The sequence below is a fragment of the Lolium perenne genome, chromosome 6 (genome assembly GCF_019359855.2).
Source record: "Lolium perenne isolate Kyuss_39 chromosome 6, Kyuss_2.0, whole genome shotgun sequence".
Taxonomy (NCBI): Eukaryota; Viridiplantae; Streptophyta; class Magnoliopsida; order Poales; family Poaceae; genus Lolium; species Lolium perenne.
In genome coordinates, this window is record NC_067249.2 from 192,450,692 (window position 1) to 192,522,343 (window position 71,652).

The window sequence follows — 71,652 nt, forward strand, 5'->3', positions numbered from 1 at the left end:
TAAACATGGGGTGTAACTGTGCAAAACCTATATATGGTGATTTATGCCCACTTTAATAAATATGAAGTGTGATAGACCATATGACCGACAGAACACGTGGGTTGTAGATAACTTGTGCACATTAGGAGTACCCATATACAGTCTAAGGCTCTCAGCACACGTGAATACAAGAAAAAGAACCCCATAGCAACACAGATTCACAAGGAGTATCCCTATCACAATCCATGATTCACTAAAACGTATGCAACATTTGAGTAAATGCCTATAGCAAGTGCCACTAGATAATCCCAACATATTCAGCTGAAACAGCAGATTCCTCTAGAAACCTACTTTCTGCAATTCAATGCAAGTTTTGCTTCAAGCACTCAGGAAAGCAAATTGATTAGGCAAATAAATACCACCCATGCAGAGTACATTCATCAGATTTGTATAGAACACAAATGCTTTGTATAGAACAATTTACCCCTAAACAGCACGACAAGTTTGTAATTCGCAGTTTCTGATAATAGAAGCACGAACTTTGTAAGTAGCATGCAAACCTACATTACTTGAGCTACATAACTCTACGAGGCCTGACTCGAAGTAAAAATGACAGCACATAAGACCCAAGTTAATATATCTCAGTTGCTGTTGTCTTGGAATGTTATGCAGAGGAAAAAGTTGTGAAAATTCCAATCCTTCGGAGCCAAACAATTGCTGGTGGTGGCCTCTGATTTTTATCACAGAAGTAGAGGGTGGGCTCCGATGACAAGAAGGGTAGAATGAGATGTACTCTTGCCGTTCTTCGTTCGGGAGCTGGTTGCCTTATAGCTGTTGCTTTTGCTCCTGGGGTTTGATCTTGAGGTTTTTCTAATTTGGTGCTGCTGGAGTCTGTCTCCAGATGTGTTGGACATGAGCTTGGTTCCAGGTGCGGCTTTGTGTGCAACAAGAACTGGAGTTCCTGTGAACGCTTGTTTATTTCGCTGTTTAGCAGCTTCTTAATTGAAGTTGGGAGCTTTGCTCCTTAAGTCGAAAAAAAGTTTAGGCAAGCAAGATGAACCTAGCAGGATATTGTCTTAGGAGGAGCTCAATAGAGAATTGCTTCCGCAAGATAGCCTAATTGGTAAGCCCGCCCATCTCGCGCCAGCTAGGAGCATATACATAAAAAAAACATAGTGGCCTAGCAAGCTAACCATGTACTCATTGCTAGTAATTGATTCATTTTGTGACAAACTTTGTAGCTTTGGTTAATGGGGGGAGATGGTGTTGCACTAATTTGAGGCTGCTGCTTCACATCGCCATTCAGTTCAAGAAATACTCTTGTTCCCAATATATTGGGAACAAGCGTAGGCCATCACACAGAGGAATAACAGAACATACGCTAATTTGAATTTGACCAATGGCCACTGGTGAGTATGGCAAAATTTAAACACAAACCAGACAGTACTTAACTACTCATAACTCGCAGCCTCGGACTATACTTGAGCACGGACTATTTGTGGGCATCTCTTCCCAGTACCATTTACCCAAAAAAAAAAAAAAAAAAAAAACTGAAAAGAATGCTAAAGGGGAGAAGACTGTCCTATCCGCCCACCAGGTTCCTCCAAGAAAAGAAGGAACGGCCGCCCACTCCCGGCACAACATCCTTCCTCTTCGAAAGCAAGCGCTACGCGATCGAACTGGAGCTACAGATCCGTGAACGGAAGCTAAAAAAACATAAATCTTTGGATCGCAGGGGGGCGGGGGCTACGCACCTTGTGGAGAGGCTCCTCGCTTGCTCCGTCCATGCAGCGTAACAATTCATCACCCCCGGCCTCTCTTCGCCTCGCCCGTCTCCGCTGAGCGCGATGGGGGATTCCGGATTCGGGCCTGTCCACTGGAGTGGTGGAATGGGGGAGCAGAGGGATCGCTGTGTGGATGGATCGCGAGGGCGGGGGCGGGTGTGGGATCGGAGGAGTTCTTGTTCCCCTCTCCTCTCCTTTTTTGTTTTTATTTTATTTCCTCTGTTTGTTTTATGAAGTTCTCCGTGATGGATAAAGAGGGGAAGATGGTGACGTGGATCCGACCGGGTCACCTGTCCTTTCGCGTGGCGAGGGTCCCGGTTCGGGCGGGCCGCTTGTGTCGTATGCGGCTCACAAACTTGGATTTTTGGGAGATTTTGTATGGGCCGTTCTATGCACGTTACAGCATGTCCAGCCGCCTCTTCAAACTTAAAAGGATTTGAGGCACCTTGGACAAAATTCCGTTCCTAGCTGCGTATCTCAAAGCCGTCTTCCGTCCGGTACGGCCTGATACGGTGTCCGGTATCCCGAGCCCGTTACGGCAGCTTCAACCCCAACGTCGTGTTCTACTCTTCGGTGAGCGCCCATGAGCGAGGTAGGCCCTGGTGCGGACGGCGGCCCGTTCACTGGCCGCAAGGGGCCGCTCGAATTACGTGCGTTGGTGGTGGTGAGGAGGAGGAGGGGCGGGCGCCGCACCTAGTTTTTGTTCGATTGTGCTTCCTTTGGTTAGTTCGACAAATCCATGGCGATGTACCGGAAGCACTCAAAAGGGCATAAGCCTTTGGCGCTAATGCATTGCTATAGCAAGCTCAAAACGAATGAGAAATGACGGTTGACGCGCCATTCGTTGTCGAAGGGGAAAGATGTAATTGATCTGGATGCGCCGCTCGCAACATCGGCAAGGCACCCTATCGGCAACACGGCTACCAAGGCCGCCTTGGCCGACGCTGCGTCGACCGAGAAGACGCAGGCGTCAATCACACAGTGCCTCGCCGAGGTCTCCTCGACCCTGTCTTCCGCGACAAAAAGACCAACGAAAGGGCGGCGCTGCTCAAGAGGCAAGAGGAGAAGATGGAGCTCAAGAAAAGCAAGGAGGACTGTTGACAGCGTCGACAGCTGGAATGTCTCCACGGACGCGGGCGGCGCACAACTTCTTCAAAGGCCAGATCCTCGATGACATCGAAGCCAAAATGGCGTGGCCGAGGCAGTGGCAACAACCCCACCCCCGGAGCAAGAGCCAGCACCAACAGGCGCGTCTCCGACAGCATCTTCTAGTACACATGCGTCAGCGGCATCGGCCTCTGCCTCGGCGATAGCGGCATCGGACTCTGCCTCGGTGTCGACGATGGAGCAAGCACACCGGGTAGATCACGAGGAGGTCATCGACTCAGGATGCGCCGTCGGTGTCGCCTATACCTGGCCATGTGTCGGGTCGGGCCGAGGAAAGCCCGACGGCCAAAAATTAGGCCCAAGCCCGGCTCGGCCCGACCAAATACCCATGAAGCATGTCGGGCCGTCGGGCCGTGGGCCGGGCCATGGTGTTAATTGCGATTTTCGGGCTACCCAGGCCCAGCCCGGCCATCGGGCCAACTTTTTCAGGCCTAGGCCCGAGTTTTTCGGGCCGGGCTTCGGGCCAGGCCTCGGGTCGGGCTGCCCATGGCTAGGCATGGTGTCGCCCAACCCCTTCTTCTATTTTACGCTGGTCTGTAATATGATCGCGCGCCCAGTGCTTTGATCGCGGCTACTCTTTTGAATTGAACTATTTGAATTTCTGTTTGGGATGGCCTTTGGGGGACGCGACTGGGGAGCGACGTCCCCCAAACGCGGCATGAAGGAAACACGTCCCCCAAACGTTCGATCCAGCGTTGTTTGGGGACGCTTTCGGGACGCGGCTAGAGATGCTCTTATAGTATCTCCAGTTGCATCCCCCGAACGACGTCTGGCAAAAGCGCCAGAGGGGGACGTCTGGACCAAATTTGCGTTTGGAGGAGGTCCCTTTCCTAGCCACATCCCCCAAACGTGACCCCCAAACAAAAAAAAACAAGTGTAAAATTCGTGTCCGGCGTCCCTGATAGAGCCTCTATACAGGGGATGAACTAGGGACGTCGGACAATATTTGGGACACGTCCGGACTGAAACGGCCACGCGACTGGAACGTTTTTTTGGCCGGCATCCCCCAAATCCCTTTGGGGGACGCGGCTGGAGATGCTCTTAGGCCGACCACATATTTAGTTTTCATCATACTAGCAAAGATCGGCACGGCGTGCCCGCCGCGCTAGTAAAGTGGTTGACTAATGGAAAATTGGGTAGAAAATATGGATACATTACATAAATTATGATACATGTTTAGACTAATATTAAATGAAAAAAGGGATAATTTTTTAATTGTCTTTACCTTAATGTTTGAATTAGCAATAGAGGAAAATAGCCACGGAAGCAAAACAGATAATATAGGGAGCTGAAAACATAAACAATGTGGATAGGTAGAGGCATTACATTATTTACTTTCAAAAGATTGCGAGCACAAAAAATAATAATATGTGATATCAATGGCAAGATTGTAAAGTAAAATCGGGAAATCACCTGAAGACATCTTATTTAGAAATCATTGAACTTTGATTTGGATGACAGTTTCTGAACATACATGTGAAGTTGTAACCACCTAAATCAAAAAGAAAAAAAAAAAAAAAATCACTTAACAACTGGTTGCGCAGTTTACACATAGTGGAAATGCAGAGGATATGAATAATCATAGTGCATACAACCGTAGGTTGAAGCCATCATAAATTTTAAGCAGTGAATGACCAAACACGACTGATTACACAGCACATCATTTATACAGACAAAATGTATACATACCACTGATCTTATCTGCATTTCAGAGCTAGCTATCAAGATGAAGGACTGATCAAACTTCAGAGACACTGGTACTTGTGAAATTATGTTGCATTACATACTCTCCAAACATACTAAATGGAAACTATGTTGTATACAGTTAGATATTCGTGTACTAACTTATTTTGTACATCAAACTGAAACTGCAATACATAACTTATACACCACCAGCGTCTATTGGTAGAAATATTCTTTGATTTTACTCTTTTCGCGCCTTTGGCTGAAGAACAGTGTCAATAATGTTGCTTAATGCAAAAAAAGTAGTATTTCAGCGCTGATTGTCGGTCCTATGTAGGTAGCATCTTACTTGTACTACTATACAGAGTAGTATGCTTCTGCTCACAGTATCTCTCTGGAGACAAAGAATTATATTCATGCACATCCTCTCGGATCATCAGTTGAACCCCAAAATATTCGCCTAAGACCTTGATATGTGAAATGATGAAAATCAGTCAAGAAGGTAAATCTACTATATTTTGACAAAACGGAGGCACTCCAAAAATCTAGAAACAATGTGAAACCCCTTTCATGGTATAGCTTCTCATGCCTGCATCAATTGAAGAGACAACAACCCGTTGACAAAACACAATTCATGCCCGTAAAAGCGGAAGTTAATCACAATACCAATAAAAAGGAAACCTCACATTCTTAATAAATTATATTTTGCCCAAATCCCCTGTGATCAGCAACTATCTCTTCAGAACCAAAAGCGGATGACTGAATCAACATAAGCTTGATTAGCCCTAAACCACCACTATTAATTGTTTTCAAACGCTAGGTATTAACAATGAGATAGAAAATTTACCCAAAGATATATGGAACACATAATATCGCCTTTTTCTTGCGAGCAAGAAAACTGAATTATAATATGTAGACCTGAACAGAAATCTGAAGCATGAAGTTGCTTGCAACATTTAAACAATCTCTAAATAACAGTAAGAGATTGTAAATTCATCCAGGTCTAGGTATAATACCAGAACTTCCCCGTTTCCCCTGTAACTTCAATAATACCTCTGATTTCCTCAGGAGTAACATTGGTAATCCTGTTGATATCCCTAGAATGGAGTACATATGGAAATGTTCAGAATCAATAAAACCTGTTTCACCTATAACTTCAATAATGCCTCTCATTTCCTCAGGAGTAACATTGGTAATCCCGTTAGTACCTTTAGAATGGAGTACATATGCAAATGTTCAGAATCAATAAAACAGAGCCTGGAATTAACGAACTATCTTACAAATAAAAGACTTCCTATATTTTGCAAGTCTAAGATATGATACAACTCTATTTCATTGGAATTTTTTTACAGCAGCTTCTTCTTATTATTCTAAAAAAAAATAGCAGCTTCTACTCTGAGTCATCCAGAAGATCAGAAGGTAAGCAAGGAATAGAAGGAACATAGGATAAAACTAAGCGAAGAACAAACAGCACACTTGAATGCTTGATAACACAGTGCTGCTCAAACTCACACAAGAGTTTTACACTTAACCTTGCAAAGTTACAGGGTATATTTCAGAGGGGGCATGATATTCCGAAAGCAAACTCACACAAGAGTTTTACACTTAACCTTGCAAAGTTACAGGGTATATTTCAGAGGAGGCATGATATTCCGAAAGCAAAAGTCCGTGTTGCAAGAATTTTTGAAATGCTTCTCAGGAAAGCTGGTAGAAAAGGAAAGAAAAGAAAGCTGGCAAAAGGGTGCGCCAAGTATCGTTCCACTACACCTATATTTCTCGAGTTGTTACATATATCATCAGCACGTTCAAAACCTTGCAAAGAGCAACCGACTGCCCCAATATCGCTGAAGGGAGGGTGAATCTTCACATCAAACGGCCAGCATACTGTGCTCTAGGATATTTCTGCTGCAGCTGGGGCCACTGCACAAAAAACTGGTCCGCTAACCGTAGCTTGTACAACAGTAAACCACTTAAGGAAAGCTTCTTCACCCTTGCAATACTTTCGATATAGAAAATGGAGGACCATCCCAAACCAAGCACCTGCAAGAATAGATCAAACCAGGACTCAAAAAAAGTGATTGCGTTGACTTAGAACTTGCAACAAATGCGAGTGTGCAAGTCTAATAGTGCATCAATCATTAATCTTCTATTGAGCTACTATAGAACCCAGGGCGTGAGGCTAACCTTCAGAAGGAAAGCTGAGGCACATAGAGGAATGCATGTCCCAGGACCATTGCAGAATATCTGCAGGGACATTACAAGTGATTAGCACAACTGTGCTCATGCAGCATAATGGGTGCTAATAAGTTCAAAGAGTTCGCACCACTTGTGGTCTGATTCTTGTTACTATCCACATAGCATGCAGAACAGCAAGCAATGTTGTTGCAATGGAAGTAACGTAAGATTGGCCTACTTCACGGCTACGATATATCTGTGTGAACTGACCGTTCTCGATGATCTTCTCTCCCCCGCCCTGAAAATAATACCATTCGAGTCAGACTAGAAGTTGGAACTACTGCGAAATTCTACCATATGATAATTTGATGTAGTAAGATATTTGACCTGCGCCGGAATCAGTGACCACTCGTAGACCTGGGCCTTTGGAAGGCTCATGTTGTCAGTAAGTGCAGCCACATAGTACCTGGGCGTAAACCTATCCTTCTGAAGCTCAGATATAATATTCATCATTTCTGCAGTATGCCCTCCTGCAAAAGAAACACGAAAATTAAAAGGTGGACGTAATGTGACATTCTCTTGTCAGGAGTTATGATTGCATAGTACAACCTGATGTTTTCCAATAGTGTGGAAGGGCAATTCAGCAAATACCAACACTATTGCTTAATACACTTGTGAGTACACAATATACAAAATATGATCAAATGTACAAAACTGAACAGAACAACATATGCACTCATAATAGAGGTGACACCGACGTACATCTGATTATTCCTACCAGATTAAAGTAAAAAAGATTGTATTTACACTAGAACCAGACATAAACATGTGCGAGTCATATAGGGTCAGAAACATGTAATGAAATGCATCCCAAGGTGAGACGTTGTGAGTTGTGACACGCTGGTACCATCACATTGGCAACATTAGGATTACGAGTCGACGAGTCGAGCCGAGTCATCAGGGTACTGACTCATGTCTAGACTACTGCTCGACTAGTCGACATGTACTTCAGCAGTAGCTAGTTCATATATGGCAACCAGATAGGAATAGAACCAGCCGAGGCAGGGTGTCCTATGTGACGCGGCGGATGGTCAGTGGATGGCGGCTGCGGCCTGGTCCTAGGTGAGGCAGCTCGTTCTGGAGCAAACCTGGAAATAGCTAGTGTTCGATCCACTCAAATACCACAACTAATCTAGATTAGTCCATGACTAATCGCTCGACCACTCGACTCTACGAACTAGTCGAGTCGAACAAGCTAGTCGACAATCAAGTTAAGACTCATAGACTAGTCGAGCGACTAGTCTAGACTAGTCGTTAGACTCATAATACTCCAACAATGCCATCATTTGCAGGTGGAGTTATATTTAGGTTGTAATATAACAAATTTCAGATACATGAAAACGAAAGCGGCAATGTAAAGCCTATGAAGAACATAAACTGGTGCTTAAGAATAAGTGACCTCCTAATTCTGTCAGGGAGCAGTTGACAGCAAATTGGACGCTGTGTTTAATCAGAGTTCCACAAGGAGCACCAACATTTCCAGATGTCTAGACAGACACCATAGTTAAGCCAGCAGCAGCCTCCGGTATTACTACTTCGCTTGCTCTGGGTATGATGGTTTGCTCTTTCTGTGAATGGATAATATTCTGAAATTCTTATAGCTAAAAGCTTTTAGACATGTGGGCCTAAAATCTCATTTGAATTAACAGAACTGGTTGCCAGGTAGTTAGTTATGAAGCGAGATATACCATTTGGCAATAAGAAAATTCTATACTACTACTAAACATTTGATGCCAAAATTAGTTCCAACAAGCAGTAAATCCCCAACACAATTTTACAAATGTAATCATTTGTTCGACTCATAATAACATTTTGTCCTACGTTTAAGAGAATAATTACAGATTATGATTAATCCAGAGATGGAGTAACGCGTAGAGCCGAAACCTGATGTTGTCTGCTAGTATTATGTTTGTTCTCTGTTTTTATTTGATGGACAAGGCGCACTCACCAGACCCGAGGACGATGAGACACCGCAGTCCAGCAGCGTGAGGCTTCGGCGGCAGGCCGCTGCGCCAAAGCACGTAAGCCACACGGACGGCGAGTAAGGATACGAGTACTGGAATAGCACAGCACACGGCCGCAAAGGCGTCGAGCCCCATCCCCGTTGAAGCGGCGGAACAGGCTTTGGGATCTGGACGGTGCCCGATCAACACTGCCCACGAGGTGGTGGCGGGGAGGACGCTGGCTCGCCGGCAGCTGCGCGTCCCACCCGAACAGGAGAGGGAGCTACGACTGCGGTGTGCCGCCGAGTGGTGGTGGGGTGTGGGGAGTCGCCGCTGGCGGCTTTGACCAAGGAAGCAAGGGCGGGGGTGAGAGCGGCGGCGCGGCGGAGTTAGATCCGGAGAGGATGGCGAGGAGTGTTCCGGGCAGCAGTCAGGTGGGGGAAGAGGTGGCCAGCGGCGGCGGCGGACGGCTGCAGTTGACGGTTCAGATCCACCGGCGTGCTGCTGCGCGACCAATCTCTTTCTCATCTCTTTTCTCACTGCGTATGAGTTCTGACAGCTTGGCCCAACCTATTAGACTGACGTGGACGCTGAGTCGGACGACAAATTGACACGTTTCTAGGGCATCTCCAACGGGGTGACGCAAACCGAGCTCAGCGACATCCGCCCGGGCCAAAAATACGTCTGGTACCACCTCCAACGGGGCGACGCATAGTGACCGGACCGTCCGCGGCGGGGTCAACCTCCCAAATATGCGCGAGGTTTGCGTCTCCGCGGACGCGCGGTCGCGGAAAGTGTCCGCGTTCAGTGCATCCGGGACCGGTCGGCAGTGACTAGGAACTATTGATTGGCCAAAAAGACAATCTTTATAGAGATGGTTAGTCGAGTTAACATAAAACTACAACGGCCTTACCTACTCGCCATCGCGAGGCCTACCAGGGCATGGGTTACTCGCAGTCGCGCGTCCTACTACTGGCCGTCGGAGGGACCATCGCCGTCGTCGAAGCGGGAGCGCTTCACGCCGTCCGCGCGCCGCACGGCGGCGATCGGACGTCTCGTCTTGCCGCCTGCAGCGTTCGAGGGCCTCGGCCAAGGAGGAGTCCCACATGATTCTCCTGGCCATAGAGTTGGCCTCCGCCGCCGCCGTCGTCGCCTGGGCCGCCGCCGCCGCCTCGTTCGCCTGGGCCGGCACCTACAACCCCGCTAGCTGGGCATGGAGTCCCTAGCCACCACCGCCATCGCTTCGTCCCTAGCGGCGATGGCGCCCGCCAGGTCCCGGTTCTCCTGCTCGACCCACGCGGGAGAAGGGCCCCTCCGCTGGAGCGAGTCCAGGTTGGAGCACATGTACCCCCGAGCCATGGTGACCGCATAGTTGTGGGCTTCCTCCTCCGCTGCCCAAGTCTGACGGCGCAGGGCGTCCCCAGCCAGGGTATCGAAGGACGCGAGCAGAACGAACTGGTCGCCGCCGCAGTCGAAGCGGCCGGGTGCGTCGGCGGCGGCAATGTCGTGGATGAACATCTGAACTACCTGATCCCAGCTAAGGTTGTGCTCGGCCATGGATGGATGCTAGGTTTAGCTTGAGGTGTGCCTGGCACCCCCGTAGTTGTCCAGCACAATGTACTCGTCCGGCAACTGCTGGAAGCCGAGTGGGTCGCCATTGAGGATGGCGACGAACTCGAACATCACTTGGTGCTCTTCTTGCAGGTACAGCGATGAATATGACGATGTCGCAGGCGACAACTACCGTGCAACTCTGCCGTGACCACGACGACGACCACGAACTCAGCCTTGGCCTCAGCCTCAGCCTCTACCTCTACCATCCATGACGTCGACTATTGAGATGGTGACGACTAGGGTTGGGGAGAGAGGCGCTAGGATTTGTGTGTGAGGGCCGATGCGAGAGCGCCCCTTTTTATAGGCCGGTGGAAGGCCGGGGAGCGGTTGGTGGCGCTCATTAACATCGGCACAGAGAGATAGGCGCGACGAGACGCTTCGTTGCGCCTATGCGGGAACTGCACAGTCGCTTCGCGTCAGTAACTTCCGTCACGAGGTAGGTGAGGGTTTATGTTAAACTTGAATGTGCCGCTGAGTGTCCCCGTGAACCGGGGACGGACTCGGAGCGCCGGACAGCGTATTGAGCTGCACCGAACGAAAGGAGGTTTTGGGGCACGACTAGGAACAAAATTTCATCCAACGTTCCTCCAATACCTTTGGAGGCCGCTTTGGGAACGGCACGGGGGTGGAGATGCTCTTATATATATTGAGCTAAAGCCCAAGAAAACCGGGCCTTGAAAAGTATACCCATGTACCCACACAGCACCGAAGACCGAATTGGCCGGCCTGAGCCTTGGGAGGGCCTATTCCCCGCTTTAAGCGGGAGCAAGCGTGGCCCCGCTTAAAGGAATCCGAGCTGGGCCAGACCCATTTATTCTGCTGGTGTTCTCTCTTTCTGTTTTCGTGAGTGGCATCATAAGTTGCACAATTGTTCCTGTTTTAAAAATCTCTACAAATTCAAAACGAAACAAAATTGGAAATCTATACCAATTCAAAACGAAAATTCAAAATCGAATAATTTTTAAAATTGAACAATTTTAAAAAATGAACAATTTTTAAAAACGAACGATTTTCAACTTTTAAAAAAGTTCAAATTTGAAAATGTTCAAAATATAAAAAGTTCGAAATTGAAAAATGTTTTAGATTAAAATAGTATTCAAATTAAAAAATAGTTCAAACTCGAAACATGTTCAGATTAAAAAATGTTCAAAATTTAAAACGTTCAAACTTCAAAATTGTTCAAAAATGGAAACTTTCAAATTTTAAAAAGTTCGAACTTAAAAAAGTTCAGAAAAAACTGGTCGGTAAAACCAAGAAAAAGGGAGGAATAACCCAGCAAAACCAGTGAAAAAAAAAACGAGAAAACTGAAGAAAATACCAGGGGAACCCAGCCCGATCCCGCTCTGAGCGGAGCGCGAGATAGCGCCCGCTATGAGCGGCGAATAGGTTTCGCCCTGAGCCTGAGCCTGACCCATCGACGTGCGAGGCAGCATCGAGCGGCGCTTTCCTTCCTCGAAAAGCACGATGCGTGGCAATGGCAAAGCCAGCGCGCGGCAAAAGAATGGGCACACCACAGTCCACAGGCCACCGAGCGGGAAAACGCGAAACGGGAAACCACACGGGCCCACCGTCCCGCCAGCGGCGGCCTCCCCGCCCTCTATTCTATTCCCCCACCCCACCCCACCCGTTCCCCATTTCCCCCACCTACGCCTATCCCGCCGCGTCCGCGTGCGACACATTTTCATTTTCGACGCGCCCGTTTCCCTTTCAAACCTCCCCAAATTTTCCCTCCGCCCCCCAGCAATTCGCCCCAACCCCACCCATTTGATCCCCCGCCACTCCCGATTATTCATTCCCGAACCCAAACCAATCTTCCACCTCAAGGCTCCCCTCCCCCGCCCGCCCGCGCGCGCGCCTCAACCTACCCCCGCCCGCGAAACCCTAGCCGCCGGCGAATGGCGGACGAGGGCGTCGCCGCCAGCCCCAGCCAGCCCTCCCCCGCCCAGGTGAGATCCACTGCTCCCCTCGTCACTTCCGGCGTTCAATTCGGCCCGGGACCTCCAACTCCCGCCCATGGCCGAGTCTCCCACTACCTACCGCCTACAGCGTACGCGGTACGGCCCCATCCTCAGTTCCTGCCGACGCAGGATGCGGTTTGTCTTCGCGCGCGGTTGACTTTCCGTGTGGTGATTCTGCGAGGGGGTTAGCGTCGCGATGTGCCTTTTCCGGTTGGATCGTTGCGGTGGTTGTAACATGAATGAATCCCCATCTCGGTGGGGTGGATGTTGCTCGTGTGCCAGGGAATCCGGACTTGGTTACCCTGCGCTGCCATTTTTTTACTAGCCAGTGATGGTTGTTGCTCCGGTAGACGGTACCAATCGTGGTGGTGATCCGGTCAAATTTGGCTTGACGTGATGACGATCCGGTCAAAATTGGTTTGTGGCGATGGTCTACTTGTCGCTACACGAATTAAAATGTTGACAATTTTGGCCTGCCTTTTTAACCCATTCCAACTGTTGTGCTCTATTTGTGTTAAATATCGCAGTATGTACCCTTTTTTCAGTGTTTATTTTAGCCGGGGCTTTGAACTCCCGGCCATGGGCTAGTCTGGGTGGGGTGGATGTTGCGCGTGTGTAGGGGAATCTGGATTTGACCATTTCGGCACTCTGCTGCCATTTTTACTAGGCGCTGGTAGACCGCAGCAATCCTGATGGTGAAATTGGTTTGACGACGCGATGGTCTACCTGTAGTTACACGAATTAAAATGTTGATAATTTTGACATGCCTCTTAACCCATTCCAACTGTTGTGCTCTAATTGTGGTAAATATCTCAGTATGTACCCTTTCGGTTTTCTAATTTTGACGGGGCTTCGAAGCCTGCCCATGGGCGAGTCTAGTAGTTAGCGCGTGTAGCTTGCGCGCTACGGCTTCATCCTTAGTTGTTGCTGACACAGGATATGGTTCGTTTTTGCGCTCAGCTCACTTTCCGTGTAGTGATTCTGTGAGTGCTTAGCTTTACAAGGTGTTTTTCCAGTTGGATTGTTGCGGTGGTTATAACATGAATCTCCATGTGGGTGGATTGGATGTTGTATCTTATGTGTGTCCGGGAATCTGGAGTTCACCATTTCGGTACTCTGCGCTTCCATTTTTACTAGGCGCCGCTAGACGGCAGCAATCCTAATGGTGAAATTGGTTTGACGCGATGGTCTACCTGTAGTTACACGAATTAATATGGGACAGAGATTTGGTGCACATGGGCACCAGTGATCTCGTTTTTTTAAAAAATTAAAAATAATAGTTTTGAGTTGTAAAAAATTCTGGGAAAAAAATCCGCACATAGTCAATGATGTATCCCACAAACGGGCAAAAAATCAATTTCAAATACTTAATACTTTGAGCTACACAAAAATGACAAAATTGTAGATCCGAGTAGTCATTTTCAAATATTCAAAACATATCAGAATTTGTCATTTTTGTCCAGGTCAAAATAAAAGGAATTTCGGATTGGGATTTTTCATGATTGTGGGATGTATCGATGGCAATCTACAGAATTATTTTCATGATTTTTTATAACTTATAAAAATATTTTAATTTTTTTTTAAATGAGCGAGAGCACTGGAGCTCGTGAGCTAAAAGCACTTTCCGATTAATATGTTGATAATTTTGGCCTGCATTTTAACCAAGCTTCCTGATGTGCTCTATTTGTGGTAAATATAGCAATATATTCAATACTTTTTTTTCTTCAAAGGCAGTTTTGTAGTTTTGTATCATGTAAACACATATGTAACGGTGGTGATTGTTTTGTCAGGTGGGCGTCTCTGGAGAAAATGGGGATGAGGAAATGAAGCCGTGCCAACCATTTTTCTCCATGTGCCAACCGCTTCAGACTGTTGTAAGATACTAAATAGCACTTCATCAGTTTTGTACTCTATCCGTTACCATATACGACTTCCTAATTCTTCATGTTGGTTCTTTGCTTGTGCTTAATAGAGCTATTCAAATTCTTGGGATAGCGTTTGTGCTCCTGCAGCAACGGATGCTCCTCAAACTGTAAGCTAGTAGCTTCTGTCAGTTTGAGATTTAGTGTGAACGTTCAATTCTGAATTTTGGTATCTTGTGGTTCTTATGGTATGCATTTTATCTGGTATAGAGCGGCTTGGATTCACTGGATGATGGAGACACACCAAGTGCACCTCGCGTTACTGATAGCAAGCAGCCCCATTCCGAGGTATGTTCTTTTCCCTTCCAGCCTTAATTCAATAGTTTGATTTTCCAGTTAGTGTCTGTGATGGTGATGCTTGCTAAGTGGTGTTTGTCAATGTGCTGTTTCAGAGCATTTCTGATGAAGTAGACGAATCAAACAAGGACTCTTCACTGCCTTCAACAGATAAGGGACATGATGTGGAGCAGCTTTCACAGGAATCGGACCAATTAATGGTATGAAGTGTGAGCCTTCGCAGTTTCTTTCTGCTGCTATCTCCAGGGAATTATCAGTCTATAGTATTCTGCTCTGTGCTCTCATAGTTCTCCTGTTTCTTTCTACCCTCTGGCTTAGCTCTCAACCCTCCTTGAGGCTTTTACTGATTCATACGACTTAAACCGTTTTTTTGTTACATATAACTTGAAATTTATGGCATTTGCTCAAATCACTTTCTATACGAGTCTTATATTTGAGTTATGTTGTAAATTTAAGTATAATTAAATCCCCTCACCAGAACTTTCTGTAACTAAGCTGCCTACAAGCCTTCTATCTAAAAACTACTTTTGTAATTTCTGTTACTCATTATCTTGAAAGCTTAGATAACAAAACAATACTTATCCTGCAGTCATCTAATGTGAAATTTTAATAATAACGTTATCCTGCATTTAGTTCTATATGATATTCATGCATGGAGTCCTTTTCTTATGTACCAGCTCTCTAATCTTGTCTTTTTTTTGTTGCTATGTTAGAACGACCCAGATCTGCTTGATATGGAAACAGAGCAGCAGCCAGAACCCCTTTGCACAGAGAAACCCAGTTCTGTTGTAAGTTCACCTTGTAGATTCAAGTGCTTTTGGGGCACATATGCGTGCTTGTTGCTATTCAGAATAAGCAATTATTTTTTTCTCAGGTGTTCTCTAATTTTTTGTTGGTACTAATGCAGGATCACATAGAAAAATGGGAGATGGAAACTAAGCAGCACTCACCGCCCCTTAACAGTAAGCAGTGGAGCTCCAATGTAAGTGTCTTCATACATATTATCTTGCAACATTTTATATCTTGCAAGATTTCATAATAGACCTTTTTCTAACATTGTTTGAGGCATCTTTACTGACCATTTCTGTTTAACAGTGGGGACTTGGACCTTGTGACAAGGAAAATAAGCAATTTTCTATTTCATTCTCTCGCTGCAGGGAACCCCAGTCAGTGGTATGTAATATATCTTTGCTAAATTTGGATATGCTAGTGTCATATGTTGGTGTTCATTCATTGTTACGTTGTAATACAATATTCCCTTTGTGCAGGGAGCTGGTCTTCGGAATATGGGTAACACATGCTTTCTAAATGCAACTCTCCAGTGCATCACTCATACTGTCCCCCTTTTTAAGAAGCTCCGCTGCACCGACCACTCTACTCCATGCTCATGTATGGACTATTTCTGATATTTACTTTTTGTTGTGTTAAAGTGTCCCAGATCTTTTTTTTTGCTTTGCTTTGAATGATTTGTTCTACTGGTATCATATAGATGATGAAGATGGGTTTTGTTCTTTCTGCGCCCTTAAAGGACATATGGAGGAATCGGTTCGAAGGTCTGGGTCTGTTTTAGTGCCAGCAAGGTTCAAAGATAATTTAAGCAGTATCCTTTGCATTTGGGATTTATGCCCTGTCTATTTAATTTTGTCGCAAATACATGGGGTCAGCATACATAATCATTTCCCTGATTTGGCACCCTGAAATATATATGTTGTCCATTAACTTTATACTAAGCTCATACATTTTGCTATTCAGTGATGTATTGCCATTTTCAGTGACAATGTTTTGAAATTCTGTCGTATTCCTTGACAAGATTTGCCAGAATTATCTTCAGATTTTAGACCAGGGCAACAAGAGGATGCACATGAGTTCCTTCGTTGCTTGCTGGATAATTTGCATAAGTGTACCCTTGATCCCAAATCAAAGGGGAAGCCCTCGTCTTTTGATGAGGAAAGTATTGTCAAGCAGGTTTTTGGAGGTCGACTAAAAAGCCAGGTATATACTTTGCCATTGGCTCATTGCTTACCTGTTCTCTTTGCACTTGTGTTCCAACTAATGCTATTCTGTTCATATAGTTGACATGCCATGATTGTGGTCACCGCTCGGAGACATTTGAGCCCTTCCTTGATCTCAGCTTGGAGATTGATCAGGTCGATGACCTTGTTGCTGCGTTGGAATCTTTTACCAAGGTGGAGCAAGTTGGTGATGCTGAGAACAAGCTCACCTGTGAAAGTTGTAAAGTTCAAGTTTGCAAGGATAAGCGGCTTGTGCTTGATAAAGCACCTGATGTTGTTGCATTTCAACTCAAGCGCTTCACCACACTTGATAATTCCATTGAGAAGATTGACAAACATGTGGCATACCCATCAGAACTTGATCTGGAGCCATTCCACAGTAATCCAGACAAGGAGGTCAGTTTTTTTGCTCTTCTCTGCTTGTAGGCTTTCCATGAAGACATATTTTGATGTTTTGTCTGTATTTTCACATGCATCAGGACCTAAAATATGATCTTTATGGTGTTGTTGAACATTCCGGCTTACCCAACTATGGCCATTATGTGTGCGCAATTCGTTCTTCACCAAGCAGTTGGCACTTGATGAATGACTCACTTGTAGGTGTCACAAGTCACTTGCCCTTTCTTTTTATGACACAAATATTTTCACCTTGTAATAGTCACACTTGTTGCAGGTTGATTCCATTACTGAAACAAGTGCACTACGTCAGGAAGCATACATTCTCTTCTATGTTAGGCAGGGCAAGTTTCCATGGTTCTCAAGTTTGCTAGAGGAGGCTGCTAGTGGTGCATCTCCTGTGTCAGTTTTGGATAATATAGACTTGGACTGTTCAACATCTGGCAACAGTAGTTCTGGTTATAAGTTTGAGAATGATGAAGCAAGTCAATGCAAGACATCTAGCCTCCCTGAGGAGCCAAGTAAGAGATGTTCAGGCGATGCTTTTAACAGCATTAACAAGAAAGAAGAAATCAGTCCACGGAGAACGTCTCTTCAAGCTGATGTGGTGATGAGGTGTGCCCCTAGTGCTACTGAAATCACCAATCCTGAGAGACCCTCGACTCCACCTCCACGCCCCAAGCGGATGTACTCTGTTAATGACCATGATGTGTTTGCCTTTGAGAACTTAGGTACGCGTTTATTTCCAAGTACAATTGCAACATCTGTTTTATGTTGTGCAAACAGCATTTTAGTACAGTACCTGGTGTGTCCACAATTTATAATCTGGCTATAATAGTATCTGTTTAAAAATTTAATGATGGGTGAACAAATTGTAGAGAATGTGATTCTAAATGAACATCAGGCAGTTGCATTAGCTAATTAATTTCTGATCTGCTCATTACCTTGCATGCTATTCCTTTTTTACAAATTGCAGAGAATGTGATTCTAAATCGTTAATGAACATCAGACAGTTTCATTAGCTAATTAATTTCTGATCTGCTCATTACCTTGCATGCTATTCCTCTTTTACATTTTATTTTATTTCAAAAAACAAGAAGGTTCATGTTTCTGCATGTCATCATTTCCAGATGAGGACGATACTCCTTTGATGCCAGTGGCTGAACATCAAACAAAGGGGAAGAAACAAAAGGCTGCATCTGCGTCCAAATCTTTGAAGGGTGCTTGTCTGGATCAGAACGCATCACGGTTAATGAGGAGCATGACATCTAAACGAAGAAAAGGTTTTCTGGACTGCATTAACACACAACGCAATGAGCAAGAGTCCCGCAGTGGCCCTCGGAGTGACCCTGTAGGCAAAAGGAAGAGGAAGTTTGACATTCCAGTTCTTCAGTACTAAGTATTTTTCTAGCCTGGTTTTGAGGTCTAAAATCTTTTTGCTGTAAGTAGTTCCCATCCATGTCTTTCTCCAGGACCAACTCAAGATACAATAGAGCTTAAGAGTTTAGGCTGTTATCTATGTTTTTTTTTTTGCTCTTCCTGATTTGGAACACCTGGCCTATATATATATGAATTTTTGTGTCACTGGTTAGGATGCTTAGGAATTCCTGGGAAATTTCACTGAAATTTCCTGGTCAAAGAGAATTCCATTCACTACATCTGGTCCAGTTATATGGGCTGACAGCCCATCTGTACTCACAGTATAAGACACCAGTCATACATGGTTACCTGTATTACAGAAGAGAGAAACAAGAAGTGACATAGAACAGAAGAAGAGAAACATAGGCAAAAATAAGAGAAATATTACTGTCATATAAGTAACCTTGTAGGACTTCAGTAGTCCTATGGTTACCTACATTACTTGAGCAAAAGAACAGCGACATTGAAAGAAATTAACAGATCATGGACTGCAGTCCTATGATTAAAAAATAGTTTTATCGCGCAGCCACATAGATATATTCCTAGTTGAAATTCTGGTATCACTATCTACTGCTACAAAGAAATTGAGAGAGCACTTCTTTCTGTGTAATTGTGACACTCGTTTTAAGAAGAAAAAAGGTTGGATAGAGCTTTTACATTTAATGTATTTGAAGCCAAGGGACAGCTAGATATAGGAGTACATGGTTCTTCTCTAGAGAGCTCATGAGCTCTGTCCCCCCTGCAGCTGTTGTTGCTGCTGCAAGTTGACGAGTTTGTGGTAGGCACCGTTCTTGTTCTCGATCAGGTGCTGGTGATCACCTTGTTCAATGATCTTGCCGTCCTGGATCACTGAGATGACGTCGGCGTTCTTGATGGTCGACAGCCGGTGTGCCACCATCACGGTGGTCCGGTTCTTCATCACCCTGTCCAGTGCCTGTTGCACCACGCGCTCTGACTCCACATCGAGTGCGCTAGTCGCCTCGTCCAGGAGCAGGATGGCAGGGTCCTTGACGATGGCGCGCGCAATGGCGATGCGCTGCTTCTGCCCGCCTGACAACTGCACTCCGCGCTCACCGACCTTTGTCTGGTACCCCTCAGGCAGCGAGCTGATGAAGGTGTGCGCGTTCGCCAGCTTTGCCGCTTCGATAACCTCGGCCTCTGTTGCTCCGTCCTTGCCGTAGAGGATGTTCTCGTAGATTGTCGTCGCGAACAGCGCTGGCTCTTGCTGGACTAGGCCGATGTGCTTCCTTAGAGACTTCAGCCTAAGCTTCTTGATGTCCTTTCCTGCAAAAAAGCCCCATTGCACATTGTTCAGTTGAGCTGCTCGTCTGGGACAGAAACTGCTATGTTTGTGACCTGTAAAATACCATCAATCAAAACTTTTCCGGCAAGAGGGTCGTAGAACCGGAGGATGAGCGAAAGAACAGTGCTCTTGCCAGAGCCGCTCATCCCGACGAGCGCCATGCTCTTGCCAGCCTTCATCAGGAGGTCGAGGCCTTTGAACACGGCCACCTCGGACCTCGAAGGGTACCGGAATTCCACATCCCGTAGTTGGATCATGCCTTCGACTTTCTTGATGTCATCACCGGTATCGATCCGGACTTCAGTCTTTCTGTCAAGGATCTCGAACACCGAAGATGCCATCTGGTTCCCCTTGATGATGTCCGGTGCCATCGCCAGCGTCTCGCCCATTGCCAGCGCTGTCACTATGAGCACCATGAAGGACTTCATGACAGACTTGAAGGTGGCCAACTCCTTGCTCATCAGCTGCGAACCGTACCTGAAATTTCAAACATTTCACAATTTGATCTTGGAGTACAGCAAATTTAGACCAAGTTTGCTGTGTTTCAGCAGTACTTTACCATAATGCCAGCGCGTATGAAGAGAAGAGGAAGAACTGAGAGACTCCATAGAAGACGCCGGCTCCCTGTCCTCGCCGGAAGGACCGCTTCCCTGGCTCCCTGAGCTCATCCTCGTAGAGCTTTATCACCTTATCTTCTGCGCAAAAGGCGGCCACCGTCCGCATGTTGCTCACCGCTTCAGCGGCGAGCATGTTGGCTTTCAGATAGGACTTGCCGAGGTTGCCTCCATATCCTTTCATGAACATTTTCTGTCGGCAACATAGATTAAGCCAGAGAGGAGAGAAGTAGCCACGAATTGGCGATGCCACTGACATATAGCCAAGACAGTTAAAACTGAACAGATGTTTTGTTCACCTCACTGATGTGGCCGCTGACCATGAGGGGATATGTGGCAAGCACCACCAGCGTGATCCTCCAGTTGAGTATGAAGGCGATGATGAGCGACGTGACGATCATGCCGACGTTCTGCAGCAGGATGGTGGAGCGGTCGACGACGATGGTGCGCACTAGCGTGGCGTCGGTCTCGAGTCGCGATGCAAGCATGGCGCTGGTGTTGCTGGTGCTGTCAAACCACCCGATCTCGTTCCGCAGGATCGCCGCAAACATCTTCTCCCGGACACGCAGCGTGAGCCGCTCGCCCATGATGCCAAAGCTGAGGTGCTCGATGGCGTGGAACACAATGGTGAGCACCGCGCCGCAGCAGAAGAGCACGGCGATCTTGCGCACCTCCTTCTTGGTGGTCTCCCACCCCATGTAGTAGGACACGAGCGCCTGAGTGACGCCGAGGGCGAAGAGTGGCATCTGGGCGCCCGCCACGAAGGCGCTGAGGGTGCCTGACAGCCCGAACATCCAGTCAGGCTGCACCATGGAGTACATCTTTTTCATGGAGACGGGCTTCACCTTGTGCCCTTCGTCGTATGCCTCCGTGGCGCCGTACCGGTTGATCGAGTCCTTGTCGGAGCGGAAGCTGGCACCCATGCTTGTTCTTCCTGACAACTCTCTTGAATACTTGAAACTACGCACAGGAAGCACCACTTAAGATCCTCAATTGGCTAATGGAGTCCATTTGACAAGAAAATATTAAGGGATCCCAACTATTGAAAATACCTTAGTGGCCTTGTCATGCTCGTGCTGTCCGAGAAAGACGGCTTGTGCTGAAGCTGAGCAGCCTCCTGCAGCTGGATCAGCGAAGCGTAGGCGCTGAGAGGGTTGGCCATGAGCTGCTCGTGCGTGCCGGTCTCGACAATCCTGCCGCTGTCCACGACGGCGATAGTATCGGCGTTCCTGATTGTGGACAGCCGGTGCGCGATCACCACGGTGGTGCGGCCGACCATGACGCGGTCGAGCGCCTCCTGCACGCTCTTCTCGGACTCGGCGTCCAGCGCGCTGGTGGCCTCGTCCAGGAGCAGTATCGACGGGTTCTTCAGTATCGCCCTGGAGATGGCGATCCGCTGCTTCTGCCCTCCCGAGAGCTGTATCCCGCGCTCGCCAACCTGCGTCTCGTACCGCTCGGGGAGGTTGTTGATGAAGGTGATCGCCTCCGACAGCTTCGCCGCGTGGTTGATGTCGTCCGCCGTGGCGTCGCCCTTGCCGTAGAGTATGTTCTCCCGGATGCTCGTCGCGAACAGCGCCGGCTCCTGGTTGACGAGCCCGATCTGGCCGCGGAGCCACTTGCAATCCAGGCCGCTGATGTCGTGCCCGTCGAGGAGGATCGTGCCGGAGAGTGGCTCGTAGAAGCGCTCGATGAGGGACACCACGGTGCTCTTGCCGGACCCGCTCCCGCCGACGAGGGCCACGATCTTGCCCGCCGGGAAGTCGAGGCTGAACCTGTTGAGGATGACGACGTCCGGGCGGGACGGGTACGCGAAACGGACGTCCCGGAAGGCGATGTTGCCCTGCACCGCCGGCAGCGTGCGACCGGCCTTGGAGCTCCTCGTGTTCATCGTGCTCCTCTCGATCATCTGGAAGATCGGGTACGCCGCCGTCCGTGCCCGCAGGAACGTAGATATGTTTGGCGCCGCCTGCCCAAGCGACCTGCACAATTGCCATCCATCGATCAGCTAGCCGTGGTCGACATTAATTGAAAATGAGCACGAGAAGGGTGCAATTCAGTGTACTGACAGGCCGGCGATGACGACGTTGAGCATGGTGGTGAAGGACTCGCCGCCATTGGAGATGCCCTTGTGGACGACGATGCCGGTGAACCAGACGAGCAGCGCCCAGGAGAGGAAGAGCGTCATGTGCATGGAGCCGAGGCCGAGGCCCTTGGCGAGGCCGCCCCGCTTGCCGTACTTGTACGTCGTCAGCAGCGCCTCCCGGTACGTCCTCACCGCCTTCTCCTCGCCGACGAACGCCTGCACCGTCCGGACATTGCCGATCACCTCCTCGGCTATCTCGCCGGCCTTGACGTAGGACTTGCGGACGCGTGCCATGAGGCCGATGGTGACGTAGGCGTAGGTGCCACCGGCGATGGCGATGAGCGGCACGATGGCGAGGGTGACCAGGCTGATCTGCCACACGCGCGAGAAGCCGATGGCGAACCCGGCAAGGAACCGGCTGATGTAGTGCATGAAGTTGCCCACCTGCAGCGACACAGCATTGTGGTCAACGAAACCGGTCAAAGTATTGCAGCAGCTGACCACTGCCTCAGTAGGCGCGAATGAGGCTGTGCGATTAAGATCTGACGGTTAGCAGATTCCCTGATGCCGGGCTCTTGGAGAACTCGTTTATAAGCCACGTCGCCACGAAGACCACTAGGATTTCCCTCGAATATATTTAAGATATCCAGGGGCAGCACAAATTATAAAGTTTTTGAACCGAGATATTGCAAAAGAGATACTCTACTTCATTTCTTCGAAATCTAACGACAATCTTTTCCCATTCCTTGATTAAGAACTGGTACAACTCGAAGGTGTGTATGAACATTCACACAAAATGTTGGAGCTTCAAAATTGAGTAAGCCACTACAGGTGTCTGTATTGGCAAGTTCCAGAGTAAATTGCATAAGCACAAACTTGTAGAGGTCGTTGTATCAAAACCCCCAACTCTAGGTGCTTTATAACAAAACAACCCGACTATATACAGCCTAATGAGAAGGAAAACCCCAAATCTACATGGGTTAAGCCAATGATGAAACATGACCAGGGTGGAGCCGAATCGTGCTTGTTGATGGTCAATTATGTTGCTTGATTCGGCATGGCAATTTGGTGTCATTTTAATCTTTTTTTGACCGTGTGCCTTCTCAATGTGCTTTTGAAATTGTGGTGGTGCAGAAAGACATAATCTTAAATTCATATTTTTGTTTATACAAAAGTTTGAAGCAACACTGAACCCACACTCCTCTGATAAACAACAATGCATCTCGAAGGATACACAAATACACGTACTCACACAATGTTCATTGATAACTAGACTAATGGAGCTTGAAAAATGGTAAAGCCAATACATTTCTTTGTAATAATGAGTTGTATTATGTTTTTAGGAATTGTAACTGTTACTGTATTCAACTATACGAAAAATAGTACTACAAGACAACTAGACACACCAAAACCAATTGACTTCATCTTGTGAATTAACAATTACCGAAACAATTATTTTATGTACATACAAATTAGAGTCAGAACAAATTGTGGATTATATTGTAGCAATAGGTTGTTAATTAAAATAAGTCTATGATATTCGGCACTTAAGTAAAAGAGACACTATGTGCAGAAATGGACGTTGGCATTTTTTTTCCTGTTTTCATGCAACTTAGTGGAGAAGTTTCCACTGTTTTAGAAATCTTCGAAAAAGACGTACCAGATGTTGGGGGAGGGGTATGCTCGTTTTGTCTTATCTTGATTCCAATATGGAAATTTTCAAATGGAAAACATATATATGAACCTATAGCATTATACTTTTTTCTGGGCTTCTTAAAAAAACTTCAAAAAATAGATGGGAATTAACTTGCACCAAATTCAATACATGTTTCATATTCAGAAAAACATGTTATGATGACCAGCTATGATCCCTAGTTTTTTTGTCATGATTTTTGAACGGAGGCAAACGTTTTCTTTTTTTGAGAATATATATGTGCAGTGTCTGGTAAAAACACTACCACTGTTTTGAATTCAAGCCCATACAAAGGTTGTAAAATCAACCAATCCTCATAATGTTTCTTGAATCGCCCAAAGCCCATACAAAGGTTGTAAAATCAATCAATCCTCATAATGTTTTTGTCAACTGCAACATTGTGAACACAAATCATTGTCCTTAGTCTTTTTGATGGCATGAATTTCACACACAGGCTGGCTACGGTACGAGCGTACTATTATGGGAAAGAGTAGGTGACTGAACTGGTGGACATGTATCACACGAAATTTGTGATAGTGATAGCTAGCTCATGAATCATAAACACCCGCATACTATGTAGGTCGTGCTACCGCATCAGGCTCCTTAATACGCCGCCAGGATGGATCATGGATCGATGGGAATAGTGTGCGTGTGTGTGTGCAGATCCCATGCCTGGTGAGCTCCATCTAAACAGTCGGTGGATCAAGACATTCATTTATTGTGATTTATTATGTGAATCTGGAGAGATGGTCATGCGCGCATCACGGCACATTCATTTCTTTGCAGCGCAGGCAAAAGAAATGCGACGGGCAGAATAAAAAACATGGGTTAAAAAATGGTGAAAATTCAGACTCCCATTTCACCCAACTTTGAAGTTCAGAGGGTTATTATCCGTCTCATTCAGCAACAGTTTTTTGACAGGATCAGAGATGCATATAGGCCTGAATGATTCAATGAACACGCATAGGGATTGGAGCGATCACGCACACCTGACTGGAAATTCAGATCCAGGGAGCGGTAAGATTTGGACAGATGGTACCCGCAAAAGAAAAAGATTTGGACAGATGGGCGACGGATTTCGATGGCGACTGTCCTGTATAATTCAATCTACATGACGGAGCTATAGTACTGGTAGTTCGGTGGATGACCTCGTCCTCCTCCGGCGCCGGCAACGCCTTCAATGCCCTCCACCAACTCCAGTAAGGAGTGGTCTCTCCTCTCGGGTCTTTTCTCCTTTTAGAACGAACGAACGGCCGGTTTGACACGCATGGACGCAACGCCGAGAAAAGGCAAACACGTAGTACGTGGCGAGATCGGTGGAGGAACGCAGGCAGGTACCTTCTCTGAGATGGCGTCCTGGACGACGAGGACGTCGCTGGTGATGGCGTTGATGACCTCGCCGGTGGATGCCTCGGTGTCGAAGACGGCGATGTCCTGGTCCAGCATGGAGCGCAGGTACGCCAGGCGCATCTTGGCCGCCTGCCGCTCCCCGGTGTGCATCCAGCACGCCACCTCTGCGCGCGCGCGACAAAATCAGAACCAGAGGCGAGTAGGAACAACAATGAGATACCACGTCGCACGTCTATGCATTTGTACGCATACGCATCCATCCATGGATCCGGACAAGCAAAGCAACGCTAGCTGGACTGGAGCGCGCGCGCGGGCACGTACGTACCGGTCCATGAGGAGAAGAGTATGACGACTCCGAGGTAGACGAAGTCGAGCGAGTACTTTGCGACGCGGCCGGAGACGGTGGTGGGGAAGAGGGTGGCGAGGCCGATGATGTTGATGAGCTTGCCGAAGAAGATGAAGAAGACGGGCACGGAGGCGCCGTGCGCACAGGCGCCCACCGAGCCCACCGCCATGAGCAGGTAGTCCCACCGGTCCGCGAACGAGAAGAGCTTCAGGAACGGCACCTTCTCCACCTTCTCCTTCTGCTGATCCTTCTTCTTCTTGTGATCCTTCTCGTGGTCGCTGCCCTCAGCCTCGCTCTGGTAGCTCTGGTAGGGGCCCTGGCCGGCGCCGTTCGCCGACGAGCTCATCTCGTTCCCCCGGCCTCCACGGCGATCCAGCTGCGTGGCCGGCCGGCCGGCTACAGACACTGCCTAATCCGTTCTAGCTTGTGTGCTGGAAGAGACTGGGACTGAGAGAGTGTGGAGAAGGTCGGAATCTGCGCTGTGCCTGTGTGCGTGGGAAGGTAGGGCTTTAAAGAGCCGCTTGGACACTCGTTGGAGTATGGTGGTTGTAACTTGCCACCATTTTAGCTGTGGCTGCGTACGTAGGTAGCCGCTGGCCGAGCGCCGAGGAGGCGATCCGCGTGGTGGAGCTGAGCTGGGTCGAGTGGGTTCGGCGGTTAGATGGTGAGGGAGGCGCGAGATTCGTTTAGACTCGATCGCCGACCGTAGGGCCACTGCGCGCGGCAGGGCAAAGCTCTGGTGCAGCGGTGAAGGAGATTTGTCCGCGAGCTGCCGTTGGATTTGACTACACAGTTCTACCCTCCTTTTCAGAGCTTCACAAGCCAAGAGCTCTGCTTCATAGTGCGGTTTGGCTGACGATTCTCTTTGGACGAGGGCAGCAGGACTGCAGGAGCATATATTCTCCGTATTTTTTTCCTGCAATGTACATAGACGACGTGTTAGCAGTGTGCTAGCTGGCCTTGCTATAGCAAGTGTGTTAGACTGTATATATACGTGGGGCTTCTGTGTATTATACCTGTAACATTGTATGTGTTGTACACTATAAATATAAACCCTACGCCAACCCTATTGGGTGTTGAGCGTTCCCAAACTCTGTTTTACATGGTATCAGCCCTAATCGATCCTATGTCTTCCGCTGCCTCCACCGAGTCGGCCGCCGCCGCCCTACCAGCCGCCGCCGCCACCTCGGTCCCTGCTGCCTCGAGCACGTCGACTTCCTCCGCGATGGCGTCCTCCACGACCACTGCGACGGTCTCGCCGTTCCTCGCGGCTCTTCTCACCGGGACTGCTCCACCGCCTCTTGTCCCGCCGCCGATCTCCACGCGCTCGGCGGGATCGATCTTCAATGATGGCGCTGGGTGGCCCTTCGCCGCCGCGGTGTCTCCCCTTGCCCTGCCCACGGTTTCCGCCGCGATGCCTCACGTGGCGGTGCCATCTGCCGCGATGCCTCCCGCAGCGGTGCCATCTGCGGCGGTTACTGCCGTCCGCCATGCACCCGCCGCGGCTGCGCCTGCCCCGACCCCTCCTCTGCCGTCGGCGATCTATAGTGCCCCTGGTGCTCTCAGTGCTGGTGCACCATCGCCGCCGGCCGCGTCGGCGCCTATTGTTCCATATGGAGCTGGTCTCTATGGCCAGCCGCTGTTCTACGGCATGCCACCCTTATCCTATGGGCCGCACTCGCCGCCGCCGCCTCCACCGGCGGTTGACCTATGCTGCTACTGATCGTCTTGTTGCTTCGCTTGGAGCTACTTTTGCTGTGAAAGATCTTGGGAAACTGCACTATTTCCTTGGTCTTTAAGTGACTCATGATGATACTGGACTGTCTCTCACTCAGAAGAAGTATTCACAGGACTTGCTTCGCCGTGCTGGCATGCTTGATAGTAAGCCTGCCATGACGCCTATGTCTACCTCTGATGTGCTTACCGCTGCCGATGGTGTTCTCCTGTCCTCTGAGGATGCGACAGAATATCGCAGTGTTGTTGGAGGTCTTCAGTATCTCACCATTACCAGGCCTGATATATCTTATACGGTTAACCGCGTCTGTCAGTATTTGCACTCACCCAGAGATCCTCATTGGGCTGCTGTGAAGCGCATTCTGCGTTATATTCGTCATATGCCGTCCTATGGACTTCGCCTTCGTTCTGCTCCTTCAGCCTTGTTGTCTGCGTTCTCTGATGCAGACTGGGCTGGTAGTCCTGATGATAGGCGATCCACGGGGGGATATGCAGTATTCTTTGGTCCTAATTTGATCGCCTGGAGTGCTCGCAAGCAAGCTACAGTGTCTCGGAGCAGTACTGAAGCTGAGTATAAAGCTGTGACCAATGCTACTGCTGAACTTATCTGGGTGCAGTCTTTATTGCGAGAGTTGCGCATTCCGCAAGCTCGACCTCCTGTTCTTTGGTGTGACAACATTGGTGCGACATATCAGTTATCCAATCCTGTGTTCCATGCTCGAACCAAGCACATCGAAGTTGACTATCATTTTGTGAGGGAACGTGTTGCACGGAAGCTCCTTCAGATCAGGTTTATCTCCTCCAAAGATCAACTTGCTGACATCTTCACAAAGCCGCTATCCTTGCCGTTGTTCCAAGGTTGTAGGCGCAATCTCAACTTGTTAGATGTTAGATAACAGAGTTAAGATTGAGGGAGGGTGTTAAACTGTATATATACGTGAGGCTTCTGTGTATTATACCTGTAACATTGTATGTGTTGTACACTATAAATATAAACCCTACGTCAATCCTATTGGGTGTTAAGCGTTCCAAACTCTGTTTTATAAAGTGAAACAGCGTGCCGGTAGCTCAGAAAGTATAGCACAGGTCACGAGATTTTGTATATAACGGGCTGAGATGCCATGTGCGTATTAGCCTGGGTATGCAGCAGAAACCACTAACGCATGACGAGCTAAACATGGTAAATGGCATTTGTAAGTTTTAGAAAAAAAAACAGAAACAAAATTCTAGGTGCATATAGTGTTGAACTCTACTACTGTGAAAATCTTGATAAAAAATTCGTTGTATTCTAGGCTACACAAAAATAACCAATTTTCAACTTTTCAAAATGTCCACTGTTCATCACACCCAGATCCACACATTTGTCATTTTTTGCTGAGACCAAAATACAACGAATTTCGGACTTACTTTTTGCACACAAGAAGACTTTATCACTACATCAAGAAGTTTTGTTCCGATTTTTTAGAACTTTAAAATACTATTTTTGAATTTTTCCAATTAGCTCGGGAGCCATTTGGCTACTCTCTGTATGCAGCCATTTGAGGCATCCACTGCGCGTATGCTCGCTGGACGGTTGGTCTGATCCGGGGTAGCTAACGAGAAATCGCGCGAGCCAAAGAAAACACGCGGAGGTTTTTTTTAGGCTGCCAAAAGTGTCTTTGGCTCTCGAGTTCCTTCATTTTTAAAATTTTAAAATCATATTTATGATTTTTTTTTTCTAAAAAAAAATCTGGGCATAGCCAATGATGAAATATCACAACACGAAATTCTCTATACCATGGACTACTAAAAAGATAAAATCTCGTAAATTTGGAGATCTGAAAAAAAAAATTAGATCCACACGATTTGCCATTTTGTATAGCTCTGAATACGATTTTTTTGAAATTTATACTCTACACGTTTATCAGATAAAGGATTGGCTACATCTGAATTTTTTATTATGATAAAGACGTTTTATTACTTAAAAGGTTTAAACATTAGATCAAACCTCTGCATAACTAAGATGTACACAACCACTCAAATACAAACAAAACTAAAGATACAAATATGAAAGGTCCTATATATGTCATCATCTTAGAAATTGCAAGGCACCTATAGTGATCGAGGACCAATCCGTAGATTATGATATCATCCATGTTGGATAAAAATCCCTCGCCGCGTCCTCCAATAGTGTAGAAACCTCCACAAACAGGTCGTGGTTCTTCACACGTTGTAGAGACGGTCATGAACGGAACATAGTTGTATACCGAAGGATAATCGGCACGAGAGAAATGTTTTTATCATTAAAAACCCTGTCATTTCTATATAACCATAGCGACCAAATAACAACAAACGCTCCCACCGTAATAATTATATTAAACCTACGACCCACACCATTTTGCCAATTGTCAAATATGTTAGCAATGCTACACATCGGGTATATGGTAAAACCTATTTGGATGAGTGACCATATGGATCTAGCAAGTTTGACTTTGAAGAATAAATGATTGATAGTCTCGTCATGGTGCAGAAGACACACTTTGTACTTCGTGCCAATTGTAGTTCACAAGCTTGTCTTTAGTGAGGATTACACCTCTACGAAGATAGCACACAAAACCTTAGTCTTTAACATAATCTTCATTTTCCATTTGTATTATTATTATCAGCCGGCGCTTCTGGCTGGATTAATGCTCTCCACATGGAATCCACAGAAAATTTACCACTCTCATGTAAATTACATCGACACACTCGCCAGTCTCGTGCAAGAATTTGACTAAATCTTGAACCTGTAGCAAAGCATTCCATTGTTGTAACCTGGGACCACCAAGATCTCTTTTGAGAAACACCTTTGGTGTTTAAGTTTCTAATGCCTTAACGAGATCGTATCGTATTTGTGACACACAATATTGCAAAAAAACTGAATATTGTTCTCGGAATGTAGGAATACCTAGCAGGTTACTGAAGTGTGAAGTCTTGTCTGTGCTGGAGGCCAGACCGGGCCTACGCCAATTGTGGCTGTCGGCACATGTTGCCCTACGCCGACGGCTTTCCTGGGTCGAAGACACTCTTTGCGGCCTGCCTTGTTTGAGCCCTGTGCCGACGGCCCCGACAAAAAGCCATCGGTACAACGCCTGGCCATCGGCACATTGACAATTTCCCGTAGTGTAGAAGCAGGAGATTTCTCTTCATCCGCGACACTCGCGTTGTCCCACCACTACAGTAGGTTGCTGATACACGCCACCAATCGAAAGAGCACCGCAACATCGATGCCTGCGAAGTAAGCTAGCATCATGTGCCATACTGCAGTGATCGAGAAGGAAAAAAGAAAAAAAACTCATTAGTTTCACCCAATCTTACATTACTCCACAACTTATGAGGATACCGAACAATGCCGAGTACGCAAGAGAAATACAAAACCTAATCTATTCCATGACTTACCGCGTTTACATGCCAACATATTGAAGCGTCAAGTCCATGGCGCGGTGGAGCAGTATTCGGTCGGAGGAGCACCGGCGAAGCCATCAGTTAATGGAGCAAGTCCTCCAAGTGGAAGACAGTAGATGAGGGTGCCGTAGCCCATTACTGAAAGGATCGTATGCCGCACCTAGAGGGGGGGGGGGTGAATAGGTGCTAACCAATTTTTAGTTCTTTTTCAATTTAGGCTTGACACAAAGGTAAATTCTCTAGATATGCAACTAAGTGAATTCACCTATATGACAAGATAAGCAACTAAGTAAGATATAGCTACGCAATATAAGAGATAGAATAGGATAGAGGTAACCGAGAGTGAAGCACGCGATGACACGAAGATGATTCCCGTAGTTCCCTTCCTTTGGAAGAAGGTACATCTACGTTTGGAGGAGTGTGGTTGCTACGAAAGCCAAACCAACAGCCACGAAGGCTTCACTCAGATCTCCGGTGAGCAACGCCACAGAGGCCTAGCCCACTTCCACTAAGGGATTTCCTCGAGGCGGAAACCGGACCTTTACAAGGTTCTTGGGGCACACATCCACAACTGAATTGGAGGCTCCCAAATCTGTAACAATACAACAATCAACAACAACACATCAACACAAATCAACTAGGGAACCAAATAGGAACACTAGCATGAGATCTCTCAAACAAATGAGGGGGAAATGAAAAACGCTTCGGTGAGGATGTAGATCGGTGTCTTCTCCTTCGAATCTCCAAAGATCAAGAGCTTTGGTTGGGGGAGGAAAGAGATATAGCAAATCTTGTGTTCTTGAGGTGGCTATAATGGAGGTGAGGCTTGGCTGAGTTTTGAGCAATGATTGAGCAAGCATCCAAGGTAGAAGAAGGGGGGTATTTATACCCCCCAGAAATCCAGCCGTTGCAGTCTTCTGGGGGGGCGGATAATCCGGCCTAAGTTGGGGCCGGATAATCCGCCCCCCACAAAAAATCCGGCCTATGGAAAAATCCGGCCAAATGTCCGGCCAAAAGTCCGCCCCATGTCCAGGGCTGCTTCGCGTCTGGTCCTTAGCCCTTTTTGAGAGGGCCGGATATTTCGAGAAAATCCGGCCCTGTGGAATTTCCGGGCAAAAGTCCGGCCAATAATCCGGCCCCTATACTGAGCCACATTTCCTCTGGTCCTTAGTCGTTTCTTGGGGGGCCGGATATTTCAAGAAAATCCGGCCTGGATAATCCGGCCCTATGGAATTTTTGGCCAAATGTCCGGCCAAAATTCCGGCCCCTGTACTGAGCCACAATTCCTCGAGTCCTTAGCCAGAAAATGGCCCCCGGATATTTTGCAAATATCCGGCCCGGATTATCCGGCCTGGTGGTCCTTTTCAGCTGTCTTTTGACTCGTGTTTCCACACAAGACACACACATATTCATGTACCTATATACATCCCGCACCACTTCATCAAACATTAGAGTATCGCATATATTGACATCAAACACACAAAACATATTGTGAGAGATGTTCTTTCAATCTCCCCCTTTTTGGTGTTTGATGACAATATACGGATTTGCAAGAAAATCACTATAGAGAGCAAGCATGTTGGCAAAAACAAAGAGGCACCCCCCTGCATGTGTGCATACAACTAATTTGCATTTGAATACAAATACACAACATATAGGTGCGAGGTGCCTCAACACTAGATATATCCAACATGACAAATATGTAGTTGAGACAAGTGATAGAAATCATACCCATATGGAGATATATAATACCGGATATATAATATCACACACCATATGATAAATCTTGGTCTCAACATATAGAAATCCGAAATCCATAGCAAAATAGCATAAAGTCTCACAACCACAAATAGCACATAGTTTTAAACGATCACACCAACAAGCAACATAGTTCAAATAAAACACATAAAGGACACAAGCAATAAGAGAATGATAAACGCGTATGCTTGTGCCCTATCCACCATGCAAATCCCCGTGAGATCCTAATAGAACACTTCTCCCCCTTTGGCATCGAGACGCCAAAAAGGGGAAAAGCGCGATGCTAGTCGCCCCATGAAGATCACTCGGAGTCCTCTTCGTCTTCGGATTCCTGTTCCTCTTCCTCTTCATCTTCTGTGTCAGGAGCAGGAGGAGAGCTGCGAGTGTAGTTGGCCCTCTGGATGCAGTCCTCAAGATCAGCCCACGGAACCTGTGAAGAGTGCCACCCACTGTAACCTGGGTGAACTGGAGGCTGAGGTGGAGGACCTTGCTCACCACTGAGCTTGTGAAGAATGAGTGCCTGGGAATGCTGAATTTCAGAACGCTCTCGGCTGGCCGCATAATTCTCCTTATGGATCTCAATGTTCATGCATAAGATGTGGCGCTGGAACCAAGTGAGCTTCTTCGCATGTTGCTTCATGGTAGGAACATCAGCATGACGAGCGGGGGCAAAGCCACTAGCACGGGCATCCCCCATGAAGGAGTCAGTGGCCGGGGCAGCACGGGGAACCGACTTCTTCTTGTATGCCTTCTTGAGAGAGTGCGTCTCCTTTGGGTACTGGCTCAAGTCTTCGTCCATAGCCACAACGCTGTTGATGAGGAGCTGGATATAGGGTGCATATGGCATGGTGGTCCGGGAGACCACAGCATCATGAATCTCGTTGAAGATGTAGTGCATGACATCAAGAGAGTAGTCTTCCTCCTCATCACTATCACGTGCACACTTAAGGCTGAGGTGCAAGAGGTCCACAAGTGCTCCACGAAGTGCATCATTGTTGCCACCACTAGGAGCAATGGTAGCTCTAAGGAACCGGAGCACTTGACTGTAGATGGGGAGGAGCCCCGTGGTAGTACCAACCTTCCCAGTAGAGTCATAGAGATGATACAACACCATCTTGTCCGTCTTCTGAGGACCATGGAAGCGAATGCCACCTTCAGCTGGAAGTCCAAGAACAGACGCAAACCGGCGCAAGTTTGCCATACAGTGAGTGGAGCCAGTCATCCATTCCATAGTGTAGTCATCATCATTCTTGAAGGCCACAGTAGCAAAGAACTGCTTAATCAGCTCTGGACTGTAGTCGCACTGAATCTTCATTAGATCCTTCAGGCCCATCCTTCCAGTCACCCAGATGGCATCCCCAAAGTGATTATCCTTATCCAGATCATCCACATTGATCGCTTGCATGGGTCGCACTTTCTTCATGGGCTCATAAACGTCCTTGTAGATGTACTCTTGCTCCATGCACCAGAAGCGTCTTCCCTCTATCTCCTCATCCCTTGCAAGATCTTCATACCAGTTCTTCATCCGGATCGCTGCATAAGAGATAAGGTCCATTGCCTTGTAGTTCTCCCTCACTTTCTTATGCTTCCGCCTTGCAGTGATGGACTTGCGAGGTGCATTGGGTGCAAACTCGTCACTTGATCGCTCATGCCTAGGGCGTCTCCGACCACCCCGAGAAGCACCACCTGTGAGAAGCAAAGATGGATAGCAAAAGAGAAGATAATGCTCATAAGTCATGTATGATACAGTAATGTACTCTAGAAACATACTATAAGTCGATACAAGTCTAGACAAGATAGATTGAATCAACACTGCAGCGGCGATGAAGCTCCAGGCCGGATAATCCGGTGTCCCCGGGGGGCGGATAATCCGGCCAGGCCGGATAATCCGGTCTGCGCGGGGGCCGGATAATCCGGCCCTGCGAGATTGGCAGAAATTGCAATCAAAAGCTTGTCTACGACCAGATCGGCCCTTTAGCATGCAAGAGGAGTATACTACACATGATTTAGAACCACTAAACACCATCTCCACCAAGAAAATAGCCCATACAAATCACAACACCTAGGGTTAGGGATTGTGAGTCATACCCGCATCCATTGGGGAAGCCGCTTGGAGGAGATGAGAGCTAGGAAGGAGGGGCACCCGATCCACCCAAGAACTCCGAGAGGGAGCGGACGGGGTGGCTCCGGCGAGGAGGAGATTCTCCGGCGATCTTGAGAGGAGAGCGAGGAGAGAGAGACACGTGGGGGGCTGGTTGTGAACCGTTTGCCCCCCGCGCCCTCGGCCTCAGCCCTTTCAAGATCTGCCCAGGCCGGATAATCCGGCCCTAAGTAAGGGCGGATAATCCGGCTGGGCCGGATTTTCCGGGGTGCCAGGGGGCCTGATTATCCGGTTTTCTGGAAAATTCCAGAACCCCGGAAATCCTGCCTATCTTTAGTTGGTTATTTGCGAACCCATATGTGGTGCAATTAAGTATCACGTCACATATAAGATGCATATTTACCAATAAGATGGGGCAACCTAGATCATCCGACCGAGAAACCTCAAACTCCAAGTTTTTACCAAACATGACAAATGAGCAAGATGGAAGTGGCTTATAGGAGAGTGTAGGCTTAGGTTTAGAGGGTACAAACTGTTAATGGTACAAGATCACTCAAGTTTGCAAGATATGAGCAAATAAGGCCAAACTAGAGTGATTTCCCATAAGAACATGGAGTTGTCAAATAAAAGGCGATAAGACCCAAATAACTCCAACTCTTCACAAAGAAGAGTGTGGTGGCCTAGGCCACCATATATGAGTGTTGTGGCATGGCACCGCGAAGATATATCTTGGGTCCAAGCCACTACTCATCATTGAAGCTCACATATCAACATATGATATAAAGAGAATGATTTCTTAATGTTGGCATTATGGGGGGAGGGATAGCTCAATAATTTAAACCGCACTCCCCCTATTTCCATGCCCACATCTAAACCAAATAAAGTTTTGAGATGAAGGTGTGTTTGCAAGATGGTCAAGCTATACTCCTTGAATAAATGATATTTAGCTCATTCCTCAAATAAGTGAACCTTGCTTCATCAAGAGGCTTCATGATTATATCGGCAAGTTGATCTTTGGTAGGAACATAGATAAGCTCAATATCACCACGGGCAACATGATCCCTAATGAAATGATTCCGGATCTCAATATGCTTTGTTCTTGAATGTTGCACCGGATTATAGGCAATCTTGATGGCACTTTCATTGTCACATAATAGAGGCACTTTGTCACAAAGGACACCGTATTCCTTTAAAGTTTGCCTCATCCATAACAATTGAGTGCATCCACTTGCGGCGGCAACATATTCGGCTTCGGCGGTGGAGAGAGATATACAATTTTGCTTCTTAGAAGACCAACACACCAAGGGCCTACCAAGAAATTGGCAAGCCCTGGAAGTTGATTTCCTATCATCCTTGTCTCCCGCCCAATCCGCATCGGTGTATCCATTGATAATAAAGCTTGAGCCTTTGGGGTACCAAATACCATATCTTGGGGTATCAACCAAATACCGAAAGATTCTTTTGAGAGCCATCATGTGGCTCTCCTTAGGAGAAGCTTGATACCTTGCACACACACTAACACTCAACACTATGTCCGGTCTAGATGCACAAAGGTAAAGCAAGGATCCAATCATGGAGCGATATACCTTTTGATCCACCTCTTTACCATTGGGATCAAGTGCAAGATGACATTTAGTAACCATAGGAGTGGCTACACCCTTCATCTCGGTCATCTTGAACCTCTTGAGCATGTCTTGGAGATATTTTGCTTGGTTGATGAAGGTTCCTTCCCTCAATTGCTTGATCTCAAAACCAAGGAAGAACTTCATCTCTCCCATCATAGACATCTCAAACCTATCGGTCATAAGCTTTGAGAATTCATCATTGAAAGCTTTGTTAGTAGAGCCAAAGATAATATCATCAACATATAATTGGCAAACGAAAAGCTCCCCATTGACCCTCTTAGTAAAAAGAGTGGGATCGATTAGCCCAACATCAAACCCACGGTCTACCAATAATTCTTTAAGGTGCTCATACTAAGCTCTAGGAGCTTGTTTGAGACCATAAAGAGCCTTATCAAGCTTGTAGACATGGTTAGGGAAGTTGAGATCCTCGAACCCCGGGGGTTGCTTAACATAAACCTCTTCATGCAAAGGACCATTAAGAAATGCATTTTTCACATCCATTTGTTGTAACTTAAAGTTATGGTGCGATGCATAAGCAAGAAGGATACGGATGGACTCAAGGCGAGCCACGGGAGCATAGGTTTCTCCAAAGTCAATTCCCTCAACTTGAGAGAACCCTTGAGCCACCAATCTTGCCTTGTTCCTCACAACATTTCCAAACTCATCTTGCTTGTTCTTGAATATCCATTTAGTGCCAATAACATTGCGGCACCCCTTTGGCTTCTCTACTAAGGTCCACACTTTGTTGCGCTTGAAGTTGTTGAGTTCTTCGTGCATAGCTTCCAACCAATCCGAATCTTCAAGGGCTTCAAAGACTTTCTTGGGTTCCACTAAGGAGATATAGGCATGATGATTGCTAAAGTTACCTTTGCCCTTACATCACCAAGAACCTTATCATGAGTGTGTCCATGAAGCTCAAGGTTCCTATCTCTTCTTGCTAGACGACGGGCCTCGATCTCCTCCTTGGTTCTTCTTGGCCTTGGAGGTATCACTTGATCAACTTGATCTTTTGGGTCCCCGTCTTGACCTTCAACTTGAGCAACTTCAATTTCTTGAGAGTGCTCAACCTCATGTGCTTGATCTTGGAAATCATTTGGTGCGGAACAAGTATCAAATGGATACTCGTCGGAGCCATCATGAATTCTTGGTTGATCTTGACCTTGATCTTGTCCTTGGTCTTGTCCTTGATCTTGTCCTTGATCTTGCACACAAGAGGGAGGGTTTTGTTCTTGTTCTTGGGTTGGTGCATCATTTGCTTCACTTGATGGGGTTTGTTGATGTTGAGAAGATGAGGGCTCCACCGTGGTAGAGCATAGTCCTTCCCGAGACGCCACACTGTGTCCCTCAACGGGGCGGAAAAATCCCACACCCATTCTTACTATGGCATCTTGAGGTATTTCATCACCTGCACATACATCAACTTGCCCCACTTGGGAGCCATCATTTTCTTCGAACTTCACACTACTAGATTCGATGATAATCCCAGAGGCTATATCAAAGATTCTATAAGTGTCAGATTCGGCACCGTAACCAACAAATATACCCTCCAAAGCTTTAGGAGCAAATTTAGATAAACGAAACCCTTTGATTTTGTAGAAACACTTACACCCGAACACCTTGAAGTATGAGATATTAGGCTTGTTCCCGGTGAGTATTTCATATGGAGTCTTGTTCAAGCCCTTGCGGAGATAGAGCCGGTTAGAGGAGTGACAAGCGGTGGAGATGGCTTCGGCCCAAAAGTTATAGCGGGATTTATATTCCGCCATCATAGATCTTGCCATATCCATAAGAGTCCGGTTTTTCCTCTCTGCAACACCATTTTGTTGAGGGGTGTAAGCAGCGGAATATTGATGTCGAATCCCCTCATCACTAAGAAAATCATTGAGTGTGTAGTTCTTGAACTCGGAGCCGTTGTCACTTCTTATTGCCATAATGAGGAGGTTGTGTTGGCGTTGCACCTCGGTAGCAAAGTCAATGAATATTTGTTGAGTCTCATCTTTCGTCTTGAGAAAGTAGACCCAAGTGTATCTTGAGTAGTCATCAACAATCACCAAGCAATGTTTCTTCGCACCAAGACTTGCATGAGTAACGGGACCAAAGAGATCCACATGAAGGAGCTCCAAGATCCTCTTGGAAGAGATAATGGTCTTGCTTGGATGCGGAGAGTCATGCATTTTGCCTTCAACACAAGCCCTATAAACACGATCTTTGGCAAAAGAGACATTTTCCATTAGTCCCACAATATGGTTCCCCTGGTGGAGACTTTGCAAAGTTCTCATGTTGACATGGGCTAGGCGGCGATGCCACAACCAACCCACGTCCGCCTTTCCAAATAGGCACATCGCACTTGTCGTGGTGGTCCCCGAAAAGTCCACCACATACAAGTTGTGTTCGCGATACCCAAAGAAAGCGACTTTTAGAGTCTTGCTCCACAAGAGGACCACAATATCATTATCAATAAAGACGGCGAAACCCATCTTGCCAAGGGCGGAAACAGAAAGCAAATTGTAACCAAGGGTTTTGACAAGCATGACATCCACAAGAGTAATGTTGTGTGCAACCACAACCTTGCCAAAACCCAATACCTCGGATGTAGAATTATCGCCAAAGGAGTCGGTGATACTATTTATGTTGGGCCTCAACTCCTTGACGAGATTCTTGCCGCCGGTCATATGACTTGTACATCCACTATCAAGTACCCATTTTGACCCTCCGGCGGCATAGTCCTACATGAGATCAATTCTTGGATTTAGGTACCCATTTTTTCAATGGGTCCTCTTTTGTTAGCAACAAGGGTCTTTGGGACCCAAATAGACCAAGCAACATAACCATCATATGGACCAACATATTTAGCATAAACATCACCATAATAATCTTTAAAAAGAACATAGTGAGGGTTATCTATTCCCGCACCATCATCATTAATGGTTTTGCCCTTTCGGGTTTCACCATTAGCTTTCTCATGTGCGGGCTTGGCCTTTTTCTTGTTTGCCTTTTTAGCCTTGGTATTAAAACCAAGTCCCTCCTTCCCATTGTTTGACCTTTGCTTGCTCAAAAGATCATCCAAGGAAAGTTTACTTTGGGGAGAGGAGGTCTTAGCAAGTTCATCCTTCAACCTAGCATTTTCCTCAATAATATTTGCATGATCACATGAAGGAGTAGAGGTACTAGGTATGTCATATGAAGCAAGCCTAATTTGAAGTTGCTCATAAGACTCGGAGAGGAGAGAGTATTCACTATTCAAGGCTTTGTGAGCCTTGTCTAGTTCATCTAGATCCTTCACAAGTTTCTCATGATCAACACCAAATTTAGCCTTTTCCTTTATAAGCACTTTAGTCTTAGCTCTAGCAAGATCTCTAGCTTTAGTGAGCTTGTTAAGTTTATCTTGAGGTTCTTCAAGATTTCTAGCCTCTCTTCAAGAGATGCTATAGTTTCTTGACATTCCTCAAGATCATTTTTAAGAGCATGTATTTCTAGAGAGTCTTCTCTCTCTATTTGGCACTTTTTCTCAAGAGTATCATTTAGTTGAGCTATACGAACCATGAGACTTGAAACATGCTTCTTAGTGTTACCTTGTAGGTTAAGAATGAAATCATCAAACTCTAGCATTTCTTGTTTCACTTTTAGACTAGCAAGATCAACCCCTAGATCATTAGAAATGTTAGGCGTAGAGGGGTTAGGAGATGATACCTCAGAAGATTTAGCCATGAGGCAACTTTCTTCCTCCACATGAATGACCTAATTGGGGGATTCACTTGTTGATGAAGAGTTAGTGGAGAGGGAGGCAAGGGCAACCAATCCATTTGAGGTTGCATCTTCTTCATCATCAACATCTTCATCTCCGGAGGTATACTCTTCTTGAGTTGATAGCACAATAGATGTGTCTGATGACCCACAAGTATAGGGGATCGCAGCAGTCTTCGCGGGTAGTATAACCCAATTTATTGATTCGACACAAGGGGAGACAAAGAACACTTGGAAGCCTTAACAACGGAGTTGTCAATTCAGCTGCACCTGGAAATAGACTTGCTCGCAAGAGTTTATCAGTAGTAACAGTTTTATAGCAGTAGCAGTAGTGAAATAACAGCAGCAGAGTAACAGAGACAGCAGTAGTGATTATAGTAAACAACAGGATTAAAATACTGTAGGCACGGGGACGGATGACGGGCGTTGCATGGATGAGAGAAACTCATGTAACAATCATAGCAGGGCATTTGCAGATAATAATAAAACGGTGTCCAAGTACAAAGCAATCAATAGGCATGTGTTCCAATTATAGTCGTACGTGCTTGCAATGAGAAACTTGCACAACATCTTTTGTCCTACCAGCCGGTGGCAGCCGGGCCTCAAGGGAAACTACTGGATATTAAGGTACTCCTTTTAATAGAGTACCGGAGCAAAGCATTAACACTCCGTGAACACATGTGATCCTCACGTCACTACCATCCCCTCCGGTTGTCCCAATTCTTGTCACTTCGGGGTCATTGGTTCCGGACAGCGACATGTGTATACAACTTGCAGGTAAGACCATAAACAATGAATATCATGATGAAATAATAACATGTTCAGATCTGAGATAATGGCACTCGGGCCCTAGTGACAAGCATTAAGCATAACAAGTTGCAACAATATCATCAAAGTACCAATTACGGACACTAGGCACTATGCCCTAACAATCTTTTGCTATTACATGATCAATCTCATCCAATCCCTACCATCCCCTTCGGCCTACAACGGGGGAATTACTCACTCATGGATGGGGGAAACATGGCTGGTTGATGAAGAGGCGTCGGTGGTGATGATGGCGATGATCTCCTCCAATTCCCCGTCCCGGCGGAGTGCCAGAACGGAGACTTCTGGCTCCCGCGACGGAGTTTCGCGATGTGGCGGCGTTCTGGAGGCTTTCTGGCGACTTCGACTTCCCCCCGTGCGTTTTTAGGTCGAAGGCAATATATAGTCCGAAGGAGGGCGTCGGAGGCCGACCGAGGGGGCCAGACCATAGGGCCACGCGGGCCCCCCTAGGCCACGCCGCCTTATGGTGTGGGGCCCTCGGGCCTCCACCTGACTTGTCCTTCTGGATCCGTCAGTTTTCTGGGAAAATAGGGCCTTCTGCATAAATTCCGAGGATTTTCCTGAAAGTTGGATTTCTGCACAAAAACGAGACACCAGAGCAGTTCTGCTGAAAACAGCGTTAGTCCGTGTTAGTTGCATCCAAAATACACAAATTAGAGGCAAAACAATAGCAAAAGTGTTCGGGAAAGTAGATACGTTTTGGACGTATCAACTCCCCCCAAGCTTAGCTTATTGCTTGTCCTCAAGAAATTCAGTTAACAACTAAGCGATAAAAGAACTTTCACGAACACATTTGCTCATATGATGTATATATTCTCATGCTATGGCTAATACTTAAGCAGTTCATAATGAGATACATGCAAATAAGATCATCCAACAGCTATGTCAATCATGGAGAGGTACCAACAATTAATAATAAGCATCATGAATCATGTATATAAGCAGGATTGCAATGTTCATAAGAGAGTATGATAAAGTGGTATCTCGCTTGCCCGTATTTGATCGGCAAAACATAAATGCCCAGGCACCTTGATGTCTACTTCCCCCTCCTTTTCCTGTAGACAGTGTTGGGCCTCCAAGAGCAGAGGTTTGTAGAACAGCAGCAAGTTTTCCCTTAAGTGGATCACCCAAGGTTTATCGAACTCAGGGAGGAAGAGGTCAAAGATATCCCTCTCATGCAACCCTGCAACCACAAAGCAAGAAGTCTCTTGTGTCCCCAACACACCTAATAAGTGCACTAGTTCGGCGAAGAGAAAGTGAAATACAGGTGGTATGAATAAGTATGAGCAGTAGCAACGGTGCCAGAAAATAGCTTGCTGGCGTGTAGTTGATGGTGGTAGTATTGCAGCAGTAGTAACACAAGAAACGAAGAAACAAGCAGTAGTAACGCAGCAGTATTTAGGAACAAGGCCTAGGGATTAGACTTTCACTAGTGGACACTCTCAACATTGATCACATAACAGAATAGATAAATGCATACTCTACACTCTTATTGGATGATGAACACATTGCGTAGGATTACACGAACCCTCAATGCCGGAGTTAACAAGCTCCACAATTCAATGTTCATATTTAAGTAACCTTAGAGTGCATGAAAGATCAATTCGACTAAACCAAGTACTAACATAGCATGCACACTGTCACCTTCATGCTTATGTAGGAGGAATAGATCACATCAATACTATCATAGCAATAGTTAACTTCGCAATCTACAAGAGATCATGATCATAGCATAAACCAAGTACTAACACGGATGCACACACTGTCACCATTACACCGTGCAGGAGGAATAAAACTACTTTAATAACATTGCTAGAGTAGCACATAGATAAATTGTGATACAAAACACATTGCAATCATAAAGAGATATAAATAAGCACCTCACTATGCCATTCAACAGTGAATAAGTATTCTGTGAAATATAGCCTAAGAGACCCACACGGTGCACACACTGTCACCTTTACACACGTGGGACAAGGAGTCTCCGGAGATCACATAAGTAAAATTCACTTGACTAGCATAATGACATCTAGATTACAAGCATCATCATATGAATCTCAATCATGTAAAGCAGCTCATGAGATTATTGTATTGAAGTACATAGGAGAGAGATGAACCACATAGCTACCGGTACAGCCCCGAGCCTCGATGGAGAACTACTCCCTCCTCATGGGAGCAGCAGCGGTGATGAAGATGGCGGTGGAGATGGCAGCGGTGTCGATGGAGAAGCCTTCCGGGGGCACTTCCCCATTCCGGCAGCGTGCCGGAACAGAGACTCCTGTCCCCCAGATCTTGGCGTCGCGATGGCGGCGGCTCTGGAAGGTTTCTGTGGGTTTCGTCGAACGTATCAGGGTTTTCGCGACGGAGGCTTTAAATAGGCGAAGAGGCGGCGCAGGAGGGTCGAAGGGGTGCCCACACCATAGGGTGGCGCGGGCCCCCCTGGCCGCGCCGGCCTAGGGTTTGGTGGGCCTGTGCCCCCTCCCTGGTGGCTCTCGGGTGTTCTGGATGCTTCCGGGCAAAATAGGAACCTGGGCGTTGATTTCGTCCGATTCCGAGAATATTTCGTTACTAGGATTTCTGAAACCAAAAACAGCAGAAAACAGGAACTGGCACTTCGGCATCTTGTTAATAGGTTAGTTCCAGAAAATGCACGAATATGACATAAAGTGTGCATAAAACATGTAGATAACATCAATAATGTGGCATGGAACATAAGAAATTATCGATACGTCGGAGACGTATCACACCTCTGGAGTTCATAGAAAGATAGAAGTAGTGATTGTCAAAGATAAAAACATCAAAGTTATACCACAATCAATCATATTTTGAGACAAGCATATTATACTAAGAATGACAGTTGTGCTCTCAAGATAGTGCTCAAAGAAAGAATGGAGACACAACACAAAAGTAAAAGATTGACCCTTCGCAGAGGGAAGCAGGGATTAACATGCGCTAGAGCTTTTCATTTTTAAAACAGGAGTAAAATTATTTTGAGAGGTGTTTGTTGTTGTCAACGAATGGTAATGGGTACACTAACTACCTCGCCAACCGGACTCCCAAGAGCGGCTCCCATGAATTATTTGCATATTTATGTGGCACTCCTTCCAACCTTTCTTACACAAACCATGGCTAACCGAATCCTCGGGTGCCTGCCAACAATCTCATACCATGAAGGAGTGCCTTTTTATTTTAGTTTTATTATGATGACACTCCCCCCAACCTTTGCTTACACAAGCCATGGCTAACCGAATCCTTCGGGTGCCGTCCAACAATCACAAACCATGGAGGAGTGTCTATTTAGGTTAATTAATTTGGGACTGGGAATCCCATTGCCAGCTCTTTTTGCAAAATTATTGGATAAGCGGATGTGCCACTAGTCCATATGAGAGTCCGTCAAAAGTAAATGACAAGGTTGAAAGCTAAACACCACATACTTCCTCATGAGCTATGAAACATAAACACAAATTGAGAAGCATTTTGAAGGTTTTAAAGGTAGCGCATGAGAATTTACTTGGAATGGTTTGAAATGCCATGCATAGGTATTTATGGTGGACACTTTGGAACAACTTGGTTTTCAGGTGTTTGGAAGCACGAGCAGCGTTCCCGCTCAGTACAAGTGAAGGCTAGCAAAAGACTGGGGAGCGACAAATCAAGAGAGCAATAACTGTCATAATCATGCTTGCGGCAAAATAAATTAACGGAGGCATAAAAGTGATACAAGAACTCTGAAACTATGTAAATCATCGAGGCTTAATTGACTTTTGTTCAGTCATATGCATGCGTGAGCATGTGCCAAGTCGATATAAATGAATTATTCAGAGGAGGATACCACAATGCCATACCTACTTATGAATAAAACAATGCAAGCAAACATCCATGACATGCTACTCATATTAATAAATTGGAGCTAAACATGAGAGATCATGAACTACTAGACTTTCTCAAATAACATATACCTCACATGAACTAACTAAGCATGCTCACATGGATGAGTATATGTACAAAAATGAAAACAAATAGAGTTCATACCAGCCTCTCACCACAATCCAATTGTCGTAGATCGTCATTATTGCCTTTCACTTGTGTAGCTTGGATAATATGAAATGAAAACCATGCTCCAGCCACCGAAGACCATTGAACTCATAATGAACTTTACAAACCAAAGAAGAACAGCAAATATTTTTGGTGTTTTCGAATTGGAAACAAGAACAAAAGGAAACAAGCAAACGAAGCAAAATCTTTTTGGGTTTTCTTGTAGCAAACTAGCAATAGCAAATAAAGCGAAACAAATGCAAGAAATCAAAATAAACAAATGATAAAGAGAAACAACAGAAATATTTTTGGTCTTTTTGTGTTTTGGGAAGGAAACAAAGCAAAAACAAGAAATGGCAAACTAGAAGACTCACATAAACACAAAGCAGCAGAAATTCGTCAAGCTTGACAGCAGTACAGTACTCGATTTTTAATAAATTCTTCCACTGCTCAAATCGAAAAGTGTTCAACTAATGAAAGTTAGATAACAACCTGGGGAACATGCACAAAAATTGGCTTCGCAAAATACTGTTCTGGCTATTTTTGAGAATTTTTACGGTAACAGTCCAGAATCTGTTTTCAGGCAGCACTTCCCCAAATATCATCTCCCTCTTATTAGAAAACCACTCAAACGAACAAAACAAGTATATACACGTATCCAGCAATCATAATATGCAAAGAATGAGTGATGCCGGTATACCTCCCCCCCAAGCTTAGGCTTTTGGCCTAAGTGGAGTTCAATCCCATCGAGCCCATGAGGTAGTATCTCCGTAGTACGACGAAGATGGATCATATTCCGGGTATGTGCTAGAAGAAGCACCCGGATACGTGACGGTGTAGTCGTAGGAGGGCTCGGCGTCCTCGGAGTCATGCTGCTGGTGGAAGTCTTGTATCTTCACATGTTCCTCCACCTCCTCCTTAGTGCGCGACCATGGTTCCCTGTCAATACTGAACAAACCCGGCTGGGGAAGAGGGATTTCCTTCTCATCCCCGTCAGCAAACAACATTCTATAGACCATGTTATCTAAAGTGGAGTCAGTGGTAACAAAATGATGGCTTTTCATAGCAGCAATATCAAGCCTCCTAGGGGTTAATGGCACATCATTAGGATCAAGAGGAAGTCTTAGATGTGTTAAAATGCGCAGTGCAATAGTTCCTCCAAAAATAGGCCCCCTGTTAGACAGGCGGCGAGCAATAAGAGAACCAAGATGATAAGATGTCCGTCCAGTAAGTGCAATATTCAAGAAAGCAAGATGGTAACTAGAAATATTGCTAGTGTTCTCCCTACCAAGAATGCTAGTAGCAATGTAATATGCAAAATATTTAATGGCGGGGAGTTGAATGTTCCTTATCTTGCCACGCTGAATGGTGCGACAATCATCATCGGTGATCCCTCGATAGAGCTCCAACAGGTCCCGGGGGTTGTCATCAATCCTCCTTGCTGTACCTACAGGGGCAATATCCAATGCACGACAAAAATCTTCCAATTCCATAGTAACAGGATTACCATAGATCTTGAATGCAACTGTCGGCTCATATTGCTTGTTGTGGAACTTGAAGCTCTCGACGAAAATTTTGGTGAGCATGTAGTATTGCTCCCTTTCATCTCCCACATAAGTGGCTAAGCCTGCCCTGTTGACAAGGGTGAAGAAATCATCCAATATCCCTGCATTTGTTAGAAAATCATAACAAGGGAAGGATGAAGCATTAGGAGCTCCATTGTCCTCTTCGGGCGCGAAGCTAGGCGCGATGATATCCTCATTGTACGATCGCCTAAGCCGGGTGGCGGTCCTAGAAGGCCTCCCGGTGCTGGTTGTTCCTCTCTTGAACAATTCTCCAAAGTTGAACTTCTTCATCTTTCTTTTCGGAGAGCAAATGTGCCAAATTTCAGACAGAAATCTGGGCTGAGCAAAGAGATCGAGAAATCCTGAGCTCTTGAGCAAAAACGCGAGTGAGAGAAAGCTGGTGTTGATTTTTTCGGGAGAGAGAAGAGTCTGGGAGAAAGAGATGAAGTAGTGGGGCAAGGAGGGGCCCACACCACAGGGTGGCGCGCCCCCCTCCTTGGCCGCGCCGGCTGGTGGTGTGGCACCCTGGGGTGCCCCACAGGTCATCCTCTGGTGCTCCCAGGTGCCTCTTCGAAAAATAGGACCAACGGTATAATTTTTGTGAATTTTTGAAAACTTTGAAAAATGCACATTTCTGGGTATTAAGTTTATTATTACTGGCCAGGAATTTTTTTGAAATCTCTAATTAACTAAGGAACTTTGCAAATCAAAAGTGCTCCAGCAAATAAGACAAGTGGAGGAAGAAATAGATGTTGTTTACCTCCTCTATGCATATAAAAGGTATTCGTTAACAAGGTTGATCAAGTCTTGCCACCGAATAAATTTTACATAGCATATGAAGAAATAAACCTCAAATCAATCATGTTACCTTGAATTGTATTGATATGGATCCAATCATAAGATTTTGATAACCTTCTTTAGGCTCATATATAGGACAATCGATAGTTCCAATTTTGATAGTTCTCACATTAGAAATAGTATTGACTCCACATACTTTATCAATCCTCTTGGGGAAATAGACGGTATGCTCCTTATCATCAACATTAAAAGTAACCTTTCCTTTATTGCAATCAATAACAGCCCCTGCGGTGTTAAGAAAAGGTCTCCCAAGAATAATAGACATATTATCATCTTCAGGCATTTCCAACACAACAAAATCAGTTAATATCAAGCAGTTGTTAGTAACTTGAACAGGAACATCCTCACATATACCAACAGGAATAGCAGTAGATTTATCAGCCATTTGCAAAGATATATCAGTAGGTATCAACTTATCTAAATAAAGTCTCTTATAAAGAGAAAAAGGCATAACACTAACACCGGCTCCCAAGTCACATAGAGCAGTTTTAACATAATTATTCTTAATAGAACAAGGAATAGTAGGTATACCTGGGTCGCCCAACTTCTTTGGCACTTTGCCATTGAAAGAGTAATTAGCAAGCATAGTGGAAATCTCCTCATTGGGGATTTTCCTTTTGTTAGTAACAATATCTTTCATATACTTTGAATAAGGAGGCAATTTAATAGCATCAGTCAAAGGGATTTGCAAGAATAAAGGTTTTATCCAATCACAAAATTTATTATAATGTTCTTCTTCCTTTGATTTTAATTTCTTAGCAGGAAAAGGCATTTGCTTTTGTACCCAAGGTTCTCTTTCATTACCATGTTTCTTAGCAATAAAATCTTCTTTAGTATACTTTTTATTTTTAGCATGCTTTTTAGGTTCATCTTCTACCTCTTCTTTATCAGAAGCATCATTCTTATCATTATCATTATCATTATCATGTGCATTACCACTTTCAGTTTCAGCATCGGAAATAGAAATACTATTAGGATCATTAACAGGTTCAGAGGATTCTACAACATTTTTTATGTTTCTTCTTCTTTTTCTTCTTAGAACGAGCACTAGGTTCAATTCGTTGAGAATCTTGTTCAATTCTTTTGGGATGCCCTTCAGGATATAGAGGATCCTGGGTAGAGACACCACCTCTAGTTGTTACTTCATAAGCATGTTTCTCTTTAGAATTATTATTTAGCAAGTCATTTTGCACTTTAGTGAGTTGATCAATTTGAGTTTGAACCATTTGAAAATGTTTAACAAGCATCTTAACATCATTGGAGGTTCTCTCCACAATATCATGCAAATTGCTAATAGCTTGAGAATTTTCCATTAGATGATTCTCTACTCTCATATTAAAATTTTCTTGCTTAACAATATAATTATCAAACTCATCTAAGCATTGCGCAGGAGGTTTTGAATACGGAATATTTTCCCTAGTAAAGCGTTGAAGGGAGTTTACCTCAATCATGGATGAAGGGGGAATTATCTCACATATATCTTCTATAGGAGGTAGATTCTTCACATCTTCGGATTTAATACCCTTCTCCTTGAGAGACTTCTTAGCTTCCCGCATATCATCATCATTCAATTCAATTAAACCCCTCTTCTTCAATATTGGCGTTGGAGTTGGTTCAGGTGTATCCCAATCTTCATGATTCTGGCTTATTCTAGCCAATAAATCTTCAGCTTAAATGCGGAGTTCTTTTCCTGAAAACACAACCAGCACAACTATCCAAATATGCTCTAGATTCAATGGTTAGTCCACTATAAAATATATCAAGTAGATCATTCTTTTCTAAATCATGTCCAGGTCGAGCTCTGATAAGAGAACAAAATCTTGCCCATGCCGCAGGCAATTTCTCTTCATCTCCCTGATCAAATCTGTAAATTCTCTGTAAAGCAGCATGTTGAGCACTAGCAGGAAAGTATTTTCGAAAGAAAACATCACGCAAGTCAGATGGACTTTTAATAGAACCAGGAGGCAAATTATTATACCAAGTTTTAGCATCATCCTTTAATGAGAAAGGAAAATTTTTAATGACAAAGTAAGTACGCATCTTGATATCATCAGAAAACAAGCTACTCATAGAAGAAAGTTCATTCATGTGTTCTACAACACTTTCTTTTTCAGTACCACAAAAGGGTGCTTTCTCTACAATAGCTATATGAGATAAATCAAGAGAAAAATCATAATCTTTATCCTTAATGCATATAGGAGATGTGGCAAATTCAGGATCAGGAGATAACTTATGTCTAACAGTATATTGTGCGAGAAACTTTTTAATGTTTCTTGCATCAGCAGTAGCATTGCATCTATTAATTAAATCATCATTAAGCTCCACATAATCTTCATCAGGATCATCACTAGAATAATCAAGTTCAGGTGAACTAACAGGTGTAGTGGCATTTTCATTAGGAGTTTCAGCATTTTCAATTTGTCTAGACCTAGCAATTGTAGCATCTAGAAAGGATCCCAACGAACCACTATCATCAAGCACAGCAGAAACATTATCAATATTATGAGAGTTTTCAGATTCAGCAGACGTACCAGCTTGTGGCGGTGAAACAAGTTGACTTATCACAGATGGTGAATCAAGAGTAGCAGAGGTACTCAGAGTTGTACCTTTTCTTGTAGTGGATGGTAATATGGCGACTTTAGAATCGCGAGCTTTACCCATGATGGAGAATTTGCAGCGAACAATATCAATCCAAGTGAACTTCCAAATAAAGCTATGCTCCCCGGCAACGGCGCCAGAAAACAGTCTTGATGACCCACAAGTATAGGGGATCGCAGCAGTCTTCGCGGGTAGTATAACCCAATTTATTGATTCGACACAAGGGGAGACAAAGAACACTTGGAAGCCTTAACAATGAGTTGTCAATTCAGCTGCACTGGAAATAGACTTGCTCGCAAGAGTTTATCGATAGTAATAGTTTTATAGTAGTAGCGGTAGTGAAATAATAGCAGAGAGTAATGAGACAAAGCAGTAGTGATTATAGTAAACAGCAGGATTTAAATACTGTAGGCACGGGGACGGATGACGGGCGTTGCATGGATGAGAGAAACTCATGTAACAATCATAGCAGGGCATTTGCAGATAATAATAAAACGGTGTCCAAGTACAAAGCAATCAATAGGCATGTGTTCCAATTATAGTCGTACGTGCTCGCAATGAGAAACTTGCACAACATCTTTTGTCCTACCAGCCGGTGGCAGCCGGGCCTCAAGGGAAACTACTGGATATTAAGGTACTCCTTTTAATAGAGTACCGGAGCAAAGCATTAACACTCCGTGAACACATGTGATCCTCACATCACTACCATCCCCTCCGGTTGTCCCAATTCTTGTCACTTCGGGGCCATTGGTTCCGGACAGCGACATGTGTATACAACTTGCAGGTAAGACCATAAACAATGAATATCATGATGAAATAATAACATGTTCAGATCTGAGATCATGGCACTCGGGCCCTAGTGACAAGCATTAAGCATAACAAGTTGCAACAATATCATCAAAGTACCAATTATGGACACTAGGCACTATGCCCTAACAATCTTATGCTATTACATGACCAATCTCATCCAATCCCTACCATCCCCTTCGGCCTACAGCGGGGGAATTACTCACTCATGGATGGGGGAAACATGGCTGGTTGATGAAGAGGCGTCGGTGGTGATGATGGCGATGATCTCCTCCAATTCCCCGTCCCGGTGGAGTGCCAGAACGGAGACTTCTGGCTCCCGCGACGGAGTTTCGCGATGTGGCGGCGTTCTGGAGGCTTTCTGGCGACTTCGACTTCCCCCCGTGTGTTTTTAGGTCGAAGGCAATATATAGTCCGAAGGAGGGCGTCGGAGGCCGACCGAGGGGGCCAGACCATAGGGCCGCGTGGGCCCCCCTAGGCCGCGCCGCCTTATGGTGTGGGGCCCTCGGGCCTCCACCTGACTTGTCCTTCTGGCTCCGTCAGTTTTCTGGGAAAATAGGGCCTTCTGCATAAATTCCGAGGATTTTCCTGAAAGTTGGATTTCTGCACAAAAACGAGACACCAGAGCAGTTCTGCTGAAAACAGCGTTAGTCCGTGTTAGTTGCATCCAAAATACACAAATTAGAGGCAAAACAATAGCAAAAGTGTTCGGGAAAGTAGATACGTTTTGGACGTATCAGTGTCCAAGGTGGATCTTGCCATGAAGCAATGTGCATTCTTGACTTGAGGGTTCTCATTGGGTGAATCAAAGAGAGATGAAGAGGGAATGTTGGTAGTGACAATGGCGGCCACTTCTCTCGAGCTTTCCTCTTCATCATCACTAGCACTTTCAATCTCATCGGAAGAGTATTCTTCTTTAGTCACTGGCACAAGCCTTGAGGGCCTTTTGCCCTTCTTGTTCTTGTTATAGAATTTCTTGTTGGGGGGCTTTGAATACTTGCCCTTTGAGTCTTTGCTCTTGTCCTTGGGGATGAGCCTTCCACCATGAGTCTCCCTATTCTCATAGGGACATTCGGCAATGAAACGGCGCTTATCATTGCAATTGTAGCAAGATCTTGTTCTTGGGCCCGAGCTTGAGGGACCCCTTGAGTTGTTTCTCTTGATGTTGTCTTCTTTGGCCTTGGATGGATCAATCCAAAAGGTGTTTGCATGGAACGCCATGTGGTCATGGTAGTGGTGTTCCAAGTCTTCCGGATAGGACATGCTCCAAGATGCCCTATAAGATTCTTGAGGAATCACTTCTTCCACGGAGTTGACCACCAAGGCAAGGTTGGACCCTTTTCACATCCCAAGAGCACGATTGCGAGAATCATGAGAGTTTTGCTCAAGCACCTTGAGAGCTTGCATCTCGTGCACTGCTTGTTGAGAGGTGAGAGAGGCATAGCATTCTCTACCGACAAGAGTCTTGACATCAATAGGCTCAAACGGCATCATGCAATCAATGTACTTTTCCTTGATCCAAGAGTCATCAATGTGAGTGGCACCAACATTCCAGAAGGCACCGGCAACGGTGAGAAGTCTTCCATACATGTCTTCATGATCTTCATCTGGTAGCCTCATGAATCCTTCGGCTTTATTCCGAAGAGCATTATACTTGTTCCTTCTTGTGCTCTCACTTCCAATGCAACTCGCGGCCAAACCATCCCAAGCTTCCTTGGCGGTGGTGAAGTGCCGAACACGAGACAACTCCTTTGTCCCCACACTAGTTTGAATCATGTGCAAGGCGGTGTTGTTGAGTTGACTATCAACCGCTTCTCTTCTAGTCAACTTGTCGGGGTTGTAAGGCTTGAAGCCTTCCACGATGATTCTCCAAAGTTCATTGGAGGCACTGCGAACATGAGAGCTAAACTCAAATTGCCAAGTATCGTAATCATTAACGGAAAACTTAGGTGGGTCACCTCGAATGTTTATATGAGGGTGAGGAACCGGTATATCGGGAGATAGAAAAGGTGGAGCCACTCGATTGTAGCTCTCACCTCCACTAGTTCCTCTAGGAGATGCAATGGTAGATTTGATAGTGTTTAAGTTATCACCATCCACGGGTGTGGTAGAGGAGGGTAATACCGAAGCATCACCCTCTTCTAACGCATCCGTGACATTAACCTCTTTGGTGGGAGCCACGGGACGGAGTCAAAAGCTCGAAAATCATCTTTCTCATGCTTTCCATTTGAGCTTCCATGGATGACTTCAACGAATTGATATCATCCATGGTGACCATCTTAGCCTCCCCTTCTGTAGGTCCATCGTCCGGCATACTCTTAGGCGGTTAAGCCCGAAATAAGAGCCGAGGCTCTGATACCAATTGAAAGGATCGTATGCCGCACCTAGATGGGGGGGGGGGTGAATAGGTGCTAACCAATTTTTAGTTCTTTTTCAATTTAGGCTTGACACAAAGGTAAATTCTCTAGATATGCAACTAAGTGAATTCACCTATATGACAAGATAAGCAACTAAGCAAGATATAGCTACGCAATATAAGAGATAGAATAGGATAGAGGTAACCGAGAGTGGAGCACGCGATGACACGGAGATGATTCCCATAGTTCCTTTCCTTTGCAAGAAGGTACGTCTACGTTTGGAGGAGTGTGGTTGCTACGAAAGCCAAACCAACAGCCACGAAGGCTTCACTCAGATCTCCGGTGAGCAACGCCACAAAGGCCTAGCCCACTTCCACTAAGGGATTTCCTCGAAGCGGAAACCGGGCCTTTACAAGGTTCTTGGGGCACACATCCACAACTGAATTGGAGGCTCCCAAATCTGTAACAATACAACAATCAACAACAACACATCAACACAAATCAACTAGGGAACCAAATAGGAACACTAGCATGAGATCTCTCAAACAAATGAGGGGGAAATGAAAAACGCTTCGGTGAGGATGTAGATCGATGTCTTCTCCTTCGAATCTCCAAAGATCAAGAGCTTTGGTTGGGGGAGGAAAGAGATCTAGCAAATCTTGTGTTCTTGAGGTGGCTCTAATGGAGGTGAGGCTTGGCTGATATTTGAGCAATGATTGAGCAAGCATCTAAGGTAGAAGAAGGGGGGTATTTATACCCCCCAGAAATCCAGCCGTTGCAGTCTTCTGGGGGGCCGGATAATCCGGCCTAAGTTGGGGCCGGATAATCCGCCCCCCACCAAAAATCCGGCCTATGGAAAAATCCGGCCAACTGTCCGGCCAAAAGTCCGCCCCATGTCTAGGGCTGCTTCGCGTCTGGTCCTTAGCCATTTTTGAGAGGGCCGGATATTTCGAGAAAATCCGGCCCTGTGGAATTTCCGGGCAAAAGTCCGGCCAATAATCCGGCCCCTATACTGAGCCACATTTCCTCTGGTCCTTAGTCGTTTCTTGCGGGGCCGGATATTTCAAGAAAATCCGGCCTGGATAATCCGGCCCTATGGAATTTTTGGCCAAATGTCCGGCCAAAATTCCGGCCCCTGTACTGAGCCACAATTCCTCGAGTCCTTAGCCAGAAAATGGGGGCCAGATATTTTGCAAATATCCGGCCGGATTATCCGGCCTGGTGGTCCTTTTCAGCTGTCTTTTGACTCGTGTTTCCACACAAGACACACACATATTCATGTACCTATATACATCCTGCACCACTTCATCAAACATTAGAGTATCGCATATATTGACATCAAATACACAAAACATATTGTGAGAGATGTTCTTTCAATTACGGAGAAGATCGACAAAACCAACAAACTACCTAACTTGAAAAATTATCGGCACAAAAACTGTGTGACAACAACGCTTATTTAACGGAATGATCTTCGAGGCATCAAGCATGGCGCTGTATGTGCACTGCAGACTATGTGTAGTGCGAAGTCTTGGCTGCAAAGTCCGGTAGCATCATGCACCATACTGCAGCGATCGAGAAGGAAAAAGGAAAAAAAACTCACCAATTTCACCCAATCTTACATTACTCGAGAAATCATGAGGACACTCAACAATGCAGAGTACGTTAGATCAATACGAAAGCTAATCCGTTCCATGAATTACCGCGTTTTTATGCCGATAGATTGAAGTGTGAAGATCCATGGCGCGCTGGAGCAGTATTGGCTGGAGGAGCTGATGTCTGCAAAAACACAGATCAATTGTAGCTAGTTTTGAAATAAGAGTATGGAACCACGAGGAGCTGCTAGTTAAGGTCTTAATGCCCCTTGCTATTACCTATTAAAGATTACTTGTAAATTATTTTCTAATCTCAAAATATTTTTAAGGGATGGTTGTAATTGGTTGTAATAAAGTAAATAAAGCAATAAAAACATCATAAAAATGGGTGGAAACTTAATAAGATAAAGTGTTCTTAGGCATTATTGGATCCACCTCTAGCATTAGGATTCATGTTAATCAAGATGAAGTATACTTTTAATCATATTGTGTGTGGGAGAGCTTCGTAACAAGATGCACCCAGCAAGCCATCGGTCATCACATCTCTAAATAACCATAACAGCTAGCCTTTTGCAAGCCATATATTGACTATTACTATTAAGGGGTTTACCCCGCGGTTATCGATATGAGCTTTGTGAATCCCTCTTATCCCCCTTAATTATGTATCAAAGCGCCGATACGGTAGTGTCACTTTCCGCTGTTTACTTTACCACACTTCAAAAAGTAGTTCCCTCTCAAGACCATAAGACATATATTACATGGTGCACAACACGTAATATCAAGAGAGAAAACTAACACACATTAATACTTAAAACCATAGATCATCTTAGATTTATATCATATTCATGCTAGGGTTTCTCCATCTTTCTAAGAACTAATGTGACTACCCACACGTGGAGACAATCAAGAACATCATCATAATCTTATGGAGGGAATTAAAAGAATGGAACAAATTCGAATACAAATCCACAATAGCAATTAAAATTATAACTATGGTTGGAGGATGATGATGGTGAAGGTGCACCGGTTGATTACGATGAAGGGGATGATGCCTTGTCATCCGAGGATCCACGTAGTAGCCTGGATCTTGTCTTCTTCAAGTTCCTTCTTGAGATCTAATCTGAGGCGATGTTTCTTTGTTTAGCGGAGCTGTGTGTGTCTGATCTCTGATCCGTCTGCGGGAGATAACAATATTTGACGAGGCGGTGCTTCCGGAGGACGGTACGGGCGGGCCTTGCCCGTACCGATGCCCGTTAAAGCCACTGGAAGTTGTCCTCACATTGTCCTTTCGCCCAGGTGCATGAATACTTAAAATCATAAATCATCTTAGATTTTTCTCATATTCATACTAGGGTTTCTCCATCTTCCCAAGAACTAAAGGAACTACTTACACATGGAAGCAATTGATGAGTTGCAAACGTATCTATAATTTTTGATGCTCCATGCTTATTTTACACCAATTTATATATATTTTGTTTACACTTCGTGGCATTTTTATGCATTTTCTAGAACTAACCTATTAACAATGTGCCACAGTGCTAGTTCCCGTTTTCTATTTTTTTTGTATTTCAGAAAAGTTGTTCTGGAAATATTCTCGAAACTAGACGAAATAAAAGCCAAAGTTCCTATTTTACTGTCACGAAGACGGAGTCTAAAGGGGAGACGGACAAGAGCCAGGGGTGGCCACACCACCCCTAGGTGCGACCCACCCCTGACCGCGCCTAGGTATGGTGTGGGCCCCTCGGGCGCACACCGACATCGCCCTTTCGCCTATAATTGACATCCTCGGGAAAAACCTAAACACCCGAGATTCCATCTAAGAAAAGTTCCGCAGCTCCGCCACCATCGAAGACAAGTTTTGGGGGTCATAAGTTCCTGTTCTAGCACCCTGCCGGGACGGGGATTGACCCCCGGAGCCATCTCCATCGACTCCACCGCCTCCACTTCGACTCCATGATGGTTCGTGAGTAGTCCCCCCATGGACTACGAGTTCTTGGTTGTAGCTAGTTGGTACTATCTCTCCCATGTAGTTCAATACAATGCTCTCATGAGTTGCCTTACATAATTGAGATCCACATGATGTAATTGGTGTTGTGGTTGTTGGGATCCGATAAATTATGGAATTGTAATCAGATTGTTCATTTTGTTATCATAGTATCTTGTATGCTCTCCGGTACTTGTGGTTATCCTGATCAAGTAGTTGTTTGTATCTCCAAGAGGGAGTATTTATGCTAGATAGTGGGTTCAGTCTCCATTTAATCTGGTGGAGTGACAACAACCTCTAAGGTTGTGGATGTGTTGTTGCCACTAGGGGTCAAACAACAATTCTTTGTCCCAGGATAATTGTGCTGTTTACATTATGCACTTTACATAATACAATAATCTGTTGCTTGCAACTTAATACTGAAAGGGGTGCGTGTAATGTCCCAGGTTTAGAGACAATCGAGGGGTAGATTTTAGAAAGGGATGTGCATTGCATAGTAAATTCTGGGGAAATTTCGCGCTTTTAAACAAAAACTGCATCGAAGGGGGACAAGTTTCTCTCTCGACACCTTACAGGGTTAGGGTTTCGAGAGTGCGACAAACTTGCATCTCACTTTATTAGTTTAGGGTTTTAAGAAGAGAGGGGAGAGTTGCATGATTGAATTCTTGATAAGTGACATGGTTAAATTTAAACCAATGTTGAATTTGAATTTCAAATTCAAACATTAAAGAATTACCCTAAATAATTCAATTGTGAGGAAATTCATCAAGTAATTAATCAATAATAAACAATATAGACAATTATAATAAAGTAAAGCTCATTAGAGAAAACTTTGAGCTTTATTGATCATCACACAAATTACATTGTCATTACAATATTCATAAGTGAAATAAATGATTAATACAACACATTACATAAATGGGCAGAATAGAAGAAAGAAAATAAAGAAAAAAATTACAAGTGAACGATCTATCCTAGACTACACTAGATGATCATCATGGAGATCTTGCCAAGAGGATCTTGATCTTCATCCAGAGCATCACATTGTCCCCTGTAATCACACAAACAAAGACAAAGACAAGTGTTATGCCAAGTGGCATTGCCACTTGGCAGGTTAGCAAGAAAATGTGAAGTTGAGAGGATATTATCAAGATCAGCCGAGCTGATCCACCAAATGGACCAAGTTCCAACCAGGAACTACACAAGCAGCTCACAAGGTCATGTGCATGCCCACCAAAGCACATACACGGCCAGGGAGAGTCACCAAAATGACCAGGCCAAGCTGTCGACCGAGGAGAGAGCAGGAGGGCACCATATATAACCTTTTTGAGCCAAACCCTAGCTCATTCATCGGAAGGCTACCGGGTAAGTCATCGAGAGAACAAGAACACTTAGAACAGAAGAACACATAGCCATAACCCTCATCCAGAACAGCTCAAGCAAGGAACCTGTTTTCGTTGAGAAGAAAACCATGGAGTAGATCAAGCGGCAAGCTTACAGAGGAGCGGGGGCAAGTAAATCCACCACAAGAATAACACAGAAGCAATCCTCTACACCAACACTCATTTTCTAGGAGCTGGAGTGAGGTATACACAAAAGAACCTGAGCAAACACATGCTTTGCTCATCAATAAGCATACACATGCATCACAGAATCAAATAAGGGTAGGAAACCCTGGATATATCATCACTTGGTTGCAAAACCATTTGGTGCCAGTGAATAAAGCAAAGGCTAGAAGGAAAATAACCAAGGGAACATTGGTTGTGTCAACACAGTGACACAACCAGAGAAATCCATCATGGATTGGATCCTAAATAGCCATTCCAACTCATCTAGCACTACATGGTTTGCTAACCATCAGACAGATAGGCACTTGTGCCTATTCTAATTTGTCAACAGCAAATAGCACTGGAAACCCAACAGGGATTGCCAGAATTGTATCCACCAAGTCACAACAAGCCACAGAGAGGGGGAGCTACCCATGACAGCATCAAAGAGCTGCCAGGGCCACCTCAACCCACAACCAAAACTTTAAGCCAACACATCATCACCAGTAGGGTTCAGTAGAGGGCTAGGGTACCAACCAAAGGTTGTCATCCAACTAGCCCTAGATAATTAATTAATATGATCATCACTGCAAGGCAGTTCACATCATTTATCCAATTCATAAAGCAAGCTAATACAGATAAATGAACTACACAAGTAATCAAAGCACTGTAACCTTGCGGATGATCTAAAGGATCATTGCAAGCATCAACTGATGCTTGGGCTAGCACCATCACACATCAGGCCAAGCTTGTGTGATGCACACACATCACACAGAGGGCAACAGTAAGGCACAGGCAACAAGCATGTGATGATCATCTGATCATCAGGGCCTGCTAAAGCATGCCAAGACAAGCTAGAATCACTCACTGGTATTCCACATTAATTCTATACTTTAAACAGCCATAGATAAGCAACAATTGAATCACAGACTAAATCATAAATCATTTTATAATTGTATCCAGAAGCATTCCATCAAGGGATGGAGCTGCCAAGTCAGTAACAATGCTCAATTGAGCATAATCATGTAATTATAGCACACAGAAGAGCACACTGGGGTACTGGCACTTGTAAATTTACAAGAATTCCACATAGCAACAAACCAGAACATCATAAATGTATACACTTGAGTAATTGGTGAAGATAGCATCAAGAACAGAGACACTGGCACTTGCATACTACAAGGATCATGCATAATGATCAAGCCAGGGACAAAATTATGCACACACAGGATATCCTAGTAGCAATAATGATCACAGGAGCCAGCCAGCAGGTCATGAGCATCACTGGATGTGCATGAACAACCACAGAAATGCCAAAGTAGGAATCTAGCAGGCAACAGGAGTGCATAGACAAAAGTAGAAGAGCAGCAAGCAACAGCACAGAAGCTGAGCACGGCCAGCACCTCCACAAGGAGGGAAGCCATGGCCAGGGATACTGGAGGAGGAGGAAGAAAGGCCCAGGAGAAAGAGGGCGGCGGAGCACTTACTTGGAACAGAGCAGGTTGGTGTAGCCATGGCGGCTACGGCGGCACGCGCCGGAGCACGGCGGCGCCAGGCCAAGCCGGGCCATGGCGGTGCCACGGTAGTTCGCACACACGGTGGCGAAGCCACGGCGGCGCCGTGACGCCAGGGACGTCGGCGGCGACGAATCGCCGCGGAACTCCTCGACCTTGCGAGCGGACGTGTTGAGGACGAGAAGTGGAGGCGGAGAGGACCAGATCGACGCCGTAGATCTGGTGCGCCGTCACCAGGCGGTCCAGATCCGCCGCATCTCATCGCCGGAGATGGCCGGAGACGGCGGAGAATCTCGGCGAAGGCAACGGCGACCACGGCATCGCGAGAGCGAGGAGAGGAGTTAGGGTTTCGCGCGAGGAGAGAGGAGAGGCCGAATGGGCCGACCGAGCCCAAAGGGTGGCTCGGGTTCGACCTAACCCGTTGGGCCACCTGACAGGTGGGGCCCAAGGGTATTTCAGTCTTTTCACAAATCAACAAATACATGAAACTTGTAAATTCAATAGAAAATTGATAAAAGCTCTTAAAAATAAATTAAAAATATGAAAAAGGATCAGCATAAAATTCTCTATTTAAATAAAATATCTATGAGAATTTTTGAAGACATTTAAGAGTAAGTCCTATTTTGATGATTTAAATAATCATTTAAATCACACACCTAATTTTCTATAAATGAAATTAAGTCCATTAATGTATTTGGACTTTAAAAACACCTTGACAACATTTCAAGGTTGTATTTTACTTGAAAGCAAGTATCCTCAAATTATTCTTAGTATTAACCTCTTACATGAAATAATAACGACATCGGAAGGGGGGAACAAACCCTAAAAATAGAATCATGCATAATTGCTTCTTTAACCATTGCCCTTATCGGACAATGATGCTATTTTTCAGAGGCAGAGGACAAGGGTCAGTCCACACCTTCCAACTGCAAAACTTTGCAGTGTTCAGGCAAGTTCATCACTTGCTCATGTCATTTGAGTATTTTTATCAAATTACTTACAAAGTATTATGGTTATCACAATTGCACAAAAATCAAAACCACTACTTTCATAACTATGAATATGACTAAGTGGTGGGCAATGGAACCATGGATTGTGTTGATATGGTGGAGGTTCCATTGCACGGGTTTATATCCATCTAGGATTAAACAACAAATGTCGCCAGTGATTCTTGTGCCGTAATACCCGTGTTAACCATAAGATCCGGAGTGGGACGGAGTAGTCAAAAGTGTTTCCACCTCTCGTTCATCAATGGATGCGCTTTACCGTAGTACACTTGTGATCCAAGGGGCAAGCTGGTGAGGTCGGAGTCCTAAGTCCCCACGGCATAGTCCGTAGTACACTTGTCGCCCGAAGGAGCAAGATGGTGAGGGTCGGGGAGTCCTAAGTCCCCACGGTATTGCGGTCTAGGATGGGTTGCAGCCTACCGGCGTAGGAGTGTATGGTAGAGCCCAGCAAGATCGTTGTCGTGGTCGGGGTCCACCTTGAAATCTACAGGAATAATGGGACCGACGTGGACCCAGGGTCGGGGCATGCAACAAAGGGTGGGTGTTCGAGGTAGCGGAGGAACATAATTGGCTAGACCTTATACCGGGCCTCACATCAAAGGAAGTGTGGACGGGAAAGCTGCCCGGTTGGCACCAAGGTTAAGATCTCTTATGGGTAAAGCAACACACCTCTGCAGAGTGTAAAGAACTGTGACCTGTCACTCCCTGTTCCGGGATTGAGGAACTGCGAACGCGGCCGGAAAGGAGCTCCATGAAGTTCTAGTAAACCGGTGAAGGCTGACGGACATAGCTCTTTGAAATAAAAGCAATCTCTTGAAGAAATGTTTATCAAAACTTGCATTTGGTATTAGACTTTCTGGTCTAATATCGTAGCTAGTGCATTAAACACCTCTTATCTATAATGAACTTGTTGAGTACGCTCGTACTCATACCACTCTTAAATCCCATGCTTAGATTGTCTGAACCGTCTGGAGGAGGCCTACGATGACAATGAAGGAGCCGAGATTATCGGCTATGATGAACCTGACCTCTCAGGAGGAGTTGAAGGCGTAGACTATCTCATAGTCTACGGATCCGGGGAGGCTTCTGGAGGAGAACAAGCCTAGAGATATCTGATGAGTAGTTGAAGCCGAGCAGCACAAACTCTTAATATATAGCTGCTCGAGGAAATAAATGTTTAGCTTAATGAGACATTTATATTGTAAGTTAAGTTGGGTTCGCCTCGAACCCAGGAGTATTCCTCTTAGGACCCAAGAGGAGCTCCGAGACGACATGTGTATATTAATTGTAATAATATGTGAATGAGTTATGGACCTTGCTATGTTCTGTTGTACTACTCTGAGGGATGTAATATTTGCGGAATGGTACTCCGTGAATGTTATATCAATGACTGGCATACTACAACATGCAGTGGTATGCAGGGTCACCACAGTTGGTATCAGAGCAAAAGCTTTGACCTTAGGTTGGAACCTAGTAAATGGGACCAAATGTTAGGAGTCAAATAGGATTAGTAAAGAATTCTCTAAAAATATGGTGTATATTCAATTGAGAATACAACAATCATATCTTTTAGTGCGATAATTCTTTATTATCTCTATTATGATGCATTATTACTAATCTTATAATCTTTCTATTTCTACAGCCAACGTGGCAAGTTCACGACCGGGAAGAAACGTGAAAGTTATGGATTCCACACTGAACGAATACCAAGGAGGACTTGCTGATATCCTACGAGCCATGTTATTGGAATTTGGGTGCGATCCCCAGATTCCAGTAAAGAAGTACATGTTCTATGATGGACCGGTATTGGCCAAGTGCAGGGTAGGACTGCGACTTCCCGAATCTTTGGGAATGAGCGTAGTCATGCCAGCTGGAGAAGCTAGGACAACCAACACAGCCTACCATATAGCTGTTATGAGAGCCATAACCGACATACGGGAACATAAGACAAAAGAGCTTATGGATTCCGAGTTCTCCCATATTCCTCATAATCAGGAGGAAGAAGATCCCATGCTCAACCACTATAAATATGCTAAACGCAAACCCATAGCAGCGGCAAAATATATGGATAATAGCCGCAACTTCATATCATTACTCTTTCAGTTGAACCATCATCTGATAGGAGCAATTGATACGATGCTTGAGGAATTTACTGAACCCAAGGAGGAGAGTAGGGGGAAAGAACCTATGGAGAATGTAGTGCACACACCGCCTTATTCAGCTGGTGACTACATCGCATTGATCCACTTGCACGTGAACCTACACCTGCTACACCTGGGAACTACCTGGGTAGTTCCTATGGGGGATACGAAGGCGGAGAGGAATCCGGAAACAACCAGCGTTCCGAGACTCCTATCGAGAATTCCAGGGGTTGGCGTTGGGGATCGGATACTGGAACTCATAGTACTTCTGTGTATTATGATGGAGAGATGAATGATGACGCAACAACCCAGAATCAGAGCTATCCTAGTAATGAAGGAGTGGATGGAGGATATCCGACACAAGTTGAGTCGGGTATGAGTTTTGGTAACCCTTATGGTGGGGCTACAGGAGAGTACACCCGATGGGTGGACTATGATGCGCTCAACGATCAGTTTGTGAACACTGATTTCTCCCTAGGATCATCATCGGATTCGGATTACCAGCCAACGGGGAGACCTTATGTTCCAGGGTCTATCAGGAGGACGACACGTTCGACCGGATGGAAGCCTGGGATGTACCGGGAGTGAAGATCGACTAGAGTCCACCAAGGGAGGCGAGGCTATAATACACAAGTACCACGTGTATTATAGTTTGTAATATTTGTATAAGTTTGTACATATACTTTAATAAGTGAGTTTGCATACTCACATCGACTTGAGTATTGTAATAAGACCACTTATGTATGTATATACAGGGTATATGTTTTGTATGATTTGGATTTGCTTCTTGATTTCCATTGCGTGACTAGTTCTGTGCACAAAGTTGAGCTCAGAAAACTTGCGCATGGAGTAATTATGAGTATCATCTTGTGTTGCGTAACTAGGGGGATTATGTCGGGAACGTTAGGAAACGAGATCGGCGCAGCGCATGGAGCGCGAAGCAAAAGAAAAGGAAGAGGCCGAGGGTGCAGCCAGAGATCAGTTTCCACCACCACCACCACCCATGACGCAGCAAAACTTTATCCAGTACATGCAGCTGGTAGAGGAGCGACAGCGTGTAACGCTGGAGCAGCAGAACAAATTCTTCCAGGATTTGTTGCAGCAGAACAGGGTGGAGAGACCTGAGAACCCGGGAGTCACATTAGCGGACTTCCAAAACACCAAGCTGATATCTTTCGCATACGCGCCCGAGCCAATGGACGCGGAAGATTGGCTGATGGATACTGAGCGCAAGCTCAACACCGTTGGATGTAACGACGAAGAGAAGGTTCGTTATGCTACCCATCTGTTATGTGGACCTGCCGCATCATGGTGGGATAATATTGTAGCCGTTTACCCGGCTGGAAAGGTATTTACCTGGGAGGAATTCACAAGGAAGTTCAGGGAATCCAATGTCCCTGAAAGTATTGTGGAGCTGAAGCGTCGAGAATTTGAGAGTCTCGAGCAGAAGGACAAGGCAATCCTGACCTATGTCAGGGAGTTCTCTAAACTGTCCCGGTACGCTGTTGAGGAAGTCAACACCGAGAACAAGAAGAAAAAGAGATTTCTGAGGGGGTTAAGTCCCCAGTTCAAGGTACAGCTCCGTATGATGAGAGCAACGGAGTTTCAAGAGTTGGTGGATGCAGCCATCACTCTAGAAGATGATTTCAAGCAACTACAGGAGGAGAAGAGGAAAAAGGCCAAGTTTGAGCCTAAGAGGTTTGTTAGTAACAAGCCTAATACCAGCTTGAGTTTCAAGCCTAGATACAACAACAACAACAACAACAGCAACTACTACGGTAGTAGGAAGAATCAGGCATTCCAGACTGCAAATCAAAGCGTTTGCAGGAGTTGTGGACTCACAGGGCATTTCGCCAGGGATTGCAAGAAACCAAGGATTATATGCTTTGGTTGTCGCCAGGAGGGGCACATGCTGAAGGACTGCCCCAAGAAGAATAGTGGAGGAGGTCAGTCAGGAGGAGGAGGAAACCGAGGAGGAAACACCGGAGGCAACTGGAAGAATAAGAAGCCCTTCGGCAAGTTGAACTGTACCAGTCTGGAGGAGGTGGTCAATTCTGACCAGGCGGTGATAGGTACGCTCCAGATACTCACTCATCCTGGCAAAGTACTTTTTGATACTGGTGCAACTACATCATTCATTTCTCAACAATTCATCATCAAACATGGGATTAGTTGCACTAAGTTAGATACACCCATAACCATACTTTCTGCGGGGGGAACGATAGTAGTAACCCATGCCAAACAAAAACAAGTTATTATGATCAACAAGTGCGCGTTTGACGCGGACCTGTTCATTTTACCGATGAAGGACATTGATGTCATTCTTGGTATGAACTGGTTAGAAGCTAATGGAGCATTGATCGACTGTGTAAACAAGACGGTGTCATTGAAAAGTCCCGATGGAAGTAGAATGATCTACCAAGGCGACAAACATACGCAGATTGAAGTTGAGCTACAATTTGAACAAAGATGAAGGAGGTGAAGTTAGAAGATATACCTGTAGTAAATGAATTCCAGGATGTGTTTCCTGCGGAATTACCTGGTATGCCACCAGATAGGGAGATAGAATTCACTATCGACCTAATCCTAGGAACAGCTCCGATTGCCAAAGCACCATATAAGATGGGGCCTAAGGAGTTGAAAGAACTTAAGGAGCAACTGGATGACTTGGAACAAAAGGGATTCATTCAGGAGAGTGTTTCACCATGGGGATCACCTGTGATCTTCGTGGATAAAAGAGATGGAGGAAGAAGGATGTGCGGAGACTACAGGAATCTGAACAACGTCACAATCAAGAACAAGTATCCACTTCCTAGAATACAAGATCTATTTGATCAAGTGAGAGGCGCGGGAGTCTTTTCCAAGATTGATCTAAGATCGGGTTATCACCAGATAAAGATCAAGAAGGAGGACGTTCCGAAAACTGCCTTTGTCTCAAGGTATGGACACCATGAATACCTTGTAGTACCTTTTGGATTGACCAATGCCCCAGCAATATTCATGAATCTCATGAATAAGATTTTCATGCCATATCTAGACAAGTTTGTCATCGTATTTATCGATGATATCTTGATATATTCCAAGAACAAGGCTGAACATGCTGAACATTTGAGGTTAGTGTTGCAAACACTAAGAGAACATCAACTTTATGCCAAACTTAGCAAGTGTGAATTTTGGCTAGATCAAGTGGAATTTCTTGGTCATGTTATTAGCAAAGATGGAATCGCTGTCAACCCGAGTAAGGTAGCAGCAGTTCTAGAATGGGAAGCACCCAAGACTGTCAAGGAAATCCGAGGATTCCTAGGAATGGCAGGATATTATCGGAGATTCATTGAAGGATTCTCTAAGATAGCAGGACCAATGACAAAGTTGCTAAGGAAGAACACACCATTCGTGTGGTCAGAGGAGTGTGAGAAGAGTTTTCAAACTCTGAAGGAGAAACTCACCACGGCACCGGTGTTAGCAGTTCCGGAAGTTGGCAAGGATTACACCGTGTACTGTGACGCATCCAAACATGGATTGGGTTGCGTACTCATGCAAGATCGGAAAGTGATATCCTATGGATCGAGGCAACTCAGACCTCATGAAGTGAATTATCCAACACATGACTTGGAATTAGCAGCTGTCGTATTTGCACTCAAAACTTGGAGACATTTTCTCTATGGAGCTAAGTGTGAGCTCTATACAGATCATAAAAGCCTCAAATATTTCTTCACTCTGAAGGAACTCAACATGAGGCGTAAAAGATGGCTAGAATTGATCAAGGATTATGATCTGACAATCAATTACACACCAGGGAAGGCTAATGTTGTAGCAGATGCCCTGAGTAGGAAGAGCACCGGAGGAGTGGAACAAGAAATATCACCGGAGTTGAGGAAGGAAATAAGTCAAGCCCAAATACAACTTTGGGAGAAGGAAGCCCATGAAGGATTATCGGCGTTGCAAGTAGCCGATGAGCTTAATGTCAACCTGAAGAATGAGATAATGATGGGTCAGTTGGACGATCCATTCATTGTAGAAGAGATGAGAAGAATAGATGAGGGAAGACCATCGTAATTTCACCGAGGAGAATCTGGATCTTTATGGTTCCAAAAGAATTTGCGTTCCTGGATATTGCTGAAATTAAGGAAGTAATACTCCGGAAGCTCATCAAACCCCATATTCCATACATCCGGAAGTACAAAGATGTACATGGACCTAAAGGAACTATTCTGGTGGAATAACATGAAGAGGGAGATAGCACAATATGTGGCAGAATGCCATACATGCCAGAGAGTGAAGGCTGAACACCAGAGTCCGGCAGGAAAGTTACAACCTTTACCTATTCCAGAGTGGAAATGGGAAGAAATAGGGATGGATTTCATCACCGGACTACCCATGACTAACAAAAAGAAGGACATGATATGGGTAATCGTGGACCGGTTGACGAAAAGTGCACACTTCTTAGCGGTAAACCAGCAGGATAAAGGAGAGAAACTTATCGATCTTTACATCAAAGAGATCGTGAGTAAGCATGGAGTGCCTAAGAAGATAGTATCGGATCGAGGATCCGTGTTCACATCAGCATTCTGGAAGCAACTTCACGAAGCTTTAGGATCCAAGTTGGATTATAGTACCGCTTATCATCCCCAGACCGGTGGACAAACCGAGAGAACCAACCAGATCTTAGAAGATATGCTTAGGGCTTGTGCCCTAGACTTCGGAGGATCATGGGAGGAGCATCTACCTTTAGCAGAGTTCTCCTACAATAATAGTTATCAAAGCAGTATCAAAATGGCACCATTTGAAGCTCTGTATGGAAGGAAGTGCAGATCACTGATATGTTGGTATGAAGCCGGAGCAAGCAAGGAGTTCAACCCTGATTATGTCAAGGAAAAACAACAAATCATTGACATTATCGTAGACAAAGCTCAAGATAGCCCAAAGTCGGCAAAAGAGTTATGCTGATCAGAAGAGAAGGACATGGGAGCCACGAGTTGGAGACATGGTTTATCTTAAGGTAAGCCCGATGAAAGGACTCCAGAGGTTTGGAGTAAAAGGAAAACTCAGTCCTAGATATATAGGACCTTTCAAGATACTGAGTCAGAACCGAGGCTTAGCCTTTGAATTGGATCTACCGGGAAGGTTAGCTCAAGTTCACAATGTATTCCATGTGTCACAACTTCGGAAATGTTTGAAGACCCCAGATGAACCAATATCACATGATGAGCTCGAGTTACAACCAGACTTGACATACATCGAGAAGCCAGCCAAGATTCTCGAGGAGAGCTGGAAACAACTCAGAAATAAGGCGATCAAGTATTGCAAGATACAATGGAAGCACCACCCCGAGAGGGAAGCCACCTGGGAAAAAGAGGAAGACCTGAGGAAAACATACCCCGAGCTGTTCAGGTATTACAACCACAACTTCGGGACGAAGTTTTCTTTAAGGGGGAAAGGCTGTAATGTCCCAGGTTTAGAGACAATCGAGGGGTAGATTTTAGAAAGGGATGTGCATTGCATAGTAAATTCTGGGGAAATTTCACGCTTTTAAACAAAAACTGCATCGAAGGGGGACAAGTTTCTCTCTCGACACCTTACATGCTTAGGGTTTCGAGAGTGCGACAAACTTGCATCTCACTTTATTAGTTTAGGGTTTTAAGAAGAGAGGGGAGAGTTGCATGATTGAATTCTTGATAAGTGACATGGTTAAATTTAAACCAATGTTGAATTTGAATTTCAAATTCAAACATTAAAGAATTACCCTAAATAATTCAATTGTGAGGAAATTCATCAAGTAATTAATCAATAATAAACAATATAGACAATTATAATAAAGTAAAGCTCATTAGAGAAAACTTTGAGCTTTATTGATCATCACACAAATTACATTGTCATTACAATATTCATAAGTGAAATAAATGATTAATACAACACATTACATAAATGGGCAGAATAGAAGAAAGAAAATAAAGAAAAAAATTACAAGTGAATGATCTATCCTAGACTACACTAGATGATCATCATGGAGATCTTGCCAAGAGGATCTTGATCTTCATCCAGAGCATCACATTGTCCCCTGTAATCACACAAACAAAGACAAAGACAAGTGTTATGCCAAGTGGCATTGCCACTTGGCAGGTTAGCAAGAAAATGTGAAGTTGAGAGGATATTATCAAGATCAGCCGAGCTGATCCACCAAATGGACCAAGTTCCAACCAGGAACTACACAAGCAGCTCACAAGGCTGTGTGCATGCCCACCAAAGACATACACGGCCAGGAGAGTCACCAAAATGACCAGGCCAAGCTGTCGACCAGAGAGAGCAGGAGGGCACCATATATAACCTTTTTGAGCCAAACCCTAGCTCATTCATCGGCAGGCTACTGGGTAAGTCATCAGAGAACAAGAACACTTAGAACAGGAAGAACACATAGCCATAACCCTCATCCAGGAACAGCTCAAGCAAGGAACTGTTTTCTGTTGAGAAGAAAACCATGGAGTAGATCAAGCAGCAAGCTTACAGGAGGAGCAGGGCAAGTAAATCCACCACAAGAACAACACAGAAGCAATCCTCTACACCAACACTCATTTTCTAGGAGCTGGAGTGAGGTATACACAAAAGAACCTGAGCAAACACATGCTTTGCTCATCAATAAGCATACACATGCATCACAGAATCAAATAAGGGTAGGAAACCCTGGATATATCATCACTTGGTTGCAAAACCATTTGGTGCCAGTGAATAAAGCAAAGGCTAGAAGGAAAATAACCAAGGGAACATTGGTTGTGTCAACACAAGACACAACCAGAGAAATCCATCATGGATTGGATCCTAAATAGCCATTCCAACTCATCTAGCACTACATGGTTTGCTAACCATCGTAGAGATAGGCACTTGTGCCTATTCTAATTTGTCAACAAGAAATAGCACCGAAACCCAACAGGATTGCCGTAATTGTATCCACCAAGTCACAACAAGCCACGAGAGGGAGCTACCCATGACAGCATCAAAGAGCTGCCAGGGCCACCTCAACCCACAACCAAAACTTTAAGCCAACACATCATCACCAGTAGGGTTCAGTAGAGGGCTAGGGTACCAACCAAAGGTTGTCATCCAACTAGCCCTAGATAATTAATTAATATGATCATCACCTGCAAGGCGAGTTCACATCATTTATCCAATTCATAAAGCAAGCTAATACGTATAAATGAACTACACAAGTAATCAAAGCACCGTAACCTTGCATGATCTAAAGGATCATTGCAAGCATCAATCGATGCTTGGGCTAGCACCATCACACATCGAGGCCAAGCTTGTGTGATGCACACACATCACACAGAGGGCAACAAGAAGGCACAGTAACAAGCATGTGATGATCATCTGATCATCAGGGCCTGCTAAAGCATGCCAAGACAAGCTAGAATCACTCACTGGTATTCCACATTAATTCTATACTTTAAACAGCCACAGATAAGCAACAATTGAATCACAGACTAAATCATAAATCATTTTATAATTGTATCCAGAAGCATTCCATCAAGGGATGGAGCTGCCAAGTCAGTAACAATGCTCAATTGAGCATAATCATGTAATTATAGCACACAGAAGAGCACACTGGGGTACTGGCACTTGTAAATTTACAAGAATTCCACATAGCAACAAACCAGAACATCATAAATGTATACACTTGAGTAATTGGTGAAGATAGCATCAAGAACAGAGACACTGGCACTTGTATACTACAAGGATCATGCATAATGATCAAGCCAGGGACAAAATTATGCACACACAGGATATCCTAGTAGCAATAATGATCACAGGAGCCAGCCAGCAGGTCATGAGCATCACTGGATGTGCATGAACAACCACAGAAATGCCAAAGTAGGAATCTAGCAGGAGCAACGAAGTGCATAGAGCAAAGTAGAAGAGCAGCAAGCAACAGAACAGAAGCTGAGCACGTCCAGAAACTCCACAAGGAGGGAAGCCATGGCCAGGGATACTGGAGGAGGAGGAAGAAAGGCCCAGGAGAAAGAGGGCGGCGGAGCACTTACTTGGAACAGAGCAGGTTGGTGTAGCCATGGCGGCTACGGCGGCACGCGCCGGAGCACGGCGGCGCCAAAGTTGCCGGGCCATGGCGGTGCCACGGCAGTTCGCGCACACGGTGGCGAAGCCACGGCGGCGCCGTGACGCCAGGGACGTCGGCGACGACGAATCGCCGCGGAACTCCTCGACCTTGCGAGCGGACGTGTTGAGGACGAGAAGTGGAGGCGGAGAGGACCAGATCGACGCCGTAGATCTGGTGCGCCGTCACCAGGCGGTCCAGATCCGCCGCATCTCATCGCCGGAGATGGCCGGAGACGGCCGGAGAATCTCTGAGGCGGCAACAAGTGACCACGGCATCGCGAGAGCGAGGAGAGGAGTTAGGGTTTCTGCGCGAGGAGAGAGGAGAGGCCGAATGGGCCGACCGAGCCCAAAGGGTGGCTCGGGTTCGACCTAACCCGTTGGGCCACCTGACAGGTGGGGCCCAAGGGTATTTCAGTCTTTTCACAAATCAACAAATACATGAAACTTGTAAATTCAATAGAAAATTGATAAAAGCTCTTAAAAATAAATTAAAAATATGAAAAAGGATCAGCATAAAATTCTCTATTTAA

General features: G+C 45.4%; 4 protein-coding genes across 7 annotated transcripts in view; 1 reads left to right on the top strand and 3 right to left on the bottom strand.

Moving 5' to 3' along the window:
- Positions 1–1,991, bottom strand: part of LOC127306599 (uncharacterized) — a 3,207-nt gene extending 1,216 nt beyond the window's left edge. Inside the window, exon 1 of the mRNA XM_051337265.2 lies at positions 1,734–1,991. Coding sequence (XP_051193225.1) covers positions 1,734–1,766 — 33 coding nt within the window. The 5' untranslated portion in view covers positions 1,767–1,991. The remainder of the gene's footprint in view (positions 1–1,733) is intronic.
- A 4,077-nt stretch (positions 1,992–6,068) lies between these two features.
- Positions 6,069–9,325, bottom strand: LOC127306597 (uncharacterized). The gene is made up of 5 exons (XM_051337264.2): positions 8,797–9,325; positions 7,176–7,318; positions 6,937–7,086; positions 6,798–6,857; positions 6,069–6,653 (listed from the first exon to the last, which is right to left on the bottom strand). The coding sequence occupies exons 1-5, from the start codon at positions 9,317–9,319 to the stop codon at positions 6,477–6,479; spliced, it is 1,053 nt and encodes a 350-aa protein (XP_051193224.1). The 5' UTR covers positions 9,320–9,325; the 3' UTR covers positions 6,069–6,476.
- Positions 9,326–12,110: 2,785 nt separating this feature from the next.
- On the top strand, positions 12,111–18,574 carry LOC127306596 (uncharacterized). Of its 4 annotated transcripts, none has more exons than XM_071822820.1 (16): positions 12,115–12,237; positions 12,270–12,459; positions 14,154–14,237; positions 14,336–14,395; positions 14,496–14,573; positions 14,678–14,782; positions 15,296–15,370; positions 15,490–15,564; positions 15,678–15,755; positions 15,851–15,971; positions 16,072–16,182; positions 16,402–16,574; positions 16,655–16,990; positions 17,074–17,190; positions 17,268–17,721; positions 18,121–18,574. In XM_071822820.1, the coding sequence occupies exons 2-16, from the start codon at positions 12,301–12,303 to the stop codon at positions 18,387–18,389; spliced, it is 2,295 nt and encodes a 764-aa protein (XP_071678921.1). In that variant the 5' UTR covers positions 12,115–12,237; positions 12,270–12,300; the 3' UTR covers positions 18,390–18,574. The 4 variants fall into 4 exon arrangements, with proteins under 4 accessions (XP_051193220.1, XP_051193221.1, XP_071678921.1 ...); XM_071822821.1 differs by having other exon boundaries at positions 12,119–12,237; positions 12,270–12,351; XM_051337260.2 differs by having other exon boundaries at positions 12,111–12,459.
- A 298-nt stretch (positions 18,575–18,872) lies between these two features.
- LOC127306595 (ABC transporter B family member 10) lies at positions 18,873–26,418 on the bottom strand. The gene is made up of 8 exons (XM_051337259.2): positions 25,778–26,418; positions 25,441–25,616; positions 22,393–22,853; positions 21,379–22,305; positions 20,626–21,286; positions 20,272–20,519; positions 19,777–20,189; positions 18,873–19,693 (listed from the first exon to the last, which is right to left on the bottom strand). Exons 1-8 carry the CDS (start codon positions 26,142–26,144, stop codon positions 19,131–19,133), a joined length of 3,816 nt encoding a protein of 1,271 aa, XP_051193219.1. The 5' UTR covers positions 26,145–26,418; the 3' UTR covers positions 18,873–19,130.
- Positions 26,419–71,652: the final 45,234 nt, after the last annotated feature.

Coding starts and splice junctions, on each gene's coding strand:
- LOC127306595 (XM_051337259.2), bottom strand. CDS start 26,144: ATGAGCTCGTCGGCGAACGGCGCCGGCCAGGGCCCCTACCAGAGCTAC. Junction 22,854..25,440: donor AGGACGCCATCTCAGAGAAG/GTACCTGCCTGC, acceptor GTGTCGCTGCAG/GTGGGCAACTTCATGCACTA. Junction 20,520..20,625: donor TCAGCGGCCACATCAGTGAG/GTGAACAAAACA, acceptor TGTTGCCGACAG/AAAATGTTCATGAAAGGATA.
- LOC127306596 (XM_051337260.2), top strand. CDS start 12,301: ATGGCGGACGAGGGCGTCGCCGCCAGCCCCAGCCAGCCCTCCCCCGCC. Junction 16,183..16,401: donor GTTCAAAGATAATTTAAGCA/GTATCCTTTGCA, acceptor AAGATTTGCCAG/AATTATCTTCAGATTTTAGA. Junction 16,575..16,654: donor GAGGTCGACTAAAAAGCCAG/GTATATACTTTG, acceptor CTGTTCATATAG/TTGACATGCCATGATTGTGG.
- LOC127306597 (XM_051337264.2), bottom strand. CDS start 9,319: ATGAGAAAGAGATTGGTCGCGCAGCAGCACGCCGGTGGATCTGAACCG. Junction 7,319..8,796: donor TCTCATCGTCCTCGGGTCTG/GTGAGTGCGCCT, acceptor TTTCTTTTGCAG/GAGGGCATACTGCAGAAATG. Junction 6,654..6,797: donor CCTCAGCTTTCCTTCTGAAG/GTTAGCCTCACG, acceptor CTATTCTTGCAG/GTGCTTGGTTTGGGATGGTC.